General features: G+C 37.7%; 2 protein-coding genes across 3 annotated transcripts; one reads left to right on the top strand and one right to left on the bottom strand.

Moving 5' to 3' along the window:
• Positions 1–6330: 6330 nt before the first annotated feature.
• Positions 6331–29428, bottom strand: FAM175B (family with sequence similarity 175, member B). The gene is made up of 10 exons (XM_008579916.1): positions 29333–29428; positions 29053–29163; positions 24919–25009; positions 21567–21603; positions 19435–19501; positions 13005–13195; positions 12013–12132; positions 11231–11315; positions 9244–9358; positions 6331–6824 (listed from the first exon to the last, which is right to left on the bottom strand). Exons 1-10 carry the CDS (start codon positions 29426–29428, stop codon positions 6352–6354), a joined length of 1386 nt encoding a protein of 461 aa, XP_008578138.1. The 3' UTR covers positions 6331–6351.
• Positions 29429–36228: 6800 nt separating this feature from the next.
• On the top strand, positions 36229–70381 carry METTL10 (methyltransferase like 10). 2 transcript variants are annotated; one of them, XM_008579913.1, is made up of 7 exons: positions 36229–36338; positions 37487–37552; positions 38051–38165; positions 52598–52705; positions 55764–55980; positions 59955–60072; positions 70046–70381. In XM_008579913.1, the coding sequence occupies exons 1-6, from the start codon at positions 36229–36231 to the stop codon at positions 60047–60049; spliced, it is 711 nt and encodes a 236-aa protein (XP_008578135.1). In that variant the 3' UTR covers positions 60050–60072; positions 70046–70381. The 2 variants fall into 2 exon arrangements, with proteins under 2 accessions (XP_008578135.1, XP_008578134.1); XM_008579912.1 differs by lacking the exon at positions 70046–70381 and having other exon boundaries at positions 59955–60427.
• Positions 70382–72089: the final 1708 nt, after the last annotated feature.

Below are 72089 nucleotides of genomic sequence, written 5' to 3'. Positions count from 1 at the left end.
ACCATCTTGACTGGAAGCCCCATTTTAACCATTTTAAAGTATACAATTCTGTGGCATTAAGTACAATCACAATGAGAAATCTGTTTTTAGCAGGCACCCTAGGTGATTCTGATGCAAGCAGGAGTAGACCACACTTTGAATTTGTAGGGTGCCATCTAGTCCACCTCTACATATTTTTTCTGGGGTGAAGTTCTTTTCACATTTAACAACTACCTACATGCTAATGACCCCCAAATATATTGGTAGCCCCACCTCTACTGTTCCAGAGTAATATTTTTCCTGTATTGCAATCACATAATCTAGTTCTTAGGCACCTCAAATTCCAACATGTCCCAAAAGCAAACTCATTACCATCATTCCAAACCTAATCCTGTCTCAATTGGTGGCATCCACTCCTTGCTCAAGCTAGAAACTTCAGTTGACACTTTCCTCACTTACATTCCCCACACTGAAGTAGTCACAAAGTCTGGCGAATTCTACCAATAACAAATCACATTTATTCCATCCATGTGCCTGTCACTTACCAGGGGTTTCTGGGTTGTCATCTACCCTCCAATCCATTCTGCCCTGCAGACACAGGTTATTCATCTGTACAAGTACTTTGCAGATGTGACTAAAGATTAAGGATCTTGAGATGGGGAGATTAACCTGGATGATCAGAATGGGTCGTACATGACATTATAAGGGTCCGTATTAGAGAGAGGCAGGGAGAGATTTGACCACAGGAGATGTAATGACAGAAGCCAGAAGTTGGAGTGATGTGAGAAGGGCTGCAAGCCAAAGAATGTAGGCAGCTTGTAGAAGTCAGAAAAGGCAAGAAAATGTTTTCTCTTAGAGCCTCCAGCAGGAATGTGGCCCTGCTAACACCTTGATTTTAGATCTCTGACCTCCAGAACAGTAAGAGAATACATCTCTGTTGTTTTACACCAAAAAAAAAAAAAAGGTGCCAGAACCCCATCAAAGCCTTGGGGGAAAACAATCAATGAAAGGAATGATACTCCTGGGACTGCATTTCAGGCCCTTCCAGGTTCTTCCAGAGTACTGCTTACAACACTCTTCAGATGATGACCTTGGCTTTTTTCCTAGGAAAACATTAAAATGTGGTTAGGCCAGCGGCAAGGTATTTGCTTTTGTGGTGCTTTCCAGTTTACAAAGACATTTTGACATGTTTTTCATCAATTTCCTCAACCACCCTGCAGGATGAACATCATCATGCTCAAGCCCATTTTACAGATAAGATAATGGAGGTTCTAAGAGGCTAAGAGACTTCTCAAGGCCACATGGCTAACACAGAATAAAGTTCATCTTGAAGGGAATTCTTTTGACTCCAAATCATCTATGTTGCCTCTATATTATGCTGAATTTGTGCCTACCCCTGTGCACTGCATAATGGCCCCAAGAGGTCTAGGTAGAAAACTTTTCAAGGAGGTTTGCAGTGCAAGGACAGTTTAATGAAGAATTTTTACAAGTAACCTCGCCAGATGACAGTCTTTGTCTTATCACCTAATTGATCAGGAATAAGTATAACTATGAAGTAACTTTATTTGGGTCTCTTTTACTATAGTTCCTATTTTCCTTTAACATTCAAGCAATGAATATTTACTGACACCCTCTCCATGCCAGCCCTGGGAATTCTGAGATACCTCAGTTGTTGTCCTGTCCTGGAGGGCTTCATGACCTATAGTGGAGTCGGACACAGAGTCTAACGCTCTATCATGTGCTGAGTGCTACATCAAGATATGTGCAAGGTACTTGGGTTGCACAGTCCTCCCAGTAAGAAAGCTTTCCTAAAGGTGACATAGAGCTGGGCCTTATACAATGAGTAGATTTGTGACAGATTGAGAAGATGGAGAACTCATTAAGGAGTCAAATTGCATAAAATCCATCTCTTAACTTCCCATCTCATGTGTGCCATGGACCTACACTGTACTTATTATTTCTAGAGAGTGGTTACTTACTATTCCCCAATTCCTCCTACATATCCACACTCTAAAACTGTCAGAAAGGTCTTTTGGAAGATCCACATTTTAGTACATTTGCTTTCAATAAACCATATCTGTTTCAAATCAGCTGAGACCTAATGGCCCCCACCTGTATCAAGCAGAGACGCAATTGGTTGGACACAGCAAATGTCCCAAGCAAGTATATATTTGCTTTGGAATCATACACCTCCCTGACTTGTTTGTATGTGAACAAGTGTAATAAGGTTCTTCACCTCTTAATACTTAATACAATCTAAGGTACCCCCAGCACCTTACTAAAGAATAACAGCAAACAGGACACATGAATCTTGCAAAGAGTATCCATAAGATGGAGGAAATCATCCTTACATTTTAAAATTCAAAAAATGCACATTGTAGCAAGCACTTTTGCCTTTGAGAAGTATCATAAATAATTACTCCAGTTTTGAATCACCTTCAGTCTCTAAAGGCATTTCTTAAGTGCTTCTCGGAAATTTAGAAATAGATTCTGAACTAAGTAAAGCTGAATTGGCTCCAGATTTATTAGGAAAAAAATCAGTTCTTATGCAAAACAAAACGTACATATGTGCTTTTATCTGAAAATGAGATAAAGGTTGACTGCAGGGAAGTTAGCATCAACAGGCTGATTTTAAACACCAAGGTCAAGGGTTCAGATTCCCATGCCAGCCAGGCACCAAACAAAACACACAAACAAAAAAACCAAAACAGCCTGATTTTATATTGGCCACAAATCTGAAAAACTGAAGTGTGGTCATAGAGATCCAGAGAATCAGTAGTATTTCTATAATCAGTTCTAGGGTAATAGGCATGAAATAACATGTCATCAATGACCCATCACTTCTGAAATCTTTTATTATACAAACACTGATTGCAGAAAAATTAGAAAATGCAAATCAATGAAAGATGGAAGAAAAAGTTTTCCATATCACTACAACCCAGGGACAACACTGTTAACACTTAAGTGAAATATCCTTCCAGACTGTTTTCTATCCAGAACAAACCTACATAAATTTTTTTCACCACAAAAATCAGATCATACCTTACTATGTGGAAACCTGGGTTTCTTCATTTGGTATCTAGAAACTATCTTTCCACGTCAAGAAATCTTTTTGACTTCTACCTCATTATTTCTCATGACTGCAGGGACTATTTTTTCTGGGGGTGTACCAAAATTTGACCATTCCACTTTCATTAGTATTAATGTTATTTCCAGTTTTTTTGCTATTAGAAATATGCTGTAATGAACTTCCTTTTGATAAATCTTTGCACAGATAGAAGGCTACTTCTAAGCACCACATTCTGGATCTGTGTACATGTGGCATTCAACGGGACATCTCTCTGTAGATGTTCCAAGGCCTCGCAGCTAGATGGTGCCCCTCCCCCAATCTCTAGGGATTAATCCCAGAGTAATCCAGTTTGGATGTACTCTGTGTCCTGATTCTTGCCTTATTTAGGACATCACGAAAATCACAGTAAGAAGGAAGACAGTTAAGCTAGATCCCAAAACTTTACTGAAGTCTGTTTGTCATAAAGTTTAAAAGTAAACATTTTCCATTATTTATTACCACCACATTTGCAGAACCATTTGCTTTCAAGCTTCTTGTCTGGCAGAATTCTGGTTTGCTGTGGGAAAGGATGAAGCAGAACTTTACAAAAGAGCAAAGATCTTTTAGTAACTAAAATGAAACCTACAGTCAAGGCAAACCAGACCTGGGACACAATAACCATTACTTTTATCCACCGTATTTTTATTGTACATTCTCCCACTTTTTTTTTTTACCTCCTTAAAATTTAGATTTATAAGACAGTCAACTTAAATCTTTTTATTAAAGCACTTATTGTCACTGTCCCATTGTGTCTGGAATTTGAAAATATATACCCTGAATATTTGGGGATGAGATTTCTGTTTTTATGTTTTGATCCTACTCCAGAAAAACGAATTTCAACGTGTAATTAAGCATTTCCAGACTTTTAAGATAAAAGGATCCAGTCTTCTTTTCTCCAAATAGTTGGAGATGTAGAATGGAATCCTAAATGGCTATAATTCACATGTTAAAATCCTGCTGAAACATTCTCTCTCCCTGGATTTTGGAAGAGATAAATCATTCAACTGGAACGGCCCCCACAGAATCCAGAACATTCTTGTTAGCCAGCAGATCTTCATTCTAAGGTGCCATAATTCCTAAAATGCTGTTAAGAGCACCAAGTTCCACAACATCTCAGTTGTTAGGAGATCTAGGCTGAGGAGTCACTCCAAACAAGATCAGTTCTTCTATGAAAGGTGCCCTTTGGGGACATTTCCAAGATTGTTTTATACTCAATTAATACTTAGTTCTCTAGGGAACTTGATACTCAACACACTCTCCTTGAAATCAACAGAAACATTTTAGTAAGTTATGCTCTTGGATTTTTCCTGAAACCAGCCTGACAAAAAGTTTTTATGAAGATGAGTTTTAATGCCCTTTAAAAAACTCTATTAAGTACACTGTGAACTGCCAGAATAAGCACACTGAGGCAAGACCTTGTCGGGTGCTGAGACAGATATTAAAACAAGAGTGTCATGATTAAATAAGTTTTTATTGTCACATTTAACTGCTTTGTCAGATATACATTGTAGATTTCAGTATGGCATAAAAATAAAAACATTTTCCTGAATGTCAAAATCTGAACAGAGGAGATGGCAATGGCACTTAAACAAAATTAAATTCACTCTGGTGCTGAAGCAGCTGGTAGGCAGCTGGCAAAAGTGGAACACATCTGCAGACAAAGTGGTCTGCAACATGTCAGATCAAATGGCAGGGGGACAAGGCCAACAAACCCAGGACAGCAGTTAAAATACAGGCCCCCGAAGAGTGGATGTCCAAAGAATGGCAGTTTGAGCATTTTTCAGTCCATTTTATCTGATTTAGTATTGGAACTGAAGCTTGGTGAGTAAACGTCTATCCTATGAAATGAAACTACTTTTTCGGAACCTGGAAGCCTCTCTAACAACTAGTTTTAACTAGTCCTAAGGAAAGGCAGTTAAACTCCAAGTACAGTACTAACTTCACGGGCTGACCTCCTCACATGGTGGGTGGTGCCCCCTGCAAACCAAGAACCCACCATGCTCATGAATGTCCTAGTGGTTCCACACATTCTGGGCAAAACTAGAAAACAAGCACAAATTAAATAAAAAAATAAGTGCGTCCTGACAGTCTCTACACATTCCTTAATTATCTCCCAAAAGGCAACTTAAAAAAAAAAATAAGTATGGTCATTCAGATTTGAAATGAATCTTTATTCACCAAGACTCCCAAACAGTTTAATAAATGTCTTTCCTCCACAAATAAAACTAACACTAGGATTTGTCGGAAGATCTAAATGAATTATATCCCTCACATATGAACTCAGCTAAATCCACTGTTTTTGGAATCTGTTCGTCATAAAACTCAAGTCTGATACATAACTCCTTTCTGTTCTCCACTGCTGTGTGTCCTTCCTTTAAGACTCTAGAACAAAGACCATAAATGTGCTAGCGCAACACAGTAGTCACTGTAATCCACCAAGAGAAAAATAATTAATTTATTTTATGACATACTTATTTGGATGATTACTTACCGGTAATTAGTATTTCTACAAAGACCATAAATGTGCTAGCGCAACACAGTAGTCACTGTAATCCACCAAGAGAAAAATAATTTATTTTATGACATACTTATTTGGATGATTACTTACTGGTAGTTAGTATTTCTACATTTTTTTTTTTAAAGGCAACCATTTTAAGTGACAATACATATCAAGCTAGTAGAAAAAAGTTGAAACAAAGCCCTCTCTTTGAATCTCACAAAGTCATGCAGACAAGAGAAGGTATATCCGATTTGTTCCAATCAGGCTTCTTGGAATTATCAAAATTTCTTTTCTGGCAAAGATGAATTTGGCTCATCATAGAAAGAAGTTCTTTGAAGGCTGCTGCTAAACTCAATTTCCCTTTGAAAAAGTAAATTTCAAGGCATGATAGTGCAAGAGGTAAGTTTTTGATTTATAGAACATTTATAGACTAATTGTGCTTAGTCTCTAATTTCCAATTTATTTTAAAGAACAGAAAGTACACTAATAAGTTTGACTTGCCTTAATTTACCAGTACATCCATGAATCGCATCAGAATTAGGACAATTTGATTATCTTAATGATTCTGTTGTGAAACCTGCACACGGCATCTGAAGGTGAGAACCAACAGATGGAGGCTTCTCCAGTTGTGCACAAGGACTCTCCTCCCGGGAGTCAAGGTATCTAAGAAAGCAGTTCTCCCCGCAGGTTAAGTCTTCAAAAAAAACTCTCTCAGTAAGCAATTAAGAAAAACAGTGCCAAGTGGAGAGTTTCTTTTGTTTATTTAAATCCGGGAGGTCTGAGTGTTCCTGGGGTCCTCATCAGGACGTGTCACGGGTCTCGAGTCCTTCGAGTGTGAGTATTCACTATTATTAGAGGGCTCTGTAGGGTCAATCACATTTTCATAATCACTGTCATCTGATTCCTCGCCACTGTCTCCAGCTGCTCTTTGGGAAGGAGGAAGTTCTGCTCCACTTCCAGGATACTTCAGTCCCGCACTGGTGGAAGCATAATTAGAAGAGCCAACGGCTTGAGGTCGAGGCATAAAAACATTCCTTTCCATGCGAGAATGGCTCAGAGTACTTTCTTGATTGTTTGGGTGAAAATCAGAATAAGGCGGAGGAGGATCAGAGGCCTCTGCATCTTCAAGTGTACTTCTACCTTCAGCTGCAAACCCAGAATAGGGCATACGAGGACTGAACACTGGTTCCAAATTTTCAGACAGCATCTGTCTGCTTACCATCGCCTGCTGCAGTCCTGGGTGAAAACAGGAAGAATACTGTAACACTTTCCATATTTTCACAGCTTTTCATCTCAATGAATTACATGGTCAACCTGAATGTTCTGGAAAATGGCGAGGCAGTGAAATTGATAATTACTATTAATTATTTTATAACTGCATAGTATTTTATAATTTACGAAATATTTCACTAAACATTAATTTATTTATGCCCCATAATTACCTTCTGAAGTGTTATCATCATCATCATTATTATTATTGTTTCCATTATCTAGGTAAAGAAACCAGAGTTCAGGGCCGAGCCCGTGGCGCACTCAGGAGAGTGTGCCGCTGGGAGTGCGTCGGCGCTCCCGCCACGGGTTCGGATCCTATATAGGGATGACTGGTGTGTTCACAGGCTCACCGCACCGCGCTCAGCCTCAAAAAGGACAAAAAAAAAAAAAAAAAGAAAGAAAGAAACCAGAGTTCAGAGAGGTTAAGTGATTTGACTAAGGGGACAACTAGAAGTAGGGCCCTGAAACTCAGAACACAGGTCTTGTCACACCAAATCCTGTGCTATTTCCCCTATCTGCTGCTCACTGTGCTCAAAGACTGTGGGGACCAAAGGATGAAACTGAACGTCCTTAACACCCTTTAAAAGTCATGTGAATGTGAGATTTTTCCTCACATCAAAGAACGTATTTCTTTATAGCTACCTGTTACAATACATTTATACACCTCTTTGTCCTTAAAAGGTTAAAAGCCCTATGTTAGGTGGCCAGTCTTCCAGGTACTAGAACACAACTTTACATTTTTATGAATATTCTGAAACAGCTTACGCCTATCAGCCTATATAGCTTTAAAAATTTTAAGTAACCTTTTTCTTTTTTACATTATAAAAATGATACACACTCATATAAAATTTAGAAAATTTAGAAAGGAACAAAGAAAATAAGAATTGCCCATAATTCTATCAGCCAGATAACTCTGAAAAGAGAACAGGATTTGGAGTTAAGTATCAGGCCCCCCACTTCCTAGCTGTGTTACTTAGTCAAATCACTAATCCTTTCTGAATTCCAGTTTTATTATCCAGCTTTGTGTGGGTGTGTGTCTGTGTGTGTATCTATGTATTTTAAACACTGCTGAGATTACACTGTTTATACTGTTTTATTTCCTAGTTTTATCACTTAAGTATGTATATATTGAGGTGCAGGGTTCGATCCCTGTACCAGCCAGACACCAAAACAAACAAACAAACAAACAAGATTATATATTGGGCACTAACCCAAATTCACTTCAACGGCTGTATAATATTCCATCATATAAAGGTACCATAATGTTTTCAATTTTAATTTTTAAAATAGTAAATTGGCAAATTATAGTTGTATATATTTATAACACACCATAATTTATTCAACTATTCTACATTTGATTCAACTACTCTAAATCCCTGTTTGTATTTTTTACTTTTTCTAGAAAAAAATGAATCAGACATCATTTGCCTGGAAATAAAAATTACATTTTAATTGGATTATATGTTTTTTATTAGATTAGAAAATGTTGACATTATACTATTGATATTATTTCTCATATATTTTATAAATTTCACATACAAATGTTAAATCTGATGGTATTATACCAAACATGTCTGTTACCATGCTGAAATTATTAGATTCTTGGACCTAATTCTCATCAATCAGCTGGTTCCTTAGCTTAATAGCATCCATTCATTCACAGCTACCAAAGCCTGACATCTAAAGCCTTTATCATGACCCTGACTATGAATCAAATATAAAGTTAAAAGAATTTTAGGTAGCTCCTTTATGTGACTATAATCAACACAGGACACAGTCCCTACATGCTAGGCATGCCAGGGTTAACACAGTCCAGGTTGAGTATCCCTTATTCAAAATGCTTGGGACCAGAAGTGTTTTGAATTTCAGATTTTTTTGGATTTTGGAATATTTGCATTATACTTACTGGCTGAGTATTCCACATCCAAAAATCCAAGATCTAAAATGTTCCAATGAGCATTTCCTTTGAGAGTCATGTCAGCGCTCAGAAAGTTTCAGATTTAGGAGCCTTTTGGATTTTGGATTTTCTGATTTGGGATGCTCAACCTGTAACTGCTATCACCTTCACTGTAAATAGATCACGCTGTTCAATATACAAACACATCTGCACCTATCACTTCCTGGGATTTATCCTAACTTCCGCTTCAGCATTTCTACCTTTGGTCTTCTTTTTCATCCAGTTTCAGAGACTTGAGAGAGATACTATGAAAAGGAATACTTCCTCTCTGGAAAAGCTTAGCAACAAGAGAATGCCCTCCCCTATTTAGCTTAACGTGGGGGGCTTGATGAGTGTAGAAAGGAGGCATGTCATTTATGGCATAATTTGATGTTTAAAACAAGACATTTCCCTGATACTGAATGGTAAAATTAATAAGAAACTTACTTCTTTCTTGTTCCTTTTCATTTTTCCTCTGAGTGATTTGTCTTCTTAATTTGTTCACTTCTGCCTGACAAGATTCAACGACTCGCTCACTCTTTTCTACATCTGCACACACTGCCTGAGGAAAAGTTGACAACAAGATGAGTTAGCTTCAGATTCGAGCATGAGGCACTCCATACATTCAGCATTGATACAACCCAAGGAAAAGCCCAGATGGTTTCTTCAGTTAAAAAGCAGACACGTAAGGTAGAACAAAGTCATGAAGGCACAAGAAATCATTATTGTTATGGCACTGCCTGAGGAAAAGTTGACAACAAGATGAGTTAGCTTCAGATTCGAGCATGAGGCACTCCCATTCAGCATTGATACAACCCAAGTAAAAGCCCAGATGGTTTCTTCAGTTAAAAAGCAGACACGTAAGGTAGAACAAAGTCATGAAGGCACAAGAAATCATTATTGTTATGGCTCACTAATTTGCTGTTTTGGGTTTTTTGACAGCTAGCTGGTACAGGGATATGAACCTTGACCTTGGTGTTTTAACACCATGCTGTCACCAACTGAGCTAACCAGCCAGCCTTGCTTTCCTAATTTTAGTATAATTATACTATTTTGCTTGTATATTCTTGAAAAATAAAGATAGGAAAGATCTAATCTTTTCGCTTAATTATTCATTTTTAATGAGAGGAAAAGGGAATTTTTGATACCAGTCTAACTTACAAAGGACGAACAAAAGAAAAGACAGGAATGAGATGCTTTCAACTTAATGAGGGAATGTTGAAAAGGAAAATAAGTTTCAAAGTCAAGGTTTAATAAAAGATAACTGTGAGACTGCATCTATGTAATTTGGCCATTTATACTCAGAGCACTGTATGTTATATTGGTATTTTCAGATCAGGACTTATTCAATCAATGATGAAATGTATAAGAGCCACTTTGAAGTCCTCTGGCCAGGGCAGATAGTCTAAAAAGAGCATGGTCATGAATTCAGGACAAAAAGCTGTTCTCCAATGCACGTTCCTTCCATAGTAGAAATACCAGAAATTTCCAGAAAGTTGGCTGGTCACCAGGGAGCCTGTACAAAGTTTCCTATACTGCTAAGTGTACAGCAACCCTAACTGGGAACACTAATGCTGGAAACTGCCCTTGTATGCTTTCTCCTTTTGCCCCAGGCTGAACTCAGTCTGCTTCTTTCTTTTTCAGTAGCTGCCTTCATTCCTTTCTCTAGATACTGGATCTTCTTCCTTAAAGCCAGGCTTTCTTCAGGCCTGGGAGAGCTTTTTCAGCTTTACCACTTTTCTTCTTGTCCTCAAAGGCAAGTTCAAAGGCTCTTTTGTTCTTAGGGGTTTAGAACAAACTTCTCCTAAGAACACATCATAGGAAAGTATCATTAGCACCTAGCTCAGTATCTGGCTCATAGCTTCTGTTTCCATACATATTTGTTGCATGAATGACTAGGAATGAACAGGCTCCAGTTCAATCCTCCCACTCGATGGAGGCATCTGGGGACCAAGTGAGTGAACTAGAACAAAGGAGCTGTACTGAGTCATGGGTGTCTTTTGATATCATCTCTACTTAGAGCAGCTGGGGGTCAAGTGAGAGAATTAGAATGAAAGAAGCTGAGCTGTACCGAGTTATGGGTGCCTTTCGGTGTCATCTCTATTTAGAATAAAACTGATGGAGATAGATGTGTTCTTAGCTACCCTTCTTTAAACTCGAAATACATTTTCCAAGAAAAAACATTATTACAAATGGGGTCACAAGCATTTAAAACGGTAGTATTAATAATTTACTTCAGAGTCTTAATTCAGGCACATAATGAGTGAGACAGGCTTTTGTAGGCAGTCATGAGCAAGTACGCTACAGATCTGACATTATTCTGACTTTTGGACCACAATTCATTTGTCAGTTGGAAGATTATTAAAAATTAAAGTAGAATTAAAAGCATTTGGGCAATACAAATAAGATGAAAACTAGTAAATAAATCAGTTACCTGCACTTTCTCCTGAAGTGCATTATAAACCTGATAAATCGCCCTGATGTCTTTCATTACTCCATCCTTGTCAAAAAAGTCAGTACTAGAACGGACAGAAAAAGATGTCACAAAGTTGTTATAATTGCCATGAACCTGAAAGTCATTTTTCCAGCACCGCACTCTACCGAGTGAGCCACAGGCCGGCCCCCCGAAAGTCATTTTTCCTATCATTTCTACCTTAATCTATTACTTAAATGCTGTGAATCTAAGGTGACAATGTCTAAGCAATAATGCCCATACTACTAGAATTACAGAAGAGAAATAAAAAAGAATCCACATTACCAGGACAATTTAAAAAACAGTTAATACCTATACATTTTTCAGTGACTACGTTTCACTTTTAGAACCTCAGAAATACACATACTCTATCCAAACTTTTGTATCAATTATAAAAAAAAAAATTGTGGCAAATGATAAAAAATAATTGGTAAAAGTAAACTATCTTTTTTTTTTAGAACCTCAGAAATACACATACTCTATCCAAACTTTTGTATCAATTATAAAAAAAAAATTGTGGCAAATGATAAAAAATAATTGGTAAAAGTAAACTATCTTTTTTAATAAGAATAAAATTTTGATATCTGCTGGTGGTGGCTTAGAGAATTACCTTACTGCATTCTTCAATTTCAACCATTTCAAACTCTCTTTCGCATCTCTCCACACATCTTTTAAATATTATTAACAAATGAAATATTGTTGACAAAAGAAAGGAAAAAAACTCATTTTACCTTTCAACTTACCCATGTTCTTTAATAACTTTGGCATAACTCTGAGAAGTATTTGGCACTGAAGACACTTTGTACTCTTGCTGGCTGGTATTGCCTAGATTGGGAATAGTAAGTGATATCCTTTGATTATACCTGTGGGGAAAATCGAGAAAGATATCATGTTAAAGTATCACTCTACTCTAAGAAAAGGGTATGGCAAAAGGAATCTTAGTCTCTGACATTGGTGAACTAACAGAAGGTCTCATGGAGCACCTACTTCTGCAGACAACTCAAGGATGCATGAATTAGCAATTTTTTCCCTTCTCTTAAAATAGAATCTCGGTTATAAACTTCTTGAGGGCAGAGGTCATATCTTATACATCTTTTGCATCCCCACAGTGACTGATGCAGTGCTAAGCATCTTGTAAGTATTCAAGAAATATCTACTGATTAATTAATGAAATCTTGGAAATGGCTATTTAACAATTGATAGCTATTTTCACTGATTTCAATTTAATTTTTTCTACAAGTGAATTTCCAGGGGAAACTTTTTTGCTATGTATAGGCAGACAACAAGATCATATAATCATATGTTCTTTTACTTTAACAAGTTCACAATGCAAAACCCTCATTAACCAGTAGGTGGATCAATTTTACAATTTTGTCTTTGAAATCTATGATTTAAGATTATAATCAGACTTTCACAGCAATAAAACTATTTCTACCTAATGGATTACAGAGGAGAAAATGATCATTTCTAGCTGTTTATTACTAAAAGAATTTATGCATAATAATTGTGTCTTGCTAATGCTTCTTGATATAAAAACATTTTTAATTTATACAAAAACTGACAAGGAAAATAAGTTCTGTAACTACAAAGAGAACTAGCTGAAGAGAATTACAAAAGCTTTTCTTTAAAGATGCCACAAAATGCACCATAACACATATTTTCAAAGTCATGAATCCCAGTTACTTGTACCAACATCCTTCTGTTTATGTGGGGCTGGTGGGAAAGCTTTCTTTACCTTCGATTTGGTCTAAAGAGAACGTATTCTAAAGCATGAGTGGAATTATTGGCAGTGGAGATGAAGCTGAAGAGAAGGAAGACGAGGTCTGGCACGCCCAAGATGCGGGTAAGCTGCTTATGGAGAAGCTGCTCTCTGTATGACATCTGCTGCTGCGTATTGCGCCGGAATCTGTACCACCCAATGACTTTCTGCAACAAAAACAGGAGGAAAAAAGTCTTAAAAGTTGTGTGAATTTTACAAATTTAATTCTGAATGTATCATACAAATACTTATAAACAAATATTTATAGTAGCTTACATGTGACAGCCCCAAACTAAAAACAACCCAATTGTCCATCAGCAGGTGAATGGATACACAAATATGATATATCCATGCATTGGAATCCTACTCAGTAATAAAAAACCAAAAAACTTCTAATATACATCGTAGATGAATTCCCAAATAATTATGCTGAATGAAAGAAGCTAAACACTGCATTCCCCCCAAAAAAGAGTACTGTATATGCTAATAGGTTCTATTATACAAAATTCTAAAAAATAAGAACCTATAGTGACATAAAGGAGATCAGTGGTTGAAAGGGATGGGAGTGGGGAGAGATAAGAAGGGGGGATTAAAAAAGGGCACAAGAAAACTTATGCAGGTGATCGATATGTTCACTATCTTATTATGGTGGTGGTTTCATGGGTATATAAATTTATCAAACTTATCAAAGTGTACAGCCTAAATATGTACAGTTTATTGTATGTTAATTATACCTCAATACAACTATTTTTAAAATTTAGCTTTGTCAGCTGTAACTATAGCATAACTAAATTGACTAAGTGAATTAAACTGGTATGCTCTCTGGAAGAATATGTCTCATAATGTGGTTTACTAGGCATCTGGAAGACAGATGACATAAGAGAGATCTGAGAGGAGCTGACTGAAATGCAGATTCTTGGGCCCCAAGTCTGCAGAATTAGAACCTCTAAAGGTCAATCCAGGAATGTGAATTTAAGATAAGTTCCTTGAGTTTTTGTTTTGTATGCTGAAATTTGAAAACTTCTGTTGCAGAAACAGTCTAATTCTTTAGTAGAAGATCAATCTTCATATAGCTTCCTTCTTTGAAACAAACTCTGAGTAAAAATCCTGTTTTAGGGCCGACCCCGTGGCGCACTTGGGAGAGTGCGGCGCTGGGAGCGCAGCGTCACTCCCGCCGCGGGTTCGGATCCTATATAGGAATGGCCGGTGCGCTCACTGGCTGAGCACGGTGCAGGTGACACCACACCAAGGGTTGCGATCCCCTTACCGGTCACGAAAAAGACAAAAAAAAAAAAGAATCCTGTTTTAAGACGTAAAGGTAATTTAAAACTGTTAGTGTCATATTAAAATCAACAGTAAATTGAGATTATGTCCTGGCACTTTCATGTAGAAAGGAAGTAAACTAACTTTTGCTGAGCCCCTGTGCCAGGCCCCTGACTAGCTCCATCACAAATATTTTCACTAATTATTACAAACTACCTGGGAAAGGGAGTAATGTTTTCTACAGTGAGTTCATATCACATGCAAAGAACTACACGGAACAAAGAAATAAGCCATAGTGCCTGACTTCAAGGAGTACTACTGAACATAAAGCACAGCTTCCAATTAGATTAAAGCAATTAGTTCTGATATCCTTCAAATGAAAACTCAAACCTTTCTTTCAGTGTACTATCTTATAAAAGAGATGTTTTGTCCAATGTCACACAGGCAATGAGTGACAATCAAGATGTGAACCAGGGCTGGCCAGTTAGTTCACTTGGGAGAGCATGGTACTAGTAACACCAAGTCAAGGGTTAAGATCCCCTTAATGGTCACCTTTAAAAAAAAAAAAACAGACGTGGAACCAGGCTGCCTTTTTCCACCGCTCAATACTAACTTTCAAATTCTACGTTAGTCACATGATGGTGGTCATAAAAAAGTTAAAAGTAGTTTTCCCTTCAAGAGTAAGTGGATAAGAAAAGAGAAGAAAACAAAAACACAAGCAACAAAAAAAAGAATAAGTAAGAAAGTGATCAGTTGGCTAGAAGTATCGACGTATGTGAACATGGCACACTTCATTCTAAGACTCAGTACTCAGTACCTAACTTTGAAATGACCTCCTGTGTAGGACTGGGGCATGTTTCACACTTCCTCTGACTCTCTGCAAAGACCTCAACGGCACTTAGCACACTGGCTGTTTTCACAAAATACTCAGGAACAGAATCCTGAAAGTGGCTACTGGATGAGTAAGAGTGCTTTTCAATAATGTTGATTCCAAGTGTTTTATTCCATCTATATTTTCTGAGATGCTGGAACTTAATTAATATTAACTTAATATTGGATATCAACTGATAATAATCAACTTATTTATTTGACATTTGCTAATAATTTTAAACAGATTCTCTATCATTCTGATCAATGAAGGATGAGATGCCAAATTAATTTGCATTGGTGATATCTACAATTCTACCTTTCAGAGCTAACAAACAAGCTAGTTGCAAAGCTATGGAGAAACAAAGACATTGATTCTGAAAAGCACATTTTGAATAGCTATGTTGAACCGTGATGAAGAATTATGGATTGTTCCCTAAAACCTTATCTCTGCTGAAGTTTCATAGCCATTTTTTCACACAGACTTTCTTCTTTATTCTCTGTTAGACATTCACTTACATTTTCTGGAGCCAAAGCAATTATCTCAATACCGGGCATATTTATCATCATTAGCTTGTGTTCTTTTTGGCCTTATGATGATATTAGAATGGCTATTATGTTTATTGTTACCTATTTCAGAGCAGATGTTTCCAGAAGGCAGAAATCCTTCTTCTTACTTGCTTTGTTTGGCCTTAGCCTAAAACCCCCAAGGACTGTGGAAACTTTGTAAACACAATATGGATTCTGCCAGAATAGTAATTCAGCCTGTGACCACACCAAGACCTACTGGGGAATTTTCATATCCAAAACATTAGCCTCTATCTTAAGCCTAATATTTTAAATGTACTTTTGCAAGTAACCATCCTTTTGAAGTGAAGACACAGGTTTGTGCCTTTTCTGAGGAAAAAAATCCAAACTAGGTTCAATTATAAAGTTTTGTCATCTAAATATTACATATCATTTCTGCTTTTATAATGGAAATTTAGACTTTTGAATAAAATCCTTACAGAGTGAAGGGCTGGCCACTTAGTTCACTTGGTTAGAGTGTGGTACTGATAACACCAAGGTCAAGGGTTCAGATCCCCTTACTGGCCAGATGCCAAAAAACCCAAAAACAAACAAACAAAATAAATAAAATAAAATCCTTACAGAGTTCATATTATGTACAAGGTAGCACAGGAAATACTACGAAATGTAAAACGTAGTTCCTGCCCTCAACAAATATCAGTTTAGTTTGCATTTCCCTAATAATGAATGATATTGAACATCTTTTAATGTGTTTCTTCGCCATCCTCATCTCTTTGGTGAAGTGTCTGTTCAAATTTTTTCCTATTTGGTAAAAGAGGATTTTTTTTTTTTTTTTTGGTAGATGGCTGGAACAAACTCCTATCTTTAATTGCAAAGAAAAACATAAACATTTGTTTTAGAACAAAGTTCTATGAAATCAAAACTACAGATCAACTTTTAGCTTTTTTGAGACCGTTGGCCCCAGGAAAAGCAAAGTTAATCCCAAATAACAACCTATGATTGATCTATTGTGTCTGAAAACAGCTAATCCTATTTTAAAATCCCAAAATTAATTTGGAAGTGTGTCACTACCTACTATTGAAAAGACTACACAGTCCTTTTCTTTTTTTCAATTATAGAATACATGATCATTAAAAGAAAAAACTTATCAAATAAAGTCTACCTTCATCAATACCATCCCTCCCCCTTCCCAAGTTTGTTTGGCTTCATTCCAGATCTTTTTTGCACATCAGAACACCCATACAGACTTTTGTTTTTAAACAAAATGGGTTCAAACTATAATACTGCTTTTGTCACTTAATGTAACTTAGAGATATTCCTACGTCATCACATGAAAACCTCTTTTTTTTTTTTAAAGATGACCGGTAAGGGGATCTTAACCCTTGACTTGGTGTCATCAGCACCACGCTCAGCCAGTGAGCGAACTGGCCATCCCTATATGGGATCCGAACCCGGGGCCTTGGTGTTATCAGCACCGCACTCTCCCGAGTGAGCCACGGGCTGGCCCGAAAACCTCTCTTTTTAATGGCTGTTTTGTATCCCATAGTATGGAGGCAACAACATAATTAACTTAACCATTCCCCACTGGTGGACACTTAGATTTTTTTCAAAGTCCTCACTACTCAACAATGAAGCAGCAGACACCCTTGCACACTGATCAAGAAGCCAGACTACATGGTTTAAACCTTGGTTCCACCATTAACTGCTGCTGACCTTAAGCAAATTACTTAGCCTTAGCTGTCTCAACTGCAAAATAAATCACTTGCCTCATAGAACTCCTGCAAAGATTAAATGCGTCAATTCATGGAAAATGTTTACAACACGGACTGAGTTCAGTTAAAATGTTCAATAATTCCAACTTTTCCTATCTTTGTGCCCAGGTGTAATTAATTATTTTCTTGGGCCAGATTCCTACAGGTGGAACTGTACACTTAAAATTCTGACTCTTATCATAAAACTGTCCCCTCAAATGTCTGTATCAATTTGCATTCCAACTACTGCTTCCTCATTTCCCACAGCTTTGCCAACAATGGACATTACCAATCTTTTTACTCTTTTGCTAATCTGATGTGCAAAAAAAAAAAAAGTACCTTGTTTCAATTTGTGTTTCCTGATTGAGGTGGAACATCTTTTCATTTATTTCTTGGTTATTTGCAAATTTCTTTTTTCTTTTATGAATTACCTATTCTTAATCCTTATTCATTTCTCATACTTAAAATTTTGAAATGTACTTAAAAAAATACTTCCTGGTACTTTTAATATATGTGGTGATGTTAGAGAAAACTGCTCCAATAAGAATCTTCATGGAACAAATTCTAGTTTTAGAAAGTATGATAAAGGTTCATAATCTAAAATATGAAAATAAATGAGGATGTAAGGTGGGTCTGGGAGATGCGGAATGGACTAGTAAGAGATTCCAGACTGTATGTTCTCGGGCAAATCACTGAAAATGAGGGAGTTGAACCATGTGATGCCTGTGACTGCTCTACCACCCTTTGCCTGCTGGGCAGGCAGTTTGGTTAGACTGCCAGGACTAAGCACCTCCTGAGCTCAGTATCACACACAAAGCCACTCTGCCTTTCTTCTGACCTGTCATTGCACATTTCTTATTCTTCCTTTTATCCTTACCTGCTTTTCTTTCTTTCTTTACATGGAATATACCCATCAGTGGAAAGTCCGCTGATTTAATCCACCTACACTTAGTCCTGACATCCTTAAACAAAGGTATTTCGTTTTCCATTTGACTAGTTGAAAACTTTTATTGGTGCTTTTCATCGCCTCAAAGTGATGGTTGGAAAATCAATCTATTTTTCTGGAATTAATATTCCAAGGTAAAACTGTAAAATCCATACATGGTACAGCAGAGTAAATTTATAAATGAGACTATCAGACAATACTGCAGCAGCAAAACTTTGGTTTATTTTCAACTTTATTTAGACTTGCTTACCATACATAACCAGAATATTATTTGCATATACGGATAGAAATAATAAACACATAACATTTTGAAAAATATCTGTGTTCATCTTCAATTGTTTAATTGTAATCGACATTTTTTAGAAATATTTTTCCTGATTATAAAATGCACGTGTATTAAATATTTGCAAATTTATTTTTTAAATTACAAGTAAAAAGAACCACCTAGAGTCAGTTGAACAAATGTTAACTTTTCAGATTATAGTTCATTTTTTTCCTCTAATTTTTACATAATGAAATCATACTATAAATACCTAAATTTTTTTCTATTGATATACTTTAAACACTGTCTCACATCTACAATTTACCTTTAAAATCTACTTAAGTTAGGACTTCCAGGTTAGCTCAGTTGGTTAGAGCATGGTGTTATAACACCAAGGTCAAGAGTTCAGATCCCCATACCAGCCAGCCACCAAAAAAAAAAATTTACTTAATAGAAATGTCACATATTAACATCAAATCTCATTGTTCCATTTTACATTCCTTTCTGGTTTGAAGTTTGGGTGATAAGACATGGAATGATTTCTGAATCAGACTGTGCAACGAATAGAACATACCTTTCTCCGATCTTTAAGAATTCTGTCCAAACTTTCTTCATTAACTTTGCTTGCGTAGTCATAAAAACTAGTTTTTAAAAAAAAAAAAATTAAAAATTTCATTAAAATCACATAGTATTGTAACATGGACATGCTTAGTTCCTTTCTGGTTTGAAGTTTGGGTGATAAGACATGGAATGATTTCTGAATCAGACTGTGCAATGAATAGAACATACCTTTCTCCGATCTTTAAGAATTCTGTCCAAACTTTCTTCATTAACTTTGCTTGCGTAGTCATAAAAACTAGTTTTAAAAAAAAAAAAAATTAAAAATTTCATTAAAATCACATAGTATTGTAACATGGACATGCTTAGCCACATGTGTCCATAGGGCATCTAAAAAAGATATAATTGCTTTTCTTCAATAGGTACATGCAGAGAAATCAGTGTAAATGCTTTCCTGATATCAGGTATCTTTTGCATCAAAGAATACTCAAGAGATTGCTACACTGAAAAGATACTACTTCCACATGTGGGAGGTACTAATAGCAAGTAATTACAAAATGTGGGGCTTCAAATGGCTGTGGCAACTTTTCTTTGCTTCTAAATATCAATTACGAAAAAAGATAAAGTAGTAGCTAATTTTCTGAGAAACGAAAAAGGGAAATGAACATTTGTTGAATGCTTATTGACACTTGGCTGCATGCTTTCTCATGTTACATCATTCTTGCCTCAATGCTAGGAGGTATTAGTTCAGCCCAACAATTTAACAAGGTTCATTTCTAATTTTGTAGATAAAGATACCAAGATTAAGTGACTTGCCCCAAATCATAGAGATGGTAGATAGAAGGGCTGGGATTTCAAGCGAGGTCTGGCTAGCTTCAAACTAATGTGCTCACCTCCAAAACAGATCAAGGGGACCAGGATCCCGTGGTGAGCAATCTGGGTGTAATGACATGCCGGACTTTTCTACCATTGGTCATGGTCTTAGGAATGCCATCCCTCCACCAATCCTCCCACCACCATAAGTACAGGCTTTTCAAGGCCGGAAAGAATTCAAGGTACAGTGAAAAACAGAATGGGGAGTCAGGAGATTCCAGTTCCAGCTCCAGTTCTGCTTCTCACTGTATGATCTGGGGCAAGTCACTTAAACTATCTGGCCTCCATTTCCTTTTTTGCAAAATAAGAAGTTTGGAATAGAAAAATTATTTCTAAGGTTTTTTTCAGCTCTAAGAATTCAGTTAAATCTTTGTTTTGGTACTACTTTGTTGACAAGAGTTTTAAGGAATTCCTCAGAAGATCAAAGCAGGGCATGCCCAGCGAAGCTTTGGATAGTGAGGGCCAAATCTGACATTTTCATAGACTGGACAGAGGCACTTTGTGGACCAGGGCCTGAAACATTTCATTTGCTCTGAGATTCTTTTCAAATGAACTGCTGGTTGATCGTCTAGCTTCTCCAGTCCTCTTTCAGTTATGTGTAAATCTAACAGAGGTGAAGTTCTCAGCTACTTTGAGGCTTCATTTATAGGTAGACATCTTGCATGATGACCGTCTTCTGAAATAATCAACGTATAGGGGTGATGTATGGGAGGTGAATGTGATTCAAGTCCTCAGGGGTTCTGGGGTACAAGGGGGCTGGGTGTTTGAGCAGCTGACAATGGGAGAGTGGTTAGGGAGAAAGCCGGAGGGAACACGTAGGAGGAACAGCCAAGTAGCAGGGGCTGGAGGGTGTTAAGCAAGAAGTGCTGATCAAGTACACTGAATTGTACTTGTGTGGGCAGTACTAGGAGGAAAGTATTGGCCCGGCTTTTGCGAAGGGGGAAGAAGTAGGGCCTCAGGGAATTTACAAAACACGGAGTTGGGAGAAGTCCAGCGAGTGAGAGATACTGGACGTTTTATCTCTCATCCTTTTCCCTCCAGATATCTCTCTGTTGTTTGCTTTCGTCCTTCTGAATGCTTCTCCTCCCATGTCTTTCTCTTTCTGTCCTTTAGTTGGTCATAATATGGAACTGGTGTATATTAAATGCATTTTTTATTCCTTTTAAAAGCACTCATTAAATTATTTATCTATATGTGATCCCCGATTAACTTTCTCCTGCATGGTTGAAGAGCCCTTGATAGGGAGACTAAGGGGGAATGCTTCCATTCTAAATCACTGAGGCCATAATTTACTCTTTCCCGCTCCCCCTCTCCTAACCTAACACAGCTCCACGCACGTAGTTGGCATTCAATAAGTAAATGAATTTGGGTGCCCTCAGTTATGCTTGTGACTTTGTAACCATTATCAGCTACAGGCCTAAATTCAGTAGTTTTTAATCAATCAATCTTTTAAATAAGGACTAAAAACTACAAAGAAGGACGTGGCTTACCTAAAAAGTTTTGAACAAGGCTGATGGTTATGGATTTCTGTAATTAGAAACAAGAAATAACATCTCAGTTAATCATGTAAGACACAGACAACTATAAAATAGTTCAGAATTTTTTTTTTTAACCAAAATTTCAGGCAATAAAAAGACAGTTTTCCTTTCCCACATAGGTGCTGCGTGTACACTAGTGAAGGCAGTGTGACTTCTTAACATTTACACTGGGGGCACATTCTCAGAACAAAGTAGACAGGAGAATGAAAGTTCTATTCCCATTTGTCTGTGTATGATAAGCACACATTGGAAAAGTTTTACTCAGGAACATGTAGTTATTGTATGCCTTATTCAACCTTAACTATTTAAACAAAGCATAATAGGAAAAAGTAACCAGTAAGTGGAAGCATTTAATCAAGTTGGATAAAAGCTGTGAGGACAGCTTGGGGAGAGAAGGGCTGTAACCATCCTACCATCAATAACCAATTCACAACTCATGACAGCTTGGGCCAGGTGTTTTGAAGGGGAAGGAATCTGAAAGTCTATTAACCCTTTCAAAGACGGTCAGTATCGCAGGAAACAGTCATTTATAAGCTGATCCTAACGGCTTCTGAAAAATTGCAGTGATTAACCAGAGTGAACAATTTCTTCAAGCTCTTTAGGGGGCTTAGGGTCTGGGTTTCTTTATAAGACCATAAGACTAATTGACAATTTAATTCTATTAATCAAATTCTCCTAGAGAGTGAGTCATCACCTGCTGTTTAAACAGCCATAGCCTCAGAGTTCCAGCTGTAATTTTAACTTAATTAAAATGAAACCACAGCCTTGAAGGACATTGGGCTATGCCTTTTAGCTTCTGTACTTGTGCTAATACTGCCAAAACACATCACAAATGCAATACTTCCACAAGAAAGAAAAGTTCATTGGCCTAGCTATGACTGTTGATATAAGTGATGCAAATAAGAAAACCTCATCTAGAAATATTTCCTCCTTTTACGACTAAAAATGATATAGTATACAATCATAAGTTATTTCAGAGATTCTGTTAATAATTAGAATGTGGAACATTTGTAACAAAAATATTACCCAGAGTTCAGGGAAAAGAAAAAGTCATCTTCTACTTTAAAGAAAAGACTAGCTTGTTTAATAAAATCCCTGGAGTAAGTTCTGAACTCTGAATGCATACTCCTGTCATCAATCCACCCTGGCAGATTCTTACATAATTTACAACCTGGCTTAAATGCGCACTAAAGACATGCTCTAAATAACATGTATTTTCTGAAGGATGTTAAAACTTTCTAAGACGTTTTGCAGTACTAAGCACTCCATGAAAAAAACAGAGTGATGGTCTCAAACATGAAAAAGCTGCAGATCAGAATGAAGTTGAAGGAAACATTAACTGACAGTGGACCTTTGGCAGCAGGCAGAGGCTGTGCAACCTCGCCTGGAATTTCCAGAGTTTCCCCTGCCTCCACGGCTTATCCACATGCTAGACTGCTCTTCATGAAGTACACATGGCCTCTCTGCACACATATATTTAAAAATCCTCACTGTGTGGTACTGTTGTTCTGGCTTTGCTTCCTGCTGCAAGAGGCTGACACTTTCTTTCCTCCCCCTTCCATTCTTTCCAGTAACTGTTACTGCACCACCTCATGTACCCAGGACACTTTTCTATTGCTGCCTCCTCCCTACCACTTCTAGAATTAAGGGTAGACAGCTCTGCTTAAAGTGAGTTACCTTTTTAAATTGATAGGTGTTCAAAACAAGATACAGATGTTTCATATTCAAAATGTGAAAATTCTATATTAGTTCTTATTGAAGAGTAAAGGTGTCTGTGCATGGATTCAGACATTTTCAACAAATAATAAATGTGGTCAATTTATTTTACTTATATCTTATTTTGAAGGTTAAGCTATACCAGAAAATCTCTTCACAGCTCTGGTGTGAATAAATAAATAACCAGAATATAAATCAGAAATGCTATTTTTGCAATCACGGCAGATAAGAGAGCCCTTTCTTTCATGGTTTGCTGTCAGTTAACTGCATCTGGCAATTTAACCTTCATCTACCAGATTAATTTTGAAAACCCAGGTGCAACTAATAAATAACTGCACAGACGTCCTATGAAACAAAAACACCCTCAATGAAAGACTAGCTATAATCTGTACACATATCAACTCTTTACTTAGCAAGTCGATATCGTGGTGAATGGGACTTATAGCTTTGATCCTTTAGGAAACAGTTCAGTCTCTTGTCTTCCCCCAATTCTCCTCCACCTCAATCTTCACCCTTGCTCCCCAGTCCATGTACCAGAGGGCTATCAGAATAGGCTTGAAATTGATGATTTGGTCCCAAAATGACCGAACCCGCCAGCAGTATTTCAAACCACAAACCACTCATCTTCACACATTCTGCATTTTAGTCACATAGCGATAGGCCAGACCCACATATGTTTTACACACTCCTTGCTCTGTGTCCCCTCCAAATGTACCGCCCACTGGCCCTAAGTTCACCTCCTTCATGACATCTTTACAGACTTCCCCCCTAGCAGTTTTTCTCTCAACTTTGCACACTCATGGGATTTTCTTTGTTCCTTTCTCACAGCACTCATCTTGCACTGTATTTCTGTATATCTGCCTTATGCTCCCCACAGTTCTAAAGCAGGGATGTATCTGGGCATCCCTCTCACTGCCCAGCATACGCCTCACACATGGAAGTTCTTCAGTAAATGTCAGCTGCATAAAGAAATGAAAGAACCTTGCTTTGTTCTGAGTATCAGCATGTGTTGTTTGGTGATCTGCCTGAGGTACACCGGAAGGACTATGATCCCTATTATCAAAAGGAGACTGATCCAAAGATAAACACTCCTTTATATTCCCCAGCAATCTCCCCCATAGTAACTGTTCGGCTTATCCCTCAGAAGGCTGTGTAGGTTTAGGAAATATCTCATGTAAACAAATGTGAAATCTTTGCCAGATCCTTCTAGGAAAGACCAGCACAACAAATCCACTAGTTATAATATGAGATGATACTGGCAATGGGGAGAGCCTAATTTGAAAACTTGAGTTTTGAAAACTCACTGTAGTTTTGAAGAGAGGATCAATCAAGTGGTCACACATCAATTCAGTAAAAGTCAGACCAGTTGGTGTATAAGGGAGAGCTTTAGAGAAGGCCTACAACTTACAGTTACTTACTGTAAGTTTACACTAACTTATAAAAACATCTCATATCATTTGTTAGTGCAAATAATTTTAGTTTCTTTCTATACACTCTTTTAATCCTTTAGATTAAAATCAGTTAAGAGCCAAAGAACAAAACAACATATATACATAAAGGATATTTCTAAGGTCAATGATAAACTTACCAATTACTTGCAGAAATTCTGTGTTGCTGATTTGTGAGTCACTGATGCTAAAAGTTTCCTCTTGTCTTACCTCTCCCAGCAAAAATCCTTCCTAAAAGTAACAAAAGAAAATAGTTGCAAACTAAAAATAAAGATGATTTTTACTGAAATTAAGAGGAATTAAGGAAATGATTTTATAATACTTATAACAATCACCTAAATTAGCTTGCCATGTAAACTACTATTCTATTCTACTACTATTCTATAAACCAACAAGTAGACTAAAGCAATTAGATTGAGAAAAGGATTCCATAACAAGACAAAATATTATTTTAATCCCTTCAAGTCTTCCCTGTTTTTTGAAGTAAATGTAAGTAGTGAATTCATTACCTAAATCCCACTAAGTCTCATGATCACTGTCAAAAAGCTCAGGAAGCAGAAATATCCCAAGGTTGCTTTCTTGAAACAGCACACAATTTATTTCATTGTTTTAAAAACACTGCTAATGATGAAAGGATAAAGAAGTTAATACAATGACAACTAAGTGCTCTTGTATAGGCTAGCATAGGAGAGTAAGATTTCAGAAAATAGATTTCATATTATTCACATGAAAGTTTTCCTTTAATAAATGCAGAGGTTAACTTATTTATGCCTTTGGAGAGCATATATCACCATAATCAAATCTGGATTATTAGGTATATTACCTACTATTTGAGTACTTGCAGTCATGTTCAGCACAAGCACATTTGGAGAAGATATCCCCTAAATGTCAAAATAACTTTCCTGCAGAGGGGGTGAACTGATAAGCTGTCCTGGAATCTCCCCAGATACACATATGGCATCCTCCTTCCCTTCATTCATGTCCTTAGTCAAATGGCACTTTATCAGAGAGGCCTTGCCTGACCAACAGAAATACATCTGCCAGCCACTCTGTCCTCTTTACCCTGCATTCTTTTTCTTAGTCTTCTCACTATCTGTCATATGACATATTAACATAAATGAATAAATGCCTATCCCCTGCTAAAATGTAAATTCCATGAGAGCAAAGACTTTGTGCTTGTTCATTGCTATATCTCAATACCTAGCACAGTGCCTAACACATAGTAGGTGCTCAACAAAAGCTAGTTGAATAAATTTGTTAAAACAATGCTCTTGTACTATATACCCTTCTATTCTAGGTTGATCCTTCAAATTAATTAAAGAAGTTTCCTAATTTAAAAACATTTCCTGGGGCCGGCCCGGTGGCGCACTGCTACAGTGCGCTGCTTGGGAGCATGGCTGCGCTCTCGCCGAGGGTTCGGATCCCACATACAGACCGGCCGCTCACTGGCTGAGTGAGGTGCGGGTGCAACACCGAGGGTTGCGATCCTGTTGCCGGTCCCGGTCCGGTACGGGCGCAACACTGAGGGTTGCAATCCGTTGCCGGTCACGAAAAAAGACAAAAAGGAAAAAAAAAAAACATTTCCTGTTGGAAGTTAGAACCTGTGGGAGTAAAGGGAGAGAGATGGGTGCTTTATAGACTAGTTTTATATTTGATTTGGAGGGGGGAGTATCTTAAAATCCCAAATCATTGCATACAGGTCATTTCTTAAACTCAAATAATATACAGATTGCCTTTAAAGAAATTCTCTCAGACCCAAAGACGTGCCCATGACTACTAGTTTGCAAAACACTGACTAAAATAAGCTTTTACCCTATGAAAGTCTTTCATAAATGAATTCTCACTACAAAAGCTTTGTCTTGTAACAAACAAAAAAATAATAACTCAAAATGAAAAAACAATTTAATATTCCCACAGAACTTTAGATTTTAAAAACATAGCTAGGAGTATTCTTACAGTCTAGGGTTGCCAGATTTAGCAAAAAAAAGATATAGGACACCAAGTTAAATTTGAATTTCAGATAAATAACAAATATTTTAATGTAATATATGGGCTATACTTACAAAAAAAATTATTTGCTATTTATCTGAAATTCAAATTTAAATGGGTGTCCTGTAGGTTACTCGGCAACTCTATAACAGTCCTCAGTTTGAGAAACAGTGATATAAATCAACAGTGACATCAAGACATTCAAAAGCCAAGTACAAAATGTATGTTTATTTATCTACTGGCCTGGATTATTTGCAGCAGGAACAGGCAAACTACAGTGTGGGACCTAAATCCAGTCTAATGCCTGTTAATGTACAGCTGCTTTTGTATGGCATGCACACTAAGAACGGTTTCTACATTTTTTAAATGGTTGAAAAAAATAAAAATAGAAATAATATTTCATAAAATGTGAAAATTACATGAAATTCAAATTTCAATTTCTGTAAATAAAGTTTTATTGGAACACAGTCACTCTCATTCATTTTCAATGTCTACTTTCTCCCTACAACAGTATAGTTGCTAAAGAGACTATATGGCTCCTAAAGCCTACAAAATTTACTATCTGGCCCTTTACAGAAAAAGTTTGCTAACCAGAGCTCCATAGAATAATAAGTGGTTTTAAATTAATTTCTTCCTTGGACAAAACAAGTATGTACTATGAAAGTAAAACTTTTGGTTCTTCAGCTTTATAATTGAAATTAACTTCAAGTATTCCATGACTATGATAGTAGCAAGGTTCATGTAAACAGACATGGTCATATAAAACACAGCTGCAACTATTGGCATTGGCAAAAATTTCCATGAAGTCTAGCACAATGCCTAGCACAGAGTAGATATTAAGGGGATATCTCTTGAATTAAATTAGTAACAGGGGCTGGCCAGTTAGCTCACTTGGGAGAGTGTGGTGCTGGTAACACCAAAATCAAGGGTTCATATCCCAGCACCTGCCAGCCGTCAAAAATAAACAAATAAATAAATAACAATCTAAGTAATATGGCCATGTCACTGCAGTTTGTAGAAAAACGATCCATTTTTAACAGGTAGCTGTTTATTCTTACAATAATCTTGCTTTAAACATAAACTGTGATAAGAGGGTACTTCAAAAAATTCATGGAAAAACGGAATTAGAAGATAATACAAATCTTTCCATGAACTCTTTGAAGACCCCTCATGTTCCTAGGCACTCTAAGAAACAGACAGGATAACAGCAAAGTCAAGGGTTCCAATTCCCCTATCGGCGAGCCCCCCCCCCCCCAAAGATAGAAAGAAATAAGGTAGGGTAAAGAAGCATCACTGAACCCACATTTAATAGTCCATGGGCACAGGGGGTATCACAAACCACCTACATACGGAACTGCATTACATTATTAAATAGCTGGCTGCAGTACCAAAGGCTGTAGTAGCCAGAGTTGCCTCTGGAAAAAAAATCCATGGTGTGTATATTCCTATCATTAATCTCTACCATCAACACTGAACAGATGAAAAGTACATTAATTTAATTTCCTTCAATTTACTAATGGCATCACCTTTCCGTGAAATAACTTTTTATTAATGGAAGTTACGATTGCTGACATATAAAACACAGTTGCAGCTATTGGCATTGGCAAAACCAAATCTAGTTCTTCCTTCTGCAGCGTACCATTTTGCTTTGTAATGACAACCACAAAAAAACCCCCCACAGTTATGTACTGAATTTGAATCATTCACTATTAACACCACTTAAAACAATCCCCCAATTTGGTGGGCAAATTAAATGTCTCCTTTAAGAGAAAAATTATCTAATTTCACAAAGATTTTCCAACCAGAGGCCAGTGACATTAAATGACAGTTCGTAAAATAAACATATCGAACAGAGAGGCTCTGCTCCCCCTGTGGGCTCTGAAGTCTATGCATTTTCGATCACTCATACATGGGCCTGTCACTTCCCTATTTCATTGCCACTAGTTCCGTGGTCATAGAACATTCACCAAGAAACTAAACATGCAACTTCAAGGAAATATAAATAGGCCCTGCACCTAACACTCCTATTTACATTCTCCATTTTCCATCGAGGCGAGGAAAACACACAACCTTGTCTAACAAGTACGAATAGTGACAGCCATGGTTTCACTCTCTGCACCCCAAGACAACCTGTGAGGCCGGCAGACGGGGCTCCGTCCCCCGCCTCCTAGACTAAGAGCCTGGCCTCTCGACTCCTTCCCGACCCCGGGCGCCCCTTTTAAGTCTAGAAGCCTGACTCTCGGGGAGGGGCAGGCGCTCGGTTTCCACCAAAAACGACTCCTGACAGTGCAGGGGGCCAGGATGCACAGCTTTGCTCGACTGGAGACAGCTGTCTCGGGGCTGCGGGGCGGCGGAGGGCGTCGGTCGATGGGGCCCTTCCAGGGAGCGAAGGAGCCCTGGGCGGCAGAAGATCGCCAGGGGCGGGAGCCGTCCGGGTCACCAGCTCCCCTGGCCAGTCCCGGACCCCGAGGGACGAGCCGCAAACAGTCCTGGTCTGGCCGCGGGCGCCGCCCGAAGCGAAGGGTGAGGGCCCTCAGTGGCCGCGGCAGGGGGCCCGGCACCTACGTGGTCCGAGTTGCTGTTGGCGCTGTGGAAACACACAGCGCTGAAGGTGTAGCCCGAAATGGAAGCCGCCATGATGAAAACCTCCAACTCTCCCATCATGCCCCGCGGAGGGCGCACGGTCTTCCGGCGGCCCCGCCCCTTGGCATCCTGGGAAATGGAGTCTGCGGCTTGCTGGGGCCCGGGGTCCTGAGCGCGCAGTGGTGAGGGTTGAGAAATGCAGCTTTTCCCCACTGCAGTGTATCCTCCGCAGGGGTCCCTCGCCCAGCGTGCCTCAGACAACGCCTCCTCTGTATAGCCCTTGACAGTTGCCCAGTTTCTTCTCTTTACAAGCGGAACTCAGTATTAAAAGCCAAAGTTTACTGAGCTCAAGAATGATAGGAGGGAGATGATTCAGGCAATTGAACAGTTGTTTTGGGTTTGACATCAGAGTGATATGATGTAGCGCTAGGGCTGGGTCTGGAGCTCACAGACCCCTGGTGCCAGGTGCCCAGACTGGGTCACAAACGCTTCACGCGCAGGTCTACGAGCTGGGTAATAGGAAAAAAGGTCCTTGGAGCCTTGGTCTAAGAGATAATAATTTTTACTCAGCAGGCGTGCGCACGCGCACGTCTACGAGCTAGGCAGTCCAAAGAGAAACTGAGCAGCTGCCAGCAAAGTAAACATGCTCTATTTTTAGACACGAGTTCTGCCTAGCAGCAGTTCAGAGCCCCTGCTTCACACACTGAAGAACACACATGAATAGCAACAAGATAAAAGTAGCCAGGCACCCATGTGCACTAACTCCACCCCTACACAACTTGTTTACAAAGAATGTGCTGCATCACCCCCATCCAGACCTGAGGAGAGGGGGCCTGACCAAACTACTCCATTTTCCTCACACATGATGTGATTTCAATTTTAATATGGCCACTCAGGCTGCAAAGCTGACACTTGCGTCAGGGGAGGGAAGAAAGGGAAGGGAGGTTATTACAGTAATCCAGACTTGGGATGTGGGTGGGTTGGTGATGATTAGATGTGAAATGATGGCAGCACTGGAGGTGGTAAGAAGCAATTGGATTCTTGGTACAAAAGAACACAATGCAAATTTTAAAAATCACAGAAAGAAGATAAAAACAACATAAATATTAAATAACAGTAAAAATAACTATCAAAAATGGGGGAAAAAAACAGGGAAGGAACTAACGTTACTAATCATTATTATTCAATTTGTTCAGTCTTTCATGTTCAAAACTGGGCTCCTGGTTTCTCACAAAGCTCCTTCTATCACACTGTTCCCAAGCTCAGCAAATAGAAATGTTTGCTGACAGTTGCTGAAATCAAAAATCTTGGAATCATCCTCAACACCTCCCTTTCTCTCACACCCTACATTTAGTCAGCTAGCAGAGTCTTCAAAATATACCCAGGATACTACAATTCACCACCAGCACACCTACCACCCTGGTCTAAGCTACCATCATCTTTCCCCTGGATTATTGTAACAACCTCTAACTCAGGAGATCCAAACTGGTGGCAGTTATGCCTCTCAGGGGATAGTTGGCAATGTTTAGAGACATTTTTAGATTTCATAACTTGGGGAAGGGTGCCACTGGCATCTATTGGGTAGAAGCCAGGGATGCTGCTAAACATCCTGTAGTGCACAGGACAGGCTCCACAACAAAGAATTATCCCATCCAAAATGTCAATGGTGATGAGGTTGAGAAGCCTATGTTCCTGCTTCTGCCTTTAAGCCCTTGCCTGCCAAATCTATTTTCAATATAGCCAAAATGGCATGTTAACATTTACATTTAAAATTTAAATCATGTTGTTTCTTGGCCAAACTCCAAAGCTTAAAATACCATGACCTTATTACTGCCCCCTTTGTTTACTCAGCTTCAGCTACATTAGTCTTTTTTCTGCTTCCTGGATATCCCTAACTCATTCCACTTCAGGGCCTTTGCACTTGCTGTTTCCTTTGACTGGAATGCTCTTCTCTCAAATAGCTGGAAGACTTACTGCTTTGTCTCTAGCCTAGATGCTTTGATGTGCCACCCAGGCCCTCCCCTCCCCCTGGCCTTTGAGGATTGATTGAATTATTATCCCAGCTACTGGGGAAGTTGTCAGCTGACAACTCACAGCTGTCAGCCCTCTCTGGAATTATCCCCAGTGGAAGAGAGTCTCATTACCTAAGGTCACTCCTCCTTTACTGCTAAACCTGCGTTCAATGCCTGGTCAATGTAGATGAATAAAGGCCCATCTTCTTCACTCCAGCTTGGGATAATTCCAAAGGGTCATCCCAGCTTCACAGTGCCCAAGATGGGGGATGGTTAGGGGGTTTGCTGAAGCTCTGTTGTAATGGTAACCCAGCCCAACTACTTTCTCTGCTTAATCCCACTTCTTTTCCTTCCCTAAAAGGTGTGGGTCCTGAGAGAACTCCATATTCACCTCCATCTCAGACTCAGAATCTGCTTCCTTGGGAACACAACTTCTGACAATCTCTTTTAGGTTTTTACTCAGTGCCAACCCCTCAGAGAGTCCTTTCCTGGTTACCAAACCAGCATTGCAACAATCACCCCACATCCTCAGTATTGCTTTGCTGTTTCACTTTTCCCTTTATCACTTATCATCATCTAGCATCATCTCTATTTCATTCGTTTTTCCTATCTATTGTCATTCTCCCTCCATCAGAATTTTCTGAACTTCATGAAGACAGGGATTCATATTTGATTTGCTAACCATTATCTGGAATAATGCCTGGCACATAGACACTGCCCAATACACAATTGTTGAGTGAATGTTGCATGAAAAAGTGGAAGGGTCCCAGGGAAGATGGTTGTGTTGGATCAGAAGGGTGCTAGAGGGAGACGCAGTCAGAAGAAGCTGTTAGAAGGCGTAAGCTTGCTAATAAGGAGGTACATAGGGTTTCCCACTGAAGAAACATTTTGAGATGCAGGAGATGAGAGAGGAAATAGAGCCAGATGTGGGCTGGCTGGTTAGCTCAGTTGGTTAGAGCCTGGTGTTGGTAATACCAAGATCAAAGGTTTGGCTGCCCACACTGGGCAGCCGTCCCCCCGCCCTCCCCCGAAAGAGAGAGCCAGATGGACTGGCAGAGTCTGCGGGGAGAAGAAGAAAGAGAATGATAAGAGGACATGAGTAGCTGCAATAAGATTCCAGACTTTGGGGACAGAGCAATAAGGATAAAGAATTTTTAGGTTCTTGCATTGTGTGTTGTGTGACATAATCCCTTTTGGCTGCCTTCCTCTTGAATACCTTTATCAAAACACCTATCATCATAGAGCACACCCATGCAATGGTTATGCTTGAAAACTTTATAGCAGATTGTTTGGTTCCAATTTCAGCTCCAGAACTTACTGTGTGACCTTGGCCAACTTCTATGTGCCCTTATTTGCTCATCTGTAAAATGAGGATAATACTAGGATCTACTTTATGTGGCTATCTTTAAGAGTAACTGAGGTAATATATTGAATGTGCTTAACACAGGTCTGGGTACACAGTGACAGCCCAGTGATTGTTAGCCATCATTTCTATTATCATGAAGTAGTTTAAAAGATAAGAGATCTATAGGTATTGACAAGAAAAGATTTCCAAGTATATTGCTACGATATTGCTAAATGAAGATGTAAGTTGTAAACATACAAATGGTAAGAGTCTATTTATATATATCAAAACAAAACAACAAATTTCTACATGTGCATATATACATGCCAATGCTACACTCTGCTACAATGGGTCTGAAAGTGGGAACAAGAGAGTCCAATTTCACTTGGATTATGCCCATTTTGTAGCTAAGGAAACCGAGTCTTAAAGTAACTTGCCCAATGTCTTTCCTTAAATGGACTAAGTTGTGATTGAAGTTCAAGTTTGTTTGACTAGATAGTCCATGGTCAGGCAGGAAAATGCATAGGAAAGGCATGAGTGGTGTCATACACTGAAGGAGAGGAAAACTGGCTGAGTCTTGGAGGCCTCTCTGGAGGAAGGGAAGGGAGCAAGGCATAGCTCGGGCCTAGTGCTGAATGGCTCCTGGGACGTTTACCTGGAAGCTGCTGCCATGGCCTCAGTGAACAGTGAGCTGTGTGGCCAGAAGGAAGGCAGAGCAGTGGTGACAGGCTGGAGAAATGCCACTGAGCCCAGTGGCCAAGAGGAGACCAGGAGGAGCTGTGCAGGGAGGGAAGGACAAGGATAACGCTTCACTTTGGGTGATGGTGTAGATGGTCAGGGACCAACTGAATGGAGAACTGGAAAAAAAGGGTTTGGAGGCATGAGGCTGGGGTGCAGGTAGTGCAAATGAGTTCAGCTTTGAACACGCCAAGTTTAATGTAACAAGGGACATCTAGGCAGCTGCAATAAAAATCTGAAGCTGAGGCAAGAGGTTGGAATTGGAAGTCTCTAGTAATAATATTATTATTAACATTTGCTGAACACTATATGTCAGGCTCTGTTCTATGTTCTTTACATATACGGTGTATTAACTTATTTAATCTTCCTAACAACTCTCTGAAATAGGACCATTTTATAGTTGCAGAAACTGAGCTAACATTTACTGAGCATTTATCACGTGCCAGGCAGGTAGGATTTAACAGGAATGATTACTTTCTCCAGCTGCCCTATGCAATACATAGGTGCTATTATTACCCTTGTTATAATGATGGGCAAACTGAGGCCATGAGAAGTGAAGAACTTGCCCATGGTCACGTGGAGGTCAGAGCTCAAAACCTGGCAATCCAACTCTAGAGCATTCCTCTTTTAAAGGCTCTCTTAAGAGCAAGGTGATGGGAAAACAAGAAGTTTTCAAGAAGGGTGTACTCTGTGTTGCTAACGGCTGCAGAGAGCCAAGGAGGGTAAAACCTGGAACTTGACCCTTGGGTTGCCAATTGGGAAGTGTTGAAGAACTCTGGGAAGCACAGTTTCAGAGGAGTCGTAGGTGAATAGGGTGCCAAGAGTTCTGAAGAGTAAGAAGGAGACAGGCAACCGACAGTGCTTACAGAGTCTCCCTCCTGTCTCATGTAATGGGCACCAAGTGGGAGGGACTGTGTTCCTTGGCACATTCCTGCTTCTCCCTGGTGATGGGCAGCTCTGCTCGGGTAGAGCTTTTCCACCCCCTACCAAGAATCCCGTTGCCCTGGGTGATCAGAGGTGGTGCCCCACACAGCCTTCAGAACTAAACAGCCAGACCAATCCTGCCTGGAGCCAGAGAAGGAACTCTTTATAAACCATGGGTTTTTCCAGGGCTCCATACCAGTAACTGTTTATAGCTTTCATCACACAGCAAAAGCATCTTAAGTGTTGGCAAGACACCAGGTTGAAGATGGGCTTATCTTTCATGGGTGCTTCTTAATTAGAACCTAAAACTTTTTAAGACTCTCTCAGTCACATTCAAGCTTGCTTTCTCTATCATCCAGAGTCTAGAATAGATCAAAACAACCACTCGCCCAGGGCAACACTAATTGGCCGTGCATCTGGTGGGTTTATTGCTCTGTAATAAGGTTACCTAGGCTCTTTCTTGAGTTCTTTAATCACTGTGCACATGGATTCCAATCTGCCTATTACTTTATTCTATCACCAGTGGTTGTCCAAAGATCTTGGAACACCATGTACAGGAAGAGATGCACATTCAGTCCAAATCAGGATTTCTGTGGGCCGGAAAGGCAACTGTTGATACTGTTTACTTCTAGGCACTTGTTATTGGGCTTCTGTCTGCAGAGTCAACAGAGACGTGGCCAAAGAAACAATTCCTTTTGGTTGGAAGGTGTAAGGACACCGTGGGCACTCAAGGGAAGGGGGAGGGAAAAGGCACTCCCTGGCAATATGGCGCCCTTCCGGGTTCTTCTCCGCAGTAAATGCCCGCCAGTGCCAAAACCTCAACCAGTCACAGGCCAGGGCTCACTTCCTGCCCAGCCCCGTCCAATCAGCTCCCGCCCGTCCACCCCCTATCCAAACCCATAAATATACGCACAGTCCTTGAATAAAGTGGAACTTCTCTGGTGAACTGTCAGCTCGGGTCCTGTCGTCTTATCAGCTTGGGTCCGTGCACCCTTTCAGAAGGCAGCTTTGCTAGGTGCCTTTGAGGTCCTTGCCTAGGACAATGGATCACCAGTATTTCAGTGCTGCTACAGAAAATACCCCAGACCTTTGGCCCATAAGGTCTCTTGCATTATGCTGTAGAACAACCAATGGCAGCCAGACCAAGAGGCAGATGCAATCTCAGGTTCATTGCTTGGGAGCAATCTTGTAGAACAAGTCACCATCTATTTTAAGCACGGTACAGTGAGGAGAGGAAGCCCACAGAGGTTAATACTTGCGTCAGGCCAGGTGCCTGATTCGGGGCACAGCTGAGGCTCATCCAGGCATCTTGTCACTTTGGTGCCCTTTCTTCCACAACAAACTGATCCCCATGGTTGTGTATTGTGTGGAGTTGTGGGACGTTTATTTCCCTAGGTATAAATTCCCACGTCCACCAGTGACATCATCAGAATACTATATTCAAGTCAGAATCCCAAGCACAAATGAAATTAGCCTTCTGGCTGGGAAGCCAAAAATGCGATGGACTGTCCCACCCACTTCCCAGATCTGGGTGATCTGTGCAAGTTTGGATAGAGTGGTGTCGGCTTTAGGTATTTACTGTCAGCCGTTTTCCAAAATTCAATACCTTGAATGGTCTCTTACACACAACAGTTCCCCAATACAGTCGCCCTTGGACCTCGACGCCTGGGGTGCGTCTGAGGCGTGCTAGAGGGCGCAGGGTGGGAGGTCCGGCCCGCGCCCCCTTGCTGCCCCAGAGTCGGTCCAGGAGCAGTAGAGAGGGCGACCTCCCGCCGCCTAGAGGCGCCAGTCCGCACATCCGCTCTGCCCGTGCCACGTCTCTATGGCGGCCCTAACGGCAGTCCAGGGCGCCAGGCGAGATGAGCGCGGGTGCTGACGGCAGCGGCGGCGCTGCGGCCGCGGCGCGGTCCCGAGAGGGCAGTCCAGCGGAGGACGGCTTCGTCCCGTCGGCGCTGGGAACCCGAGAGCAGTGAGTGTGGCTCAGGGGAGGGTGAGCGGGGCTGCCCGGCCTGGGTCCCAGGGAGGGAACGACGGGGTGGAGGCCCGGGGGCCGGGAAAGCCTTGGGGGCGTGACGGGGGGGAAGCCTGAAGGGCCGCCTTGGGGGAGGTGACGCGGGGTTTACGAGCTGGCTCGTGGGGTGCGGGATGGGCCCTGAAACTCTTGGCTCTTGGGGAGGCCTTTTGGGGGTCTTGAACCCGAGAGACAGGCTTGCGGGGGCGGGGCTGAGGAATAGGGCTGGTGGGCGAGGGTAAGCGGCCGGGGGAGAACGGCCGGGCCAGGGAGCTGACGAGGCTGAGGGGACAAGGGGTGGGGACGTGGGAGTGGAGAACGACCTGCGGAGGGAGCGAGGACGTAGCGGGTTATCGGGGGTAAGAGAAAGTGATCTGACCTAAAACAGACGCTCGGGAACTATCTAATGAATTAGTAGATTAGATGGATGCGTGAGTGACTTTGGGGAACGGTTGGGATGAGCGGTAACTTGGAGGGGTGACAGGAAGCAGGGATTCTAGAGGGATGAAGTAGGAAGAGAAGGCAGACGGTAGAGGGGAGCATGCTTCAAAGGATTAAGGGAAAACTTAAGTGGAGGGCTAGAAGACAGGAAGCGGCGGAGACAAATGCACAGGAGAGAGACTGGTTTAAGACTTAAATCTTAAACTTAACCTTTAAGAAGATCTTTTCCTTGTTGCGTTCCACAGTGAGCCGTCACTGTACTGGTAGAAAATCCTGTGTCTGAACGCTTGACACCAAATGTGTGGTAATTGCTTCAACAGTCAAGTTTTAGACTTCGATCTGGGATTTAGAAATCTTTGAGCAAATGTCTCTCTCTCTCTCGCTAATACTTATATAGCGTGTGTTATGCCTTAGGTATTGTTCTAAGTGCTTGACATGTATAAACTTGTTCTGCTTGCCCACGTCTTTCAAGGATGTTAAGAGATTGAGCTATGTACGCTTATTGATAACACTAATAATATTTTACGCCTCTGAAATAAATTGCTCTGTAATGGATTAGAATAATAGTTTAATTCAATGTATTGAATTAATACAGTGTAATTCAATGTATTGGATTAATACAGTTTAATTCAAGAGTCTCAATTTGTGTTTCATTGTTTACATAGTTGGGATGCCGTCTATGAGAGAGAACTGCATACTTTTCGAGAATATGGAGATACAGGAGAAATCTGGTGAGTTAGGGAAAAAAAATCGAATTATGATCCAGAAGATTGTATGTGTAAATTTTTAAAGAACTTGTACCAAAGAAAGACAACTTAAAAATCTTGGGAACCTTGGACTGAGACTGGCTTAAGCAGGTAGATTTAAACTATCTCCTCTTTCTTCTGGTGACCCAGATTTAAATTTGATCAGAGTATTAGGAGATTATTTTTGTCCTATAGTTGTCCTTTTTTAAATAAGCTATAAAATTTTGAGCTGCCGACATGTATAAATGTTAATGCTTATGTAGAGAAAATTATTCATTAATATACTGACCTTTCTGTTCTGTTCTTGGAGGTGTTTTCTCCTAAATAACAATAGAAATGAAGCTTAAGCAGTCACAAATATTACTTCTCACTTTAAAAAAAGACTCAGTTGGGCATATGGTGTGAACAGATTAAATAGAATATAGCTATAACTTTTGCTCCATATCCCTCTGTCATTTGATTAATTGATTCTGTTTCTAACAGGTTTGGAGAAGAGAGTATGAATCGACTAATAAGGTGGATGCAGAAACACAAGATTCCACTGGATGCTTCAGTGCTCGATATTGGAACTGGAAATGGTGTTTTCCTGATTGAACTTGTTGGTACTTTTAGTATCCATGTATTAGCCAGATTTTAAAATGAGATTTTTAAAAAGTGTTGCAATTGAGGATACAATGCATTTTTTTTTTTTTTTTTTTGGTGGCTGTTGGGTACGAGGATCTGAACCCTCCACTTGACTTTGGTGTTAACACCGAGCTCTAGCCAACTGAGGTAACCGGGCCATCCCCTAACTGTCTAAATATAAAAAGTAAAGCAGTCATACCACTTACTTTGAGAAGTCACGTGTGTTCAAAAGGGAGGCTGCATGGATTGTGAGAAAGCACTAAATGAGAAGCCAGGTGATCTGAGTCCTAGTCTTGGCCCTTCTGTCTATAGCCTTGACCTTGAGCAAGCCACTTAATTTTTCCCAGAGAATGGTTTTGTCTAGGTAATCTTTTTTGGTATTTTCTAGCAGAAAACATAGTCTCTATGTACAAAAGGATGATGACCTTTTGCAATTTTAGTAGGACATACATACTTTATCTTTGGTGAACATATAGTTTGAAAAGAGCATTTTGTCCTTGGAACTAAGTTTTGGTGCATATTTCACTGCTAGCTAAACTGTCACTGTCGCTGTAGTGTGCTCACTGCTGTGCTACGTGAAGTGGAGGAAGTGTAAGACTTACGCTTAATCCTGGATGGCTTTACAGTCTAATTTGTAAGAATATATACATAAGAGTGAAATTGAGCGATGACCACATGTCAAGCCTTATGCTAGGCACTGGCAACGTGAAAATTCAGACTTTGTGCTTGAATTATCCATGATGTAATAGAGGATGCACTGACATATAGATAGTTACATTATAGCTTGATGTGTGGGATAATAGAGTGTAGATAATACTGAGTGTAGAAAAGGGAATGATTAACTTTGGGAAAGTGGGATAGGGAAGGGTCTTGGAATTAATATCCAAGTTGGGTAGAAATTTCTGGGGCAGTGTGTGGTGAGTATGGGTGAAGTATAAAAAGGGAGGAAACAATGTCTAAAGGAAAGAAGGCCAAAGCAGCATATCATGTCCTGGACCTATAAATACTTTGGGAAATTGGAATATAAAGTATATGTGAAGGATGAGGATTAAGTTAAAAGTAAAAACAACATCATTTTTTGCCATGCTTAAGAGCTTAGATTTTGCTGTTAGGCTTATGGGGAGCCATTAAAGTATTTTAAGCAGTGGAATATAAATAGAAAGAGTTGTAATAAACTTTTTTGAGACATTGAGGAATAGCATATGTACATTAAAGTGTATAAATTAAAAGTGTACAGCTCAATAGATTATCACAAAGTGAACACATCCACATAACAGTTACCCTGGTCAAGATGTAGAATGTTACTGAACTCTAGAAACTTCACATGAACTGCCTACCAATCATTACTTCCTTTTCCTCTCTAAAAGTAACCACTATCCACTAACCACTAACCAAAATGAGTTTTAGCATTATAGATTAATTTGTCTGGTTTTGAATGTATAAATGGAACTCTTTAGCATGTGCTCTTTCTGATGTCTTTCACTCAACATTCTTTTTTTTTTTTTAAAGATGACCGGTAAGGGGATCTTAACCCTTGACTTGGTGTTGTCAGCACCACGCTCACCCAAGTGAGCTGACCAGCCATCCCTATATGGGATCCGAACTTGTGGCCTTGGTGTTGTCAGCACCTCACTCTCCTGAGTGAGCCACGGGGCCGGCCCTTTTCACTCAACATTCTGTGAGATTCATTCATGTTGTTGCTTGTAGCAGTAGTTCATTAATTCATTAATTTTCATTATTGTGTAAGGTTCCTTTGTACAATTATACTACAGTTTTATTTATTCAGCTGTTTACCTATAGATTCTTTTTTTTTTTTTTAAAGATGACCGGTAAGGGGATCTTAACCCTTGACTTGGTGATGTCAGCACCACGCTCTCCTAAATGAGCTAACCGGCCATCCGTATATAGGGATCTGAACCTGTGGCCTTGGTGTTATCAGCACCACACTCTCCCAAGTGAGCCACGGGCTGGCCTTTCTTTTGGGTTTTAATAGTTTACTTGTAGAGGCTAATGATTTATTCTCTGAGGCAATAGTTTGTAGATTCTTTTAGATTTTCTACACACATAATTTCATACACTGTGGATAATGGCTCTTTTTCTTCCTTTCCAATCCTTTTTTGTCTTTTTCTGACTGGTAAGGGGATCGCACCCCTCTGCACGGTGTGGTCCGCACCACGCCCAGCCAGCGAGCGCACCGGCCATCCCCATATAGGATCCGAACCCACGGCCTCGGCCTCGGTGCTACCAGCGCCGCACTCTCCCGAGTGAGCCAGCCACGGGGCTGGCCCCCTTTCCAATCCTTTATGACTTTTTCCCCCTTATTACACTGTCTAGGATCTCCAGTAGAATTTTGAAAAAAAAGTGGTGATAGAAGGTGTCCTTGTCTTTTTCCCTTTCCTAGGGAATGCTTTCAATATGAGTAGCAGGTATGATGTTAGCATGTGTTTGTTTTGTAGATAACTCTGTATCAGATTAAGGAAATTTCCTTGTATTCCTACCTTGCTAAGAGAGTGTGTGTGTGTTTCTTACAAATTTTATCAAATGTTTTTCCTGCATTGAAAAAATCATATGATTTTTCTCTTTTAGTCTGTTAATTTTGGATAATTACATTGCTGCGTTTCCAAAAGTTAAGTGCATTCCTGGGATAAACTCAACTTATACAAGGGTACTTCAAAAAGTTTGTGGAAAAATAGAATTGAAAGATTAAACAAATCTTTCCATGAACTTCTTGAAGTACCCTTGTATATATCACTAGATTCAGTTTAATATTTGTTTAGGATTTTTGTAACTTTGTCTGTGATATAGATTGTCCTTTAATTTGCTTTACTTATAATACCCTTCTCAAGTTTTGGGTGTCAGGTCATGCTGGCATCTTTAAATGATATTCTGCTTTTTAAAATTTTTAAGATTGGTGTTTTTTTTTTTTTTTTTAAAGTTGACCGGTAAGGGGATCTCAACCCTTGGCTTGGTGTTGTCAGCACCACGCTCAGCCAGTGAGCAAACCGGCCATCCCTATATAGGATCCGAACCCACGGCCTTGGTGTTATCAGCACCGCACTCTACCGAGTGAGCCACGGGCCGGCCCAAGATTGGTGTTACTTTTTCCTTAAATGTTTGTTAGAGTTCACTGGTAAGACCACCTAGATATGGAGTTGTTTATGGAAAATTTTTTTTTCTTTTCTAATGTGAACTTATTAAATGAAATATGGATGTGGAAAAGTGAATGTGTCATAGGTGTGAAACTTGTAGAAAATGAACATCTTTGTGTTATTCACCAACCTGATCAAGAAATAAAACCTTACCAGCACCATAGAAGCTCCTTTGTGCCCCCTCCCACTCATTCCCTTCTAAAGGTAACCACGTTTTGACTTATGTCGTCATATATTAGGCTGTTTTTGATATTAACTGTAGTGGTTTCTCATTGTGGTTTTAATTAGCACCAGGCTCTAACCAACTGAGCTAACCAGCCAGCCTGAAATTTAATTTTTTATTAGCTTATTGCTAGTATATAGAAGTACAAAAGATTTTTATATTGATCTTGTATCCGGTAAGTCACATATTAATTTTCCCCTGGCAGCTATTTATCTTTTCTCCATTAGCAGTTTTATGTTTTTGAGAATATCCTATAAAATGGAATCATGCAGTATATAACCTTTTGAAATTGCCTTCTTTCACTCAGCGTGATGCTTTTGATGTTCATCCACATTTTTGCACATGTCAATAGTCAATACTTTTTATTGTTGGGAAGCATTCAGTTATGTAGATATATTACAGTTTATCAGTCTACTTGTTGAAGGATGTTTGGGTCATTGCCAGTTCTTGTCAATTATTAATAAAGCTGTTATAAATATTTGTGTACAGGTTGTTGTGTGAACATAAGGTTAATTTCTCTAGTGTAAACATATTTAACTTTATTAGAAACTGCCAAACCGTTTTCCTAAGTGGTTGTATCATTTTGCATTCCTGTATTTTATATGCATGCAATGTGTGATAGTTCTAGTTGGTCTTTGTCCTTGCTAGCACTTGGAATTGTCAGTATTTTTGTATTTTAGTCATTCTAATATGTTTATAGTTTTATTTAATCATGATTTTAATTTGTATTTTACTAATGGCTAATGATGTTGAACATGGTTTTCATGTGCTTATTTGCCATCTGTATATCCTCTTTGGTGAGATTACTATTCAAGTTTTTCGCCCATTTTAAAATTGGTTGTTTGTTTTCTTACTGTTGAACTTTGGGACTTCTTTGTGTATTCCAGATAGAAGTCCTTTTCCTGATATGTTACTAAAAATGTTTTCTCACAGTTTGTAGCTTTTCTTTTTATCCTCTTTTCAGGATCTTTATTAGAAGAAAAGCTCATGATTTTAATGAAGTTCAATTTGTTTTTATTTTTTTGCTGGCTGGCCAGTACCCCCTGACCTTGGTGTTACCAGACTGTGCTCTCACCAACTGAGCTAACTGGCCAGCCTAGTTCAATTTGTTAAGTTTGTCTTTTGGTGTCATGTCTAATAACTTTTTGCTTAATCCTTTCTCTCCTTTTTCCCCCCCTAAAAGTTTTATAGCTTTGTAACTATAAATTTGGATTGTTACATTTTGATTTATGATATGATCCTTTTTGAATCAATTTTTGTATAAAGTATGAGGTTTAGTTTGAGATTTTTTTTTTTTTTTTTGCAAATAGATGTCCCATTGTTCCAGTACCATTTGTTGAAAAGACTGTTGTTTCTTCATTGAAATTGCCTTTTCATCTTTGTCAAAATTGATTGTCCATATTCGTGTGGGTCTATTTCTGACTTTCCATTCTGTTTCATTGATGTATATGTCTTATCCCTTTGCTAATACTACCCTTAATTAATGTAGCTTTTTTTTTTTTTAAGTAAACCTTGTTGTTATTATTTTGGTAGCTTGGCTGATACAGGGATCCGAACCCATGGCCTTGATGTTATAAGGCTATGCTCTAACCAGCTGACCTAACTGGCCAGCCCTTGCTTTTAGTAAATCTTAAAGTTGAGCAGTATGTTTCTTTCAAATTTATTCCTCTTTCAATATTGTTTTGGCTATTATAATTCTTTTACTTTTCTAAATAAATTTAAGAATCAGTTTGTTTATATCTACAGAAGAATCCATACTGAGAGTTTAATTGGGATTGAGCTAAAACTATACTTCGAGGAGAATTGATATCTTTTTATCTTGAGTCTTCAGTTTATCAACATGATCTCTCTTCATTTATTTACATCTGCCTTGATTTCTTTCATCAGCATTTTGTAGTTTTCAGCATACAGATCCTACACATATTTTTTAACGTATACCTATGTATTTCATTTTTTTGGAGCTATTTTAAATGGTATTGCTTTTTGAAATTCAGTTGCCAATTGTTTATTTCCAGAAATATGGTTGATTTTTGTTTCAACCATATTTGTATTGTTGATATATATGTGTTGGACCTTATTTCCTGCAACCTTGCATTTATTAGTTATAAGAGTTTTTTAGAGGGATTACTTGGAATTTTCTATGTAGACAATCATGTCACTTGTGAATAGGGGAAGTTTTGTTTCTTCCTCTGCAATATTTATGCCTTTTATTTATTTATTTTTCTTGTCTAATTATACTAGATAAGCTTCCAATACATTGTTGGTGAGGAGTGTTGAGGGGATATTCTCGCCTTGTTTCCAATCTTATGGGGAAAGATTTTTCACTATTAAGTGTAATGTTACCTGTAAGATTTTTTTTAAGATGCCCTTTATCAGGTTGAAGAAATTCCCTTCTATTTACAGAATAGATACTGAATTTTGCAAGAAATACATTTTTGGAAGTTTTTTTTTTTTTTGAAAAAATTTTTGAAAATTTATTTTGAAAAAATGTTTTGGCATCAATGGATATATATGATCAAGAGATTTTTCTTCTTCAGATTGTTAATATGGTGAATTATATTGATTGATTTTCAAATATTGAACCAGCATTACATTCCCATAATAAGCCTCATTTGGTCATAGTGTATTATTCTGTTTATATATTGCTGGATTCAGTTTGTTAATATATTGTTGAGAATTTTTGCGTCTATGTTCATGAAGGATATTGGTCTGTAGTTTTTGTTTCTTGGGCTGTCTTTATTTGGTTTTGGTCTCAAAGCTGTGTTGGCCTCATAAAATGATTTGGGGAGTGTTCCCTCCCTTTCATTTTTTAAAGAAATTGTGTAGAATTGTTATTTCTTCTTGTGTGTTTGTTTGATAGAATTTTCAATGAAACCAATTATCCTGGAGAGTTTTTAGTCTGAAATTTTAAAATATGAACTCAAAGCATGTGCTCTATGATAATATTGGGGGACCTGAACACACCTTTCAGCATTGGACAGATCATTTAGGCAACAAATCAACAGAATAACGATTATTCTTTCAGAGGGAGAGAAGAAATCTAGGGTTATCAGTGGTGGGAGGGAGGAGGGAGAGGGGGATAGGGAGAGATTGGACAAGGGGCATAAAGAATAAGTCCAATTTGTAACAATATACATACTAGTAATATTGATTTGATCAACATATGTCAACATTGAATCCCCAAAATATGTATAGTCAGTTATGATTCAATTAAAAAAAAAGAATTCAATTTCTTTAATAGTTATAGTAGTATTCAGGTTATCTATTTCATTTGAGAAAGTTTGCATAGTTTGTGATTTTTGAGGAACTGGTCCATTTTGAGTTTATATGCATAGAGTTCTGCATAGTTTTCTCTTACTATTCTTTCTTTTTTTGGGGGTGGCTGGTTGGTATGTGGATCCAAACCCTTGAGCTTGGTGTTATAACACCACGCTCTAACCAACTGAGGCCAGCCCTCCCTTACTCTTCTTTAATGTCTGTGGGATGTATAGTGATATTCCTGTCTTTCATTCCCAATATTAAAAATTTGTATCTTCTCTTTTTTCTTTGAGTGATGCTAGAGATTTGTTATTATTTCTTTGTTTTTTTCTAAGAACAAGCTTTTTTGTTGACTTTATTTTTATGTTTTCAATTTTGTTGAGATCTGCTTTTATTTTCATTCTTCATTTTAATTAATTGATTTCGCTCCTTTTCTTTAGCTTCTTTTTTTTTTTTTCCTTTTTGTCTTTTTTCGTGACCGGCAACGGATCGCAACCCTCAGTGTCGCGCCCGTACCGGGCCGGGACCGGCCACGGGATCGCAACCCTCGGTGTTGCCCCCGCCCCTCACTCAGCCAGTGAGCGGCCGGTCTGTATGTGGGATCCGAACCCTCGGCGGGAGCGCCACCGCGCTTCCCAATCGGCGCACTATAGCAGTGCGCCACCGGGCCGGCTTCTTTAGCTTCTTACAGTGGAAGCTTAGATTATTGATTTTTCTTCTTTTCTCATATAAACATTTGATGCACTGCTGCATCCTACAATTTTTTTTTTTTTTTGGAAGCTCCCTGGTTTAGGGATACAAACCCTTGACCTTAGTGTTATAACAATGTGCTCTAACCAACTGAGCTAACCAGCCAGCCCTCAAATTTTGATATGTTGTATTTTTATTTTCATTTAGTCCAAAATATTTTCTAATTTTCTTCTTTTACCCATGGATTATTTAGAATTCTGCTGCTTAATTTTCAAGTGTTGGGGATTTTTCTGTTATCTTACTGTTAGAGATTTATACTCTTAATTCGACAATGGTCAGAGAACATACTTTGTATGATTTCAATTCTTTTAAAGTTGTTAATGTTTGTTTTATGACCCAAAATATAGTCTATCTTGGTGAATGTTTCATGTGCACTTGAAAAATGTGTATCCTGCTATTATCGGGTGGACTGGTCTATAAATGTTAAATAGATCCAGTTGTTTGATGGTATTCAGTTCTGTATCTTTTTTTTTTTTCTTTGTCCGTTTTGAGACCAGCCACACCGCGCTCAGCCAGTGAGCGCTGTGAGCGCACCGGTCATCCCTATATAGGATCCAAACCCGCGGTAGGAGCGCTGCTGCGCTCCCAGTGCCGCACTCTCCCGAGTGTGCCACGGGCTTGGCCCATCAGTTCTGTATCTTTGATGATTTTGATTAGTTCTATTAATTATGGAGCTAGGAGTGTTGAAGCATCCGACTATAAATGTGGGTCTGTTTTTCTGTTCATTTTTGCTACATGTATTTCAAAGTTCTGTTAGGAGCATACCCATTTAGGATTTGTGTGTGTGTATGTGAGAGAGAGAATTGATGAACTGACTGTTTTATTACTGTATAATGTTCCTCTTTAACCTTGGTAGTTTTCTCCACTTTGAATTTTACTTTATTTATGTTGATAGTAAAGCTGCTTTAGCTTTTTTAAAAATTGAGATATAATTCATATACCATAAAATTCACCCTTTTAAAGTGTACAATTCAGGGGTTATTAGTATAGTCACAAAGTTGTGCAACCATCACCAGTATCTTAATTTCAGAAGATTTTTGTCACCCCCAAAAGAAAGCCATTAGCATGCACTCCCCATGCTCCCTTCCCCTTTAGCCCCTGGCAACCACTAATTTTTTTTCTGTGGATTGTCAGTTGTGGAGATTTCATATAAATGGTATTATACATTATGTGTCCTTTTGTGTCTGGCTTCTTTTGCTTAGCATAACGTTTTCAAGGTCATCCATATTTAGCATTCTAGACTTCATTCCTTGTATATAGGGTACTCCAACAAGTTCATGGAAAGATTTGTATTATCTTCTAATTCATTTTTTCTGTGAACTTTTTGAAGTACCCTTGTATGACTGAATAATATCCCATTGTGTAGATATACCACATTTTGTTTATCCATTCATCGATTACTATATATTTAGGTTCTTTCCACTTTTTGGCATTTGTGACAATGCTGCTATGAAAATTCATGTGTAAGTTTTTATGTGGACGTAAGTTTTCACTTCTTTTGGAAAAAGAAAGTATGTACCTAGGAGTGGAATTTTTGGGTCATGTGCTGGTTAAACATACTCTGTGTTTAACCTTTTGAGACTGGACTACTTTTCATAGCAGCTACATTATTTTATGTTTCTGTCAGCCATATATGAGAGTTCAAATTTCTCTGTTTCCTCCCCAACACTTTTTGCCTGTCCTTTTTATTATAGCCCTCCTAGTGGGTGTGATGTTAGCTCTTTTTTGGTTAGTTTTTGCATGGTATTATCTTTTCCCATCCTTTTACCCTTAAAAAAATTTTTTTAACTGACACCTAATAATCATACATATTTATGGGGTGCAGCGTGATGTTTCAATACATCTATATGATCAAATCAGGGTAATTAACATACCCGTCACCTCAAACATTTCCTCATTTGTTTGTGGTGGCAACTTACAAAATCTTCTCTTCTAGCTATTTTTAGATATACAGTACTTTGCTGTTATAGTTACCCTACTATGCAATAGGACACCAGAACTTATTCTTCCTTTCTAATTGTGACTTTGTACCCGTTAACACTTCTCTCCCCATACTCCCTTCTTCCCCTCCTCCTCAGTCTGGTAACCACTCCATCCTTTTGCTTTTTCACCTACCTATGCCATATTTGAAGTGAGTTTCTTATGGTCAGCATATAGTTGGGTAATGTATTTTTATCCATTCTAACAATTTCTATCCTTTAACTGGTATTGTTAGAACATTTGTGTTTAATGTAGTTGTTGATACATTTGGATTTACCTCTATGTTATATTACTTGTTTTCTCTTTGTTACCTCTGTTTTTTGTTTTCTTTCTCCCTTCTTTTCTTTCTTTTGATTTTTTTGAACATTTTTTAGTATTCCATTTTAATTTATGTGTGTATCTCCTTGTACTTATCTCTTTTTATACCTTTTTTAGTGGTTGCTATAAGAATTTGATTATATCTCTTTGTATGGCTTTTTTAGTGGTAGCTGTTTATGGATTACAATATATATACTTTTCACAGTCTACTTAGGATCAGTATTTAACCACAAGTGGAATGTCAAAACCTTACCATGTATGGTTTCTTTATCTTCCCCCTTTATATTGTAGTTGTCTTAAATATCACCTTTATGTTTGTTGAAAATCCCATCAAATAGTGTTATAATTTTTTCATTCAAACATATTTTAGAGAACTTAGCAGGAGAAGAATAGTTATATTCACCCGGATATTTACTTCTGCTTCTCTTCTTTTATTTCTGATCTTCAAAGTTTTTGTTTTTGTTTTTTGTTTTTCTCTTCTGCCTAAATAAGTTTCTTAGGAATTATTTTAGAGAGAGTTTTCTGGCAACAGATTTTCTTTTTTTTTTTTTTGTCTTTTTTCGTGTCCGGCAACGGATCGCAACCCTCAGTGTCGCGCCCGTACCGGACCGGGACCAGCAACGGGATCGCAACCCTCGGTGCTGCGCCCACACCTCGCTCAGCCAGTGAGCGGGAACCAGTCTGTATGTGGGATCCGAACCCTCGGGAGTGCCACCGCGCTCCCAAGCGGCGCACTGTAGCAGTGCGCCACTGGGCCGGCCTGGCAACAGATTTTCTTAAGTTTTTCTTTATCTGGGAATGTCTGTTTCACCTTCATTCCTGAGGGATGTTTTTGCTGAACACAGAATTTTGAGCTAACTATTCTTTTCTTTCAGTACTTTAAATATGCTACATCATTTCTTCCTGACCTCCATCGTTTCTGATGAGAAATCTGCAGGTATTTGAGTTGTTTTTCTGTAAATAATGCATCACTTTTTGGGAGTCCTTCAAGAATTTTTTCTTTTTTGTCTTTTGTTTTTGGCAGTTTGCTTATGATGTGCTGCTGCTTGAATTTCTTTGTGCTTATCCTATTTGGTGGTCATTGGACCCTTTGAATCTGTAAGCTTATATCTTTACCAAATTTGGGATGTTTCTAGCCTCTATTTCTTCAAAATTTTTTTCCTGTATCACAGTCTTTTTTTCTTTTGAGAGTCTGTAAACATGAATGTCATACCTTGCATTGTCCCACGGGTCCCCGAGTCTCTGTTCATTTTTTAAAAATCATTTTTTTCTCTGTTGATCAGATTTGGTAATTTTTATTGATCTGTCTTCAAGTTCGCCGACTTTTTCCTTTGTCATCTCTATTCTGCTATTGCAATTGGTTGATATATCTCTTACGGCTCTTTAAGTTGTTCCTGCACCCTTTTCTTTATTTAACTTTGCAATTTATTTGTTGTAGATGGTTGTTTGTTCCAAATGGTTTTCCACAGTGTGGGTTTTCTATTTGCATCTCTGTATAACATGTTTTCTGTCCCCTGTATTGTCTGTTAAGTTGGAAGTTAGATCTAAAATAAGGGTCAGCAAACTGCAGTCTGTGGGTCAAATATGGGCTTCCTTTGTTTTTATAAATATTTGTTGAGATACAGCCACATGTGTTCATTTACATGTTGTCTGTGACTGCTTAAGTGTTGCAGTAGTAGAGTTGAGCAGTTATAACAGAGACTGTATGGCTGGCAAAGCCTAAAATATTGAATCTCTGTTTCTTTATAGAAAAATCTTTCTTTATCCCTGATCTAGAGATTTTATTAAATTCAGTTTTTTTTGGCAAGTAAACTTAATAAGTGGTGATGTGTATTTGTATATGTGGCATGTAATGTTTGGTTGTCTTTTAGCAGCCATTGATGAACATTGCTTACATTTAGTACTTTTTCATTGATCACCTACATTTTAAATGGATATTTTTGTTATATAATTTTAGATTGGTATTTTTCTATCACTGTCTTCTGGTTTTCTTTATGACTTATTGTCAGCTGTAAGTCTTATTGTTTGGCATTTTGAAGATAATCTGTCCCCTTGGACCCTCCAACCTCACTCCCTTGATGCTTTGGAGATTTTTCTTTTTTGGTCTTTGGCATTTCGAAGATAATCTGTCCCCTTGGACCCTCCAACCTCACTCCCTTGATGCTTTGGAGATTTTTCTTTTTTGGTCTTTGGCATTTCGAAGATAATCTGTCCCCTTGGACCCTCCAACCTCACTCCCTTGATGCTTTGGAGATTTTTCTTTTTTGGTTTTTATCAGATATGCTATGATGTGCCTAGGTGTGGTTGTTTTGTTTTTTTTGGTTTGTTTTTATCCTGCCTTGGGTTTATGATGTTCCTTGAATCTGTTGCTGGGGTCCTTTGTCAGTACTGGAAAATTCTAAGCCATCTGCCATCTTCTCTTCTGCCCCATTCTTCCTTTCTTAACATTCCATGTATATGTATATGTTAGATCTTGTATTCTGTGCCATATTATGTCTTTTATGTTCTTTCCATTTTTTGGTTTTCTATCCTTTTGTCATTCTGTGTTTAACAGCAGGGATATTTTCTGACTTTTTTTTACCAATTCTTTTTTTTTTTTTTTTTTTTTTTTTTAAAGATGACCGGTAAGGGGATCTTAACCCTTGACTTGGTGTTGTCAGCACCACGCTCAGCCAGTGAGCAAACCGGCCATCCCTATATGGGATCCGAACCCGGGGCCTTGGTGTTATCAGCACCGCACTCTACCGAGTGAGCCACGGGCCGGCCCCAATTCTTATGTTTTTGCTGTACCTAATCTGCTATGAAGCCAACCCTTTGAATTTCCTAATTTAATTTTTTTTTTTTTCCTTTTTGTCTTTTTTCGTGACCGGCAATGGATCGCAACCCTCAGTGTCGCGCCTGTACCGGACCGGGACCGGCAACGGGATCGCAACCCTCGGTGTCGCACCCGCACCTCGCTCAGCCAGTGAGCGGCCGGTCTGTATGTGGGATCCGAACCCTCGGTGGGAGCGCCACCGTGCTCCCAAGCGGCGCACTGTAGCAGTGCGCCACCGGGCCGGCCCTAATTTTAATTATTACATTTTTCCGTTCTATTATTTGTTTCTTTATTATAGTTTTCAGTTCTCTACCAGAATTCTCCAAATTATCATTGTCATTTCAGTAGTTTTAAAATCTGTTTCTGATAATCCTTTTATTTGGGTCTCCTGTGGATTGTTTCTAATGTCAGTTTTCCCCCTTGGTTTTTGTCATTTATTGTTTCCCTGAATGTCTGCTTATTTTTCACTGCATGCCAGAAATTAAAAGTGAAAAACATTGAAGATAGCTTGAAGCTCCAAGTGATTGTTCTAGAAACCTAAAATATCTATATGTGATTTTTATAAGCTGTCCTGGGAGAATACACAGGCATGGGAAAAGAAAGTACTGGCAAGAATCACTTAATAAAGTCATACTGGGTTCTAGGTCTGATAGAGAAGGAATTAAGGGAATTGGGGGAAAAAAAATGAAGATCCCAGTGAGTAGGGTGGGAGACAGCTAAAAGCGTAGGAGGTTGGCATTGAAAAAGAGAACATTAAGGGCTGGCTAGTTAGCTCAGTTGGTTAGTATGCAGCCTTGTAAGACCAGGGTCAAGGGTTTAGTTGCCTGTACCAGCCAGCAGCAAAAAGAAAGAAAAGAAAAGAAAACAGTAGTTGGTTAGCTTGGTTAAAGGGTTTGGATCCCTGGACTGGTCAGTCACCGGAAAAAAAAAAAAAGAACATTAGACCATATTATTAAAAATAAAAATAATGAAAGGGAGCAAAATGCTTTGTGGAAAATACTTGGTGTATGTGTTAGCCTGAGTTTAGATTAGTAATCAGACACTTAGGGTTGAAAAGTCTAGTTAAGTCTTAATAGGTGGTATGGAAGTAAGTTAAGTTTTGCAAGGAGTAACCATTTAGTAAATTGTGAACAGCACCAAGGGAATTTGAGGCTACACTGTACATTGCCACTTTTGTTTTTTGCATTTCCTTTGAAATTATTTTTAGCTGCATTGGTCTAAAAATGTTCAGCATAGTTAGGGTGTGGTGTGAAGACCAGCTTTTACTACAGGCTGCATACACCTAGATGGGTTTATGGTTAGTAAACAGCAAACTCTTAAGTACAATGAGCTTCCTTAACTCCTTGGAGATATAAATACCTGCCCAGCTTACCTCACAGATTTTTTGTAAAGATTTAATGGAATGTATGAAATATTTCAAAAATGAAAAAGTACAAATGTAGTAAGGTCGTTAATAATCACATAGCTGGTGGAGAATTGCAAAATTTATAATTACACTAAAGGAAAAATTTAAAAGTCAATAACTTATTACATATGCATTTAATTTATTCATATTAACTTAATTAGGTTAAGTAAAATTTATGTGTGGATTGGAGCATGTCAGCATCAGAAGTTAATAGTACATTTTTCTGCCTGAGGGCTTATACATATATTTTCATTATCTTTGAGAAAATGAATTTCCTTTTGAAAAATAAATCAAATATTGTAAAAGCAAATGAATTGTCATGTTATATAGATTTAAACTTTTTGTTTCTACTTAGAGTCTACGATAAAATTTAAACATTGTGGATTATTGTCATTTGATCTATAACAAAAGTAAAATAATCACAGTCCTAAAGGAATATTATAATACATAAGCAAAATATATTGAAACTTTTAAAAACTAAAGTATAAAATTATTTCTCTGTCTCTAGGCAAAATTTGGTTTCTCTAATATTACTGGAATTGATTATTCTCCTTCTGCAATTCAGCTTTCTGGAAGTATTATAGAGAAAGAAGGTTTATCGAACATTAAATTGAAGGTAACTATTACTTATATTATTATAATATTTTTATTTATAATGGAAGTTATAAAGTTTAAGTGTTTCTAAAGTATATTAATTTGCTGGTATCTTTTGAACTCATAAATTAAGGATCAATCATAAATAACCCAAATTGAAACATTTTTAAGTAACTATATTAAAAATTTAGTCAGTTTATTTTCTCTCCTTGCATGAAAGTGTGTTCATACCTCCCCACCCATGTTTACAAATACAGGTTGAGTGTTCCTTATCTGAAATGCTTGGGACCAGAAGTGTTTTGCATTATGGATTCTTTCAGATTTTGGAATATAGCAGAATACATACTAGTTGAGCATCCCTAATCCAAAAATCTGAAATGCCTGATGAGTATTTCCTTTGAGAGTCAACTTGGTGCTCAGAAAGTTTCAGATTTTGGAGCATTTTGGATTTTGTATTTCTGGATTAGGGATGCTTAATCTGTATACACAAATAATACTTAACTATGGATTAATTAGGTCAAAAAATTGTAAATGTATAGAGTGTATAATATTACCAAAGATCATTTATTTTTGTCTCCTGTGATCTGTGAGATGATGACTCCTAAATTTGTATTTCTAGTCCTGGCTTTTCCTCTGAGTTGAGCTCTATGTAATTCTATATAAAAATTGCCTATTTTAAAGTCCTCTTGAAAGACTCGCCGGTTAGTTCAGTTGGTTAGAGCATAGGCTTATATATAAACAAGCCTTATAATCAAGGTCATGCATGGGTTTGGATCCCCATACCGGCCAGCCGCCCCCAAAAATAAAAGCCCACTTGAGTGTGGTGCTGATAACACCATACTGGCCAGCTGCCAAAAAAAATTTTTTTTTAATGTTCACTTGGATATTTAATAGTCTTTCAGCTTAATTAATCCAAAATGAAACTCTTGGTTTCCTCCTCAGACCTGCTTTCCCCAGTCATGCCCATTTATTCTGATGATATCACATTTATGCTGTTGCACTAACCTCAAACCCAAGGAATCATCCTTTATTCTTCTCTTACTTTTAAATCCTATATTCAATTCTGTTAGTTTTATCTTAAGTGTATATCAGGAATGTGATCATTCCTTGATATTTCTACTGGTACCTACCAAGTCCAAGCCACCATCATTTCTTGCCTAGACTACTACAGTAGTCCCAATTTCCATTCCATGGTTTCCCCACTTCCGTTCTTGCTGTCATGTCTGTTTACTACAGGGCAGCCAGAGTGATCTATTAAAATGTGAATCAGTTCATATTACTTCCTTGCTCACAGTCCTCCAATGGCTTCCCCATTGCGTTCAGAATGGAATCCAAACCCTGCACCCAGCTTTATGAAGTCTCATTTCTTTACCTCTTTCCCACTTTATCACCAGTACTCCAGTAACACTGGCTTTCTCTCTGTTTTTGAAACATGTCAATCTTGTTCTTCTTCAGTCTTTGTAACCTGTTACCCTCTGCTTAGAATATTCTTGCCCCAGATCTTAGCATGTTTGGCTTGTTCTCATCATTCAGATCTCTGCTGAAATATCACCTTCTTAGAGAGCTCTTCCACATTAATTTTTAAGATTCTTTAAAAAATTTTTAAATTCTTTTATTTTTTTGGCGGCTGACCTGTATGTGGATTCTAACCTGTGACATTGGTGTTATACGGCTAACTCTAACCAGCTGAGCTAACTGTCCGGCCCCTTCATTACTTTCTCCAAAAATTTCTCTTCCCAGTCTCTCTTTTTTTTAGTTTTTAAAATTTTATTCTCTATGTCTTCCTACTCTACTTTCATTTTCTTTATAGCACTTTATCTGAAATTGTTTAACTTATTTAATATTTATCTTTCCCTTTATAAGATTAGTTTCATGCAGGGATCTTTTCTGTTTCGTTTACCGTTATATCTGGTGTCTGAAAAGTACCTGTACAGCAGTTGTCCACAAAATATTTGTTGAATAAATGAGTACTTTTATACAGGCATTTAGGATGAGAAATCTTCTCCAAAGTTAGCTCTTCATAGTGGTAATCATTGTTTTTTTTCAGGTTTAATGAATTCTTTGCACATGAGGGAGATGGAAAAACCCATTTTTAAATATAAATAAACATTCACATTTTTAAGTCAATAAGAATTTTAGATGCAAAACTATTAACAATTACTTTATTTAGTTTGTATGAGTAATTATGAGCTAGTTGCCTAATTGTTTTTTCAAAATAGCTTTTCAGAATTAAGTTCATTGGCTTGGCAAATTATTGTGAATGTTTTATAAAATTGAGGCAGATCATTGTTTCTAATGCTTATAATGTATGAGGTTATTGAAAATGAATGAGATGAAGATGTATGAATTTAAAAACATAAAGTGCATGGTGTTTACCAAATTAGGAATTAGTTTAAACAGTCATTTAATTTCTTAAGCTTTATGCCATTCATTATCCATTAGAAGCTTTGTAAGCTGCTGAGTCAAGGCAAAAATCTTTTGATTTACTTTGCTTACTTTAGGTCACACAACATAGCATATAAGCAAGAAATCTTATGTCTAGTGACTTGAGTTCGACCGGCAACGGGATTGCAACCCTCGGTGCTGCGCCTGCACCTCGCTCAGCCAGTGAGCGGGAACCGGTCTGTATGTGGGATCCGAACCCTCGGTGGGAGCGCCGCCGCACTCCCAAGCGGCGTACTGTAGCAGTGCGCCACCGGGCCGGCCCTAAATTTTGTCATTTTGAAAAATATGTCAAATATTCTATTTTTCGACAAACAACTTTTTCTTGAGTCAGACTTTTGAGCTCCATAATGTGCTGGTATTATTAGGCAGTATGCCTGGCTTTGATTTGTTTCCAAATTTGTAGAGATTTGCAATGTCCAGGAAACACTATCTGTCTCTTTTACTAATCTTGGCTTTAATGATCTTGGAATGAAGCTCATAAAAGTTAGCCATAAAGTTGAATATATATATATTATATGTAAAATGCCATCGTAATTAATGGGTCCTTTTATCCATAACCTTTTACAGGTTGTCACTTGAATTCTGTAAAGATCGTGTGTTAATTGTTCTCACATAGACATTTATTTTTAATATAGGTAGAAGACTTTTTGAATCTTTCCACAAAGCTGTCTGAATTTCATATTTGCGTTGACAAAGGGACTTTTGATGCAATAAGCCTTAATCCTGACAGTGCAATTGAGAAGAGGAAGCAATATGTGAAATCTCTCTCCAGGGTGTTGAAAGTAAAAGGCTTTTTTCTAATAACCTCATGTAATTGGACCAAGGAAGAGTTGATGAATGAATTCAGTGAAGGTAAATGGGTATACGGTGTTTAAACATGCACTTACCTTAGGTTTCATTTACTTAAATAGTTTTTTTTTTTTGGTGTTATACTGTTTTACTTTTCTATTTGTGGGAATTGCCTGCTTTTCTTCTCTGTTAATGACCTTGGTAATAACTTTTAAGTGTATATACAAAGCACAGAGAAATTACATTGGTTGAGATCCAGAGACCTTTTTAAAAATTTGTAAGAAATCCTGGTGGTTAAGTACTAAAATTTATGAGCCTATAAAAATTAAGTTTTTTATTTAAACTGTACAATCTTTTGTTTAAGGTATATAATATATTATTTAGAGAATCAAACCAGAAAAAAAAGAAGCACATATATTGTGCTTCTGAATTCAGTGTACTGATTTACTGGCAAATCTGTAATAATGCAAATGGAAGTAGTATTTTTAAAAGTCTTACATGATGTGAGTTTTGATTTTATAGACACTTCATATGTATCTAATGGTCATTTAGGTATTTAGGATTTGTCTTCTTGTTGTCAGGGTATATAGAACGATTATTCTTAACATTGCACAGAAACAAAATGTAGGGAATTGATAGAAGTACCACCTACTAATTCTTGAGGAAATCTGTGCATTTTTCAAGATTTTGGTGCCAAGGCAGGATCCTTTTTTGCCCCATTAGCTGTAAATAGTGCTGTGTCTACTACGTGGGGATCTTGCGAGAACTGAGAATCTGTAATCTACACACAAAATATTTTGAGGTCTCTGGCAGATTGTTTCTTGTATGTTTTAAGGAATATTTTATCTGCTGGTTTATTCATGTAGTGTACAAGGATTTCTGGGAAAGTATCTTCAGAATCTATAGGTATTTGCTTGTAGTTTCTCTAGAATCCTTTTCAAATTAGTAAGAATGAGAGGAATTTTCAGGATGGAGTCTTAAGTAAATGATATGGTACTGAAATATTTGGTTAAAAATTGAACCTCAATTTTCACCAGCTAATGGGAAATGAATTACCTCAAGAAATCAGTTTGCCGTGTACTATTATTTATAACCATACTTCATACACTTCATCTTAAAGTTTGTTTTCTTTTTGGTATTAAGGGAATAGGCAGGGAGAACACTTAACACATGTCCTTTTGTGTGCCTTAAATGGCTTTGACAGGTTATATAATGTAAAACCTGAAGTGTTTGAGGCTTGAAATGTGAGCTTGTGTCTTCATTACCATTGCCTCTGGGTAACAAGAATTATATTTGATTTATTACCTTTTATTTCATGCAATTAATTTTATTATCTTCCATGTTAAATTCGTTTCCTTTAGAACTGTTGAGGCCCAGTATCAATAGTTTTTCCCTCTTCCTGAAGCTTGACAGTTTTAATAAATGCTCAAAGTTATACTGTGTAGGGCAAGTTCCTTTCCTAGTTTCTAAATACAGGTGTTCTCTTTTACCCTTGAAACCAGCACACAAAAACATATTTGTCTGTCTTTGATAATGAAGAACAGACTTTAGCCTGGTATAGAGTGCTTAAAAATGTGTCTGTGTCTGAGAACTTTTGAGTAAACTCATTATGTTCAGTTTAGAACTAAATACAGAATTTAAATAAGCTAAATGTTATAACAGGAAATGTTAAAGAAATAATTATATACAGTTGAAGACATTTTTTAGTCATGAGTCTCTTAGAAAATGGTGTTTGGACCAGTAACAGAACACTGCCACACATCACTGCTTAAGGTCTTGTTACTAGCTGCTCATATTGGCTAGCACATTCTGTTTTCATAGAATAAAGCTTGTTTCACCAATCTTTTAAGGTTCTTTGTTTCTTTTCTTATTTGAAACATAAATATTCATAAAACTGTTGAAATGGATCTTGCATTTTTTCCTTGGTGGCCTGATATTTATATAAACATTTTGTGGTGTCGTTTGTTTTGGTGAGGGTTAACTTGAATCAGTTGCCAGATATTAGGGTGTTCTTATTTGATGTCCAAGGGACTTGACTTTATTACAACTACTGAATTAAATCCACCACCACCACATATTTTACTACAAAAGTAATCCAGATTAATTATGAAAAAAAATTGAAAAGTATTACTAACCCAGCACATAAGCATATAGATTAAAGTAATTAAAAGTATTCCTTAATCATCAGTGGAGTACAATCACTATTAATCTTTTGGTGTGTTGTATATTGAAATATAATAACTTCAATACTGTATGGTTAGTTCAGAGAACTAAAAAACTTTCAGGAAAATTCACACAGCTTCATTTTCTCTTGAAAACTTTTATTATGAAATATTTTAAGCATGTGTAAAATTTCCAAAAACAAATATGGGTATATACCCCTGTACCTAACATAGTGGCTCCTTTTTCCAGTATTAGAAGGCCTGTCCTTCTTTGGAAAAGTTTATTATCAATTTTTAATGAGCATTTTAATATTTAGTTACTTGTTATGATTTGGCGAAGTTTGATTTAGAATATGAATTAGAATGTATAATGAAACACAGTATAAGCCATCAGTATAACCAGAATGTATGTTATTGTATTGACCAATCAATATAATAATATATATCCTTCTAAACATTTTTTTCTGTTTACGAGGGTTATTTGAGTTCAAAGTATGGAAACTTAGAAAATGCAGGATCCCGGGCCGCCCGGTGGTGCACTCGGTAGAGTGCGGCACTTGGGAGCATGGCGGCGCTCCCGCCGAGGGTTCGGATCCCATACAGAGACCGGTCCGCTCACTGGTTGAGCGTGGTGCGGGCGCGACACCGAGGGTTGCGATCCCCTTACCGGTCACGAAAAAAGACAAAAAGGAAAAAAAAAAAAAAAGAAAATGCAGGATCCCTCCTTCCCCCAGAAAAAAATCCCTCAAAACTAATTCTTGTAGTTCCATCATTGAGGGATAACTTTGGTTAGCATTTTAGTGAGTGACCTTCCAGCTTTGTTCATTTTAGTTATTTTAATTTTTTTGGGTGGCTGGCCAATACAGGGATTGAACCCTTGACCTTGGAGTTATCAGCTCTGTATTTTATTTTGTAAAAACAAAGCAATAAAATGTTACACTTCCATTTTATTTTACAGTTTAGGAAAACACTGCATTATCTTATTTAGATCTTTACAAAATCACTGTGAGTTTGATAGGGACATTGGTATCTGTAACCTCCTTGTATAGAATTAAGGATCCTGGTGAAGGTAACTTTACCTGCATATCTTTCTCTTAGTAAGTGGTAAAGTTGGGACTTGAACCCAGGAATTTTGATTCCAAGGTAATTTTTTTTGAACTATATACTGTGCTGCTTTGAAAGTTACTAGTTCTTTGTCTTCCCAGACCCCTCATTAGTTTATTTTGGGTCTTGATCTTTGTTACAAATTCTGTTTTTTCAAAAACTATGATAAAATACATATAAGATAAAATTTACTATTTGAATTATTTTTAAGTGCACAGTTCTGTGGCATTAAGTACATCACACACCGTTGTGCAACAACCATCATCGCCATCCATCTCCAGAAATTTTTCATCTTCTACAAATTCATTTTTATTTGCAAGTCATTTAACCTTTCCGTAGTAAGTACTTTTATATGTGGGGTGTGGATTACTTGAGTTACCACCTACCTATAAAGCACTCAAAACAGTTCCTGGCACGTGGTAGGAACTCAATACATAGCTGCTTCCTACAAACTAAGTGGTAATGTAGGCTGATGGAGATGGAAGCATTGAAGGGGTAGAAAACAGGAAATGGGGGATGGATGGAAAGCTTCTTTTTTACAATTTGTTTTAAATCTTGTTTGTTCCTCGTTCAATTCAAAGTGTTTTTGGATGTGTCCCTGTATGCCCTGCATACACAGAAGAATTGAAAATCATAAAATGAAATTCAGTCACAATTTAGAGTTTGGAATCACATAGTTTTATACAGGGTTTGAAAGTACGATGTTAAAACAAGTCTCACTTAACTGTGAGATTGAATCCCTAGTAAAAGTATTTTAATTTTGTCTGACAGGATTTGAATTTTTCGAAGAGCTGCCAACACCCAAGTTCAGCTTTGGAGGCAGATCCGGAAACAGTGTAGCAGCATTGGTTTTCCAAAAAACATGAGACTTTTCTTTGGACAAATTCAGGTAGCTTTTTTAAAAAGTTACACAGCAAAGTTAACCTGACACAGAAGATGCAAGTGCAAATAAATGCTTAGTAAGTACACAGAATGCATATGTTCAATAGACATAATAGGTTGGTAAAAAAAAATGATGAACAGTAAGTGGTTGGGTTTTAGAGATCAACCAAGAATGGTTTTTAATTTTTCTTTGTATTTGAAATATAAACTTTTTTTTAATTAAAAAAATTTTCTGTACCTACTAAATAGTTAAAAACTTTAAATTAGTAAATGAATTTACAGAAAACATGTATTCTTGATTTTTGTGCCTTGTTAAGTTGAATTGAATGTAACTATGAAGATTTGTCGAATAATAAGCAAAACAACTTTCTGAGTGTTTTATTAGACTATTTATGAAACACAATAAGAAATACTATTTTAGGTTGAATGGTGATTATTTAAAAAATTATTTAATATCTGGGAAAAGCCCCTTTGCCTTCATGTAAATAATTAAACAAAGTCAGAGAAATGTATCAGTTAATCAGGAAATATTTATTGATCCTGTATTTTGCAGTCGATGGTCTTCTACACACTGTGAAGGATAAATAGTAGTAGGAAAGAGAAATAAGGGATATTGGTATATGCTAGCACTATGTTAAGTTATATTATTTTATTAAGTCATTTGAATTCTCCCAATCTTCTTGAGGTATGTATTACTTGTTTCTCTACATATAAGAAAACTGAAGCTGAGAGAAATGAAGTCACTTGCACAAGGTCAAACAGCTTGCACAGGATGGAGCCAGGATTCTTATCTGGGTCTGTGTGATTCTAAAATCCATTCTCTTATCCTAGTGTATTCTGCCTCCCAGTTGCTAAGTCTCTGCCTTTATAGTGTTTACAATTCAGTTGGGGAACTAGGATTGGTACATATAAAATTCAGTTAGAGAAGTTGCACAATTATTTTTAGGAGCTATGAAGCTCCTTCTTAGTGTTGATCACTAATAACTTGTTAGTGTTGATCTGTAGACTATCAGAATAGTGAATAAGCAAATTCAGTGTCTTATCCTTAATTACTTTTCACCATTTCTTTGTCTTTTTTGTCATTCTTCTGTGAAAGGGTGGCGTAAGTTACATAAGCCGTCAGGGATACAGGGACAAAGATGTTCTAGTTAGGGGCTACTTTAGCAAGAAAAAGTTCATTAATGTGTTTGAAAAGGTAAGATATAAATACCTAATACCACTTTGTTACAAGGCAGTGCTTTAACCAACTGAGCTAACTGGCCAGCCCTTACTTAATACCACTTTGTATTTGGGGTTACATTTTAATATTGGAGTCATAATGTGAATTTTTAAAAAGATATAATTTTTGATGATTTTCAGCTTTTTGGGCCTATTGAATTACAAAACTAACAATTTTTGTTTTTTTTGGCAAATGTTACTTCAGCATTAAGTTTAGCATTTTTACATCCTTTTTCTTTTTGGGGAGGCTGGGAGGGCAAGTCTTTCATTTAGATCAACATTAATTAACCATTGAGATTACTATCTGCTTTGCACAAGATGGCTGAAGACATTTACAATGGACTTTCAACAGAAGTAACATTTTTGGAAAAGCTTTTATTATCAACCAGAGCAAAGTGAGAAATTACTTCAAAATACATTTAACTTAAAAATTTTTAAAAATTGTGTTGATTTTATAAGACAGGGACACTTAAGCCATAGAAACATCAAATGTTTAATTAAAATTTTTTTGGTGGCTGGCCAGCTGGTAAGGGGACCTGAACCCTTGACCTTGGCATTATCAGGCTGTTCTCTAACCAACTGAGCTAACTGGCCATAGTTTTTTAATTTATTGAGGAGATCTGGTCTTTGTTGTTTTTTTCACACTAATATTCTTTGATTTCAAGTATAGTAATAATAGATAAGTACTTTTTAGAATTTTGAGTTTTTTCAATCCAACAAAATAGGCTTTCTTTATGACCAGACTGAGACACTGAGTTTGATTTTTAGGAAGCTTGGAGTGGATCTTTGTGGAAAAGCTCCTCGAGTGGCTGTATGTGACATATTTGTTCCATTTGCAAAGGTGAAGGCTTCTTTTTTTGAGTCATGGAGCTGTTGATAAGGTTGGAAAAAGGGAATTATCATCTTATCATTTTTATCCTGCTGGAAGCCAGCCTCTTAGGGATTGAAATCAGAACAAATGGAAGATCCAAAAATGCTAACAAGAAAATTAATATTTTCAAATAATACCAAGCTGTTAAAAACCAGGCCAGTAAATGTTCCTAAGTTACAGAAACAAACCATGAACACATTATTATTAAACTTAGTAGTGTTAAATTGTATGAATATGTGGGTAACTATAAAAGAAATTATGCACTTACAAAAAAGAAAAGGAAGTAATGTAGTAAAAGCTATTTTTTTGTGGGTAAGAAGTTTGAATTGTAATTTTAGTTAGTCAGAAGACATTTATTTTGCGGAAACTTGTTTGAAATGCAAATGAGATTTCTCTGTGGAGCCTGCACAGAATTGTGGCTTTTCATTATGATGTTGTTGCTACATAACGGGCTACTTCTGTGTGTAGGAAGTGCATATGCAAGTCCAAAGGGAATTGAGGCCTGAATGGGCGGGTTATACCAATTAACAAATAGAAAGTTTTCAGAACATTTTGTTTTAAGCCAGGTGCAGAAGTTGTAGTTGCTTTTTGGGACTGGCATTTATGTATGTGAGAATCAAACCTGACACTACTCTTGGCAGCTTGACTAAAGCCATTTTAAAATAAGTGTATACTGTCCTTGAATGATTTTTACCCCACTGTAGTAGCAACAAATTTGCCTTTCTTCTGTGATATGCATGCAGTCTTCTGTTTATTTTGAGGGAAGAAAGGAACCAAATATATACAGAAGACTTCCAATCTTTTTATGAATAATGTTCTTCAATTTACTTATTTTTTAACTTCTGTGATACCGTAAATGCATTTCAGTATGTTGAGCTCAATTCATGTTCATCCTGACTATAATAGAAACCTTAATTTTTAAGGAACTTAACATTAGTAACTAAGTTTCACATGGCCTTGAAATAATTTTTCTTAACTTGGTATGTATGCAAAGAAATAGAGTATCCCTGTCTGTGTTAATAGACTTTAACTTATATTCTCTTAAATAATTTTATTTTATATATTTGTGTGTGTGTGCTTGTCTGTCTCTCTGTGTGATGGCCTACAATGAAAATCTGTACAAATACAAACACTCAGTTTGTGTCCAGGGTATAGCCCTGGGATTTGATTTCCTGTTTTTGGCTCTGTGAGCTAGAGTGTATGTGCTCCAGAGGCAGCCCTCTGCTTTGAGAGCAAGAGACCAACTGTCTTGTGTTCCACAGTAGTAACCTCTTTAGCTAATTATTGGGGCGGGGAGGGGGTGTTGATAGGCTCCAATAGGAGTCTTGTCTGGCACACTTCGCTGGAAGAAGGTTGCCCATTAACTAGAGTTTGATTGTGGTAGGTGAGGAACATATTAGGTTGAAAGATAATTGCATAGTGGGAAAAATGAAGGAAATCCTTATCATTTCTCTTGGTTTGGCAGGAAACAGAGATATACTTAGAAGAAGGGGGAGCACAGGAGCATGTTTTAACAACAGTTAATGGAAGAAAATTAATGCTAATTTATTCTTCATACACACCATGCAATTTGTTAGAAAAGTAAAAGAATAGTTTGAAATTCTTTGGTCAGTTGATGGATTTCTATGTTAGGGGCATAGAAATGAAATTCAACATTAAGCAGACAAATACCCAAGCCCACAGGCTACATAAATGCTGAATAAAACAAGCTCTACAATGGAACTCTGAAAAGCTATGGGTAAGAAGGCTAATGAATGATTGAATATGACCTTAGCAAAATCCCTGGAGTGTTGTTGAAAGATCATTCATTTCCAGCTTAGATGTCAAGATGGGTTCCAGTAACCAGAAAAAAAAGAGAGCTTGAGTTAGTACTACTGAGTTTTAAAAATCTTTACAACACAGTGCATTGGACTAATCATTAAAAGGGTTTCTCTAGCTGAATTTTGAGCTGTCACTGTGTGGACCTGTAGTTTAGGCTCAGGGAAATCAAATTAAAAAGATTGGAATAATTCCCAAGACGTGAATGTATCGATATCCTGCTTTTATGGAGTAGAACTTCAAAAACTGGGATGTATAGGCTGGCAGAATGTACTTTTGTCATGCTGATACTATTGTAATAAAGATTTACAACCAAGAGATCAATTGTGCCTTAAAGTTTTTGCAAATTACTCGCCTAGTTTATTACAGGAAGATATAAAAATCCAAAATCTACACTTTTCATTTTTCAGAAGAAATTATTTCATTGTTTTCTGAAGAAATGATAAATTCTTCCATGATATTTTTTTTACATATGCATTATTACTGTATCAGCAAATGATAAGTATTTTAGTGATGGACCTTTTATTGTATTTGCTATTCAGAAGGTTCTTAAGAAAAGTGACTATGATACATCTGTTTTCCCAAGTATGTAAAAATTTACATATGATTCAGCAATTAGCATGTCTTGGATATTATCTGAGGAGCTTAGAAAGAAATACGAAAATACTCTGAGTAAGAGGACTGTAAATTCTTAATATACTTACAGATAAAGCAGTTTATTATCATTGAGGAGAGCAGAATAGAAACGGTTTTGGGATGGCTGTGGTTCCCCTGCTGTTGCCTTTTTTACTGCTTCAGTGAGGAGGTACTTGTCAGAGGAATAGGCTAAATGTAGAAGAGTGTGGGTGCTGCTAGTTCACGTTTGCTTCCTAACCCTTCTGCTAATTATGAAAATGTCAGGCCTTTGTTCCCATCTAATTTTAGTACATCCTGGCTAAAAAATTGTTAGGATGAAAAATGTTAGGATGATTTCCTACCATGGAATTTTGAGGGGCAGGGCAGGAGGAGAAACAGTAGAGGAAAGATCAGTTTATACTCCATATCCGTCTGCCTTTCTGTGACAGTGTCGAGCCCCTACTCTGTTGATTTTGGTAATGAAATAAATTTAGATGCACTGAAGCAGTGGTAATTAGGTTTTCCTTCCATGTCCTCAATAAGAAGCATAGTTGGTATCTGAATAGGAAAAATCATAATATGGTATTTAATAAAACATAACCAGGCTGAATTAAAGAGCTATATGCAAGCTTTGGAAGAAAGGCCTGAAATTGTGAGTGAAAACTACATGTTGTTTTATTTATAAATAGAACCTTTGAGGTCCGTTTATGTTTCATTGAAACTGGTTTGATATTTTGTTCTGAATGAGGGTAATATTTGTTGATTTCTGAGAAGCAGTTATAAGCAAGGCACACACATCTGAGTTGTTTATCCCCTCTATAAACCCTTCCAAGCCTAGAAGGAAAGTTCTGATTCTGTGAAGAGAGCCAGTTGGGTCAAATAATTGATAATATAGTTTATTCAAGAGATAGGACAGAATTCCAAATGGCTTTGTAGTTAGAAGTGTACCAGTTGTTGTGGTTGTTATTTAATAAAAAGTAATTAACTGGATTAATCTAAAAGGGCAGTTCTGAATACTGGCCCTCATTATGAAATAGGCTGTCTTTCCCAAAGTTTGTTCAGTTAGTGAGCCAAGGATTCCAATTGGAATCTCTGTATGATAAAGGTATTATGTAGCCAGAAGTCAGAGAGACCATTTCATTATTAAGTACGTTTGACTGATTTAATTTGTGACAATTGAAATGGATTATTTTCTTTTCTTTTTTTTTTTTTCCTTTTTGAGACCGGCCGCACTGTGCTCAGCCAGTGAGCGCACCAGCGGCCATCCCTATATAGGATCCGAACCCGCGGCGGGAGCGCTTCTGCGCTCCCAGCGCCGCACTCTCCCGAGTGCGCCACGGGCTCGGCCCGAAATGGATTATTTTCTGAACTTGAATATAGTTGAATTTATTTTGGTTCCTTTCATTTTATAATAACAGATAATTTGTGTTTAAAAATCTGTTAAGTAACAGAATAAATATCAAAGAGGAAAGATTAAAAAAACACTGATGTTTGGAGCAAAAAACTACTGGACCTAGGCAAGTCACTTTCCTTCTCTGGGCTTCAGCTTTTCTTTCTGTAAAACAAGGATATTCAATAGGTGTTATTTGAAATTCTTCTCTACCCCTATCAGCTAAGGTTGCCGTAATAAAATACCAGAGACTGGGAGGCTTAAACATCAGAAATTTATTTCTCATGTTTCTGGAGGCTGGAATTCCAAGATCAAGGAGCTGATAAGGTATGTTTCATTCTGAGGCCACTTCTCTTGGCTTGTAAGTGGCTTCAATGTGTGCTCTAGGGGAGACAGAGCACAGCTCTCTGCTGTCTCTTCTTATAAGGGCACTAATCCCATCCTGAGGGCCTTAACCTCATGACTTCTAATCATAAAAGGCCTCGTCTCCAAATATCATCACATTTGGGGATTTGACATATATTTTGGGAGTAAACCAACATTCAGCCCATAAAAAATCCTGAAATTGATCTGAAGCTTAGAGAAAGGCCTACACTGGGCCGGCCCCGTTGCTCACTTGGGAGAGTGCAGCACTGGTAGCCCCAACACCGTGAGTTCGGATCCTATATAGGGATGGCCAGTGCGCTCACTGGCTGAGCGTGGTGCGGACGACACTGAGCTGAGGGTTGTGATCCCCTTACCGGTAAAAAAACAAAACAAAACAAACAAACAGAGGCCTACACAATAGGTTTCTAGCATATATGGAGAGATTAAATACTCCATTTGCTAAATATCAGTTGTTAGGTAACTTGATGGTTCTTTAAAACAAGGTATCTCTACTTACATATATGAATATATAATATATTTGAAGCAGATGATTATTTTTCAATCTTAAAAAAAATCTTTGTGCATGCTTTGTTAAATTTTTGATTTGAGTATTGATTGTCTCTGATATGCTTAGTAATTCAGTTTGTATTCATTTGACCACAGAGATGATTTATCCAAGAAACTTAGAAATTTAGATCTTATTGTTTAGTCCACTTTCATTTTATATATAGAAAGATTGAGATCAAGACTGGGCCTAAGGAAAATTGTGATAAACTGAATGATCTCCCTAAGTTGGTTCTTCCCTGCTCCAAACACACAAACTACACACTTGCTCACAGATGACCTAATTTACCACTCTAAAGTCAAAAGCTTTGAGGTGTCTATCTTCTCATGCCACAAAGAGATCATGCTTGAGTGTAGTACATGTGTCTGTTCTTCTTATACTCTGTACCTTTCCAGGCTACTGTCAATTTGTCCTTTTAACTACTTATACCTCTAATGAAATTGAAGTATGTTAAAGGTGGTAGCAAAGGTACTTATTTAAGGTTGGTTTCCCTTCCATATATTTCTTGAAAGCAGCTTGGTAGAGTGGAGAGAGCAGCCAGTGTTGTAGACCCTACCTAATAGGGTTGTGAATATTAAGTGAGAAAATAAATATAAGGCAGCTTAGCGTGATTCCTAGCACACACTAAATGCCAAATAAATATTCTTTCCTCCAAAGATCCGTCTTCCCACTGGAGCTAATATGTTGAATTGTTCAGGATTTTACCCCTTGGTGCCATCGAGATAATGTATTCAGTTCAATTGTAAGGCATTTGTATTCTAGGAATGATTAAATGAGTGAAGAGAAGAGGAGGAGTGGTAGATAAGTGAGAAAGAAAGTCTGGAACAGAACTTCCTAAAAAAATCATACCATTTAGCTCCTTCTTCCTTAGTCTATAGCTAGGGCTGGTGCTGAAGCATAGTTAAGAAATGAGGACTAGATGTGATGTCAGATTTTCACGAAATGTCCTTTATGATGCGTTTCAGCAGAGGCTAAGAATATACCTCAGATTTAGATCATTATCTGTTTAAGTGGTAACTATTCAGTGATAAATGTGGGTATGATAGGGAAAATGTTAATGTAGATGTATCTGAGTTGAAACAAATGGGCAAAGATATGGTGCACCTTCCTTCATTAGGTCTGAATGCCAAGGTGTTATTCCAAGTGACATCAAACAAGGGAACCAAGAGTAGGTCCCCAAATAATCATGCATTAGAAAGTTGTTAGCATTTGGTTTAATGAAAGTTGTTGAGTTGGATTCAGGCTTTTACTGATCATTTAGGAAGCAGTGGGCTAAGATTTTATAATTGACTTCTACCTTGGATCATCCAGATTTGATTTCTTCGATCAGTGAATCATGTTTATTTTCCATGCTGTAAGTTAACAGTGCCATTCACAGTGCCATTTTAAAGTTTGATGTTGAGTAATATATATATTTTTTTCTTTTTGTCTTTTTTACTGACCGGTAACGGGATCGCAACCCTTGGTGTCGCACCCGCACTGGGGACCGGCAATGGGACCGCAACCCTCGGTGTCGCGCCCGCACCGCGCTCAGCCAGTGAGCGGGAACTGGTCTCCACGTGGGATCCGAACCCTCGGTGGGAGTGCCACCGCGCTCCCAACAGGCGCACTTCTCCAGTGCGCCACCGGGCTGGCCCCAATGTTTTAAATAGTTTATCTGATTCATCCTTAGTTTATACAGGAACTGACAGTATAGTATGTAAAAGTACAGTGAATCAGTTATTTGTGCTAGTCTAGAAAACATTTGGTTTTTAGATTTGTTTTCTTTAAACTTTTTATTGGTGGGTAAGTGAATATCTCATTGTGTAGAGTGCTTAGTATGACTGTAGAAATGTTGGTCAGAGCAGTGTTGTTTTCTGTAGTTAATCCCAAAGAACTTTAGTTTTCAAACCATTTAAAAAGTTCTATAGAGAGGAGGTCAATAAGATGTGATATATCTCTTTAGGACAGAACATAATGAAGGCTTCACTTCTTTAAATTGAGTAGTTTAATACTATAATGGTTGACTAAACTGGTTTTGATCAAGGTTTTTTTTGCAGGGGGAGTCTCTTGTGAAAGTTAAGAGGAGTTGTAAACCAGTATTTAAAATAGCAAGCCAACTTCTCATTTATATAAATTCTCTTATATTTCAGATATGGTTAAACTACAGCTGCAGGGTATGCACATACAAAAGAGGCAAAGTTAGTTTCCGTAATGGGTATGAATTAAAAATTGTTTACTGATGGTTAATGTAACAGATTGACATACTGCTGAGGAGAGTTAAGAAATTCATAGGCTAATATGTAGGGCAAATGTTCTTTTCTTACTGTTCCCAGAAATGTTCTACCCATTGGAACCAGAGACTAATTTCTTTTTCTTGATATTTTAAATTCAAAGGATTCAGTCTTTAGATTGGATATTTAAGCTCTGTGAAATCACAAACTGCACCTAGTTTCATAGTTCTCTACCTAATGAAAATGAAATTTACTCAGTTTCATTTTTAGGGGGATAGGCAAGCAGGATAGCAGTAGCTTTGATGAATTAAAAATAGATTTTTCTTGAGGCAGTGACTGATACAGCAGATAATTGACAGAAGAGAAAAATTAAATTTAATTTTGGACTTATATCTCAAATACTAAATGTGAATTCCACTAAAGAATGTTTAAGAAAAAAAGTTGAAATGGTTTTCATTAGAAGATGATAAATATTTATCCTGGGTGTATAGTTGAAGTATTTTCTAGATTAAATTCAACAAATATAGCAATATGAAAATATCGTAACCTGTTTTTAGCTATGTTTTTGGTGGAGTAACTGAGGCAAGCTAAGTTATAGGTGACTGACTGTGTTATAGTGATACTACTTAGAGTCTACTTTACCAAGATCATAAATAGATCAGAGATTATGCTTTTGAGCCTTAGTACTAGACTAGTAAAATAGGTTTGGTAAATTTTACATATGCCAGTAACTTTGAATATAGATAGTGAAATGCCTTTATAATTTTTATCTTTTTATTTACCATGCATAAACTTTTCCAAGTCTGCTTTTCATGCTTGTTTTTTCTTTTAGCACAACACCAATAACTACTATTAACTTTTCAGAAAAAGAAAAAAAGGTTATATCAAATCGAAATGTGTTAACTGTTGCTCTGTTCTTTTTAGCTTATTTACCCAGAGCTCTTCTGTCCAGTGAGTTGCAAGCGTGACATTTGCTGTGTTTTCAGCACCTGCCAACTTGGAAACCAGGGTTTCTGCTCAGGACTTAGGCTTACAACCCACACTTTGTGGTGCACAATGCCATCCCAGCTGGCATGCTTTCGTACCTCAATGGTGCTAGACATTTGGTTACAAAGCTGTACGGCTTCACATGTGCTGATTTCAATAGTCATTCCTCCTCAAGCTGCTTTCGACTCCTATTTTGTATCAAAAGAGTGAGATTGGTATCATTAAATTTACTACGATGGTTATTTTTTAATGCAAATAAACTTGTTTTACTTAGTTCTTGGATCAAAAAGTAATTTTGTCTTCAAGAACCAAAGTACCTTTCTTAAAAAGGGTTTTTTTTTTGTTTTTGTTTTTGTTTTTTAAAGTATATATATGAGATTCCGGCCAGAGCTGTCACTTATTTTCATTGGTAGATAAAAAGAACAGAAAGATTAGTGTGTCATAACATGCTTATGTGTAGGTAGGGCTGTTAGTTGTAGCTGGACATCCACGTGGGAAAATTATAGAACTTGTTTTTCTGAATAAGATCCACATATGAAAATTGCCACCAGGATAGGTTCAGATTTTTGGCCTCCATCTATAACCAGAAACTTTACATATTTTCCAAAGAAGTGTATTTTGCTAACTTGTTTTCAGTAGCCAATCTCTTTGAAAATACTTCAGGTGGATTTGGTGATGTCTGACTTACCATAATTTATTAAAAGCAATTTAAAAAGGTTCTGCTTTTTAAAAAAGATCTTTTCAGATGTAGAAAGAACAGTGTGAAATGTGAATGACTGGCTTTTAATACAACAGTTGTGACAAAGAGGCAGTGGCTTTTGGAAGCTGAATGAAGAGGTTTAATACACATGCATCTGCATACTGCTGTTGGGTCCAATGTATGTAACATGTTTGACGTTTGTTTAGTTCACTTCATTAGTCTAAAAAGAATAGTATGTTATTCTCTCAAACCCATTTATAATTTTTTAGTGGTGAGCTCTTTTTATTATCACAGGTACAAGTAGATTTGATGGGAAAAACTGAACATTTACTGGTACTTACTTGCTCAAACTTCAGAGCCTAGCTCTTTGTTGTTTGAATGTCACATTTATCTGGTTCTAAGGCATAAAAATAAAACACCCACTGACTACCTAAGACACTCCTTACTGCATATCAAAACCCAGCCTTTACCCTCCTCTGCACAAATGTGCTTAGGTGAATACTTTTATTAGCTTGTTGATACAAGTTATAGTTGGTTACACCCTTACTTAATAAAATACACCCTTATTGTCTCCTGTTGCTTAAGAGCTTTAAACTTGGAATTGGGGAACTCTCTAATATAGAATGATACTCATTTTAAATCTCCCATGCAGTTTTGAGTGGGAATGTGATGTATACTGTACACAGAAGCATTCCTCTATTTGGTAGTCCTCTTTTGGGGGGAGCCAGGAGAGCCAGTATTTCTTTTTTATCCCTTGGTTTCATATATTGGTCTTGGAGTAAGATACTCTGATTAATCCCTGTATTTTATATTTTCCAGGGTGTTCTGTGGCTTAATCAGATTAGTGTTGGTTGATGATAAAGAATAAGTGACCATTCTTAGATTATATGTGGATTTATTCCTAAGTTGGCCTATGAATTTTTGTTTTAGGTGTCTGATTGTGCTCTAAATCTGGTTCTGATTTAGTTTTGACCATTTAGGATTGAACAAAGGTAGACAGTTTAGTTCCCCTCCCCCGCCAGCCGCAGTTAACATAGTTTTAAATTCAGAGTTCAACTGAGTTTATGTCTATTCTTCTGAATTGAGCAAAACTCTAATATAACCTTTTGAACAGGATTTTTTATAGTATGAACTATATAGAGAAGCACTAAGAAGTGAGGGTGTTTTATAATGTATCTATAGGACTTAGTCTATCATGTGGGAAGTGTATATATAGTACAGAAGGTTAAGTGACACAGGCCTTAATATATATATTTTTAGCCTTTGGAGACTCAAATCTAG

This window comes from Galeopterus variegatus, unplaced genomic scaffold, assembly GCF_000696425.1.
Source record: "Galeopterus variegatus unplaced genomic scaffold, G_variegatus-3.0.2 Scaffold1982, whole genome shotgun sequence".
In the NCBI taxonomy this organism is placed as follows: Eukaryota; Metazoa; Chordata; class Mammalia; order Dermoptera; family Cynocephalidae; genus Galeopterus; species Galeopterus variegatus.
The sequence above is the reverse complement of the archived record's forward strand: the minus strand, read 5'-3'. Positions and strand labels throughout refer to the sequence as shown.

Bases quoted from the DNA above. Each gene is read 5' to 3' on its own strand.
- FAM175B (XM_008579916.1), bottom strand. From the start codon at position 29,428: ATGGGAGAGTTGGAGGTTTTCATCATGGCGGCTTCCATTTCGGGCTAC. The intron at 21,604-24,918 runs GTAAGTTTATCA...TTCTAATTACAG, and splicing joins AGAATTTCTGCAAGTAATTG to AAATCCATAACCATCAGCCT. The intron at 11,316-12,012 runs GTAAGTTGAAAG...TGTCCGTTCTAG, and splicing joins AAAGTTATTAAAGAACATGG to TACTGACTTTTTTGACAAGG.
- METTL10 (XM_008579913.1), top strand. From the start codon at position 36,229: ATGAGCGCGGGTGCTGACGGCAGCGGCGGCGCTGCGGCCGCGGCGCGG. The intron at 52,706-55,763 runs GTAACTATTACT...TTTTTAATATAG, and splicing joins TATCGAACATTAAATTGAAG to GTAGAAGACTTTTTGAATCT. The intron at 55,981-59,954 runs GTAAATGGGTAT...TTTGTCTGACAG, and splicing joins GATGAATGAATTCAGTGAAG to GATTTGAATTTTTCGAAGAG.